Here is a 72,089-nt window from a genome sequence, read left to right on the forward strand (position 1 = left end):
GCCACCAAGAAGGAAAGTGAGATGCTTTATCTCAAAGATCGTACTTTGGATTCTTATCAAAGCAACTAAATATAAAAGCAGTTACTATCAAAGCCCCAAAGGACTTTGGATTCTTATCAAAGGTCAAGAAGGAAATTACAAAAGATTCATTCACCAAAGACATAAGGAGGCAATTACATCAAGGCCAAGAACAAAAAGAGATTTCTAGGACATTGATGGGCTACTTCTCTATATTCCTCTCGATCCTTTGCAAGTGGATACACTCAAGAAGAGACATGATCTCCCCTCAACTATGCATTTGTGGGCTTAACAAGACACTCAATCTGGTTTCAAGGAATTTATTGTGGCCACAAATGTAAAAACTAGTTAAGGAGTTTGTGCATTATTATGACAGGTGAAATCAACAAGCTAAAGTCCAGCTGGTCATCAACCTCATGGCCTTTTTTAACCATTACATATTCCAAGTAATCCATGGTCATCTTTATCCATGGACTTCATTCTTGAACCACCTTCTTCCAAATGGTATGATTTCATATTGGTGATGATTGATTGATTCATAAAAGTGACACTTTATTCCAACCACCAAGAGTATTAACGCAGAATGAAGAGCAAGACTATTCTTGGAAGAGACATCAATACCACGGATTACCCAATGATATGGTTTGTGATCACGGTCCCCTATTTATATCTAGGTCTTGGAGAAGCCTCTTTAAGCTTCTAGGAGTACAATTGAATCTTTCTTCAACTAATCATCCACAAAGTCGTGGACAAACAGAAAGAGTGAATTAAGACTTCGAGCAATACCTTAGCTGCACAATCAACTATCACCAAGATAAATTGATAGATGTATTATCCTTTGCTAAGTTTGCTTGTAATAATTCCTCTATGTCTCCACTCAATTCACACTATTCTTTGCTAATTATGGTCAACATCCAAGAATAGACAATCATATAAGATCACAAGAGAAGAATCCAATCAGCAACTCTTTGATATTCATAGAGTTGCATGCACAAATCAAACAAGCTCAAGAGAATTTTAAGAGAAATATAAATAAGCTTCGCATGCAACATCCATAGTACAAAATTGGAGATCAAGTTTGACTTCTTCGACGTGAAATATATTCTTCTCACCTCCCATAAACTAGATTATCGACAACTTGGGCCCTTCAAGATTTTTGGCCAAGTAAATCTAGTCGCTTACCATCTCCAACTTCCCCAGTCCATGAAAACCCATATTGTATTCAATGTTTCAATCATGGAACCATGTCATACATCTAGTGACTCCGAGAAGAATACCAAAGCCATCGCCTCTAATCATAATTGAAGATCATCAAGAATAAAAATTAGACAATCCTCAATTCGAGACTTTCAAGGGAAAATTTATAATATCTTCCCTAAGGAAAGGGTTGCGATGCAAGTGAATGAATATGGAAACAAGCTTCACATCTTCAAAGAGCTTCTATTAAGATTTGTGAACTTCATATTCAACACCCAACCAAGCCAAGGCCTATTCAAAAGCATACCATTGCTCCTTGTGAAACTCAGTGCTAAAAGTGGAGGTAACGTAACTGGCACTCGAGCAAGGACAATCCTTGGTTAGTATGCAAGCTGGTATAATCCCTGGTTCTATGAAGATTCTAAAACATCATATAACATTTTAAAACATATCAACATTAACACTTCTATCATTGCTAATGTCAACATTACGAGTCAACATGTATACCATACCATGTATCAACATGCATGTCATGCCATATAGCATCCTCTTGTAATGAAATGTGAGTCCCTTAACCTCCCTCGGTTATGGTATAAATAGGGATCATGGACTACAACCCCTTCAATCTTGCCTACACCGGTCATAAGGCTCCTACAAGCTAAGTCATCTCCTAGTTCTTCTCTTATTCTAATCTTGTCTTGTATTGAGTCTTATCTTGTAATCAAGTCACGCTCTTATGAGCATTTACTTGTAATTAGATTCTTTTGTAATCGAGTCATCTCACAATCAAGTTCTAGTTTAATTTTCCTTTCAAGTTTTTATATTATAAGTTGTAAGAGTGATTTGCTCACACTCAAAGAGCACTTATCGTACTCCTTAACAAGCTGCACTTGCCTTGTAGAGTAGCTTAATAAATGGATTACTTCCAAGGATAAGATCTATACCATGATCTTCAAGCCTTTCAAGCAATAGCTACTTACAAGGAGAAACAATCAATATGCATTTTTAAAAATGTAATGTGATCCTTCTCTAACTTTGACATACTTTTAATATTTCCATTATTAACATTATCGTTAGCAAAAACCAAGTATATTGAAATGTGATTTTCATTACTTTGGAAATGGTAACAATCGATACAATGACAAATTTCCCTTTTAACTTTACATTCAAAGTATGGATCTTACTCTTATGCTAAATAGTAATCACTTTATCATGTGAATCAATCATTGCATGCACACGATGCCACCAAGACATATCGAGCACAACATAGGCCTCGAGTGAAGCAATAAAAAATTCTTCATTGTCCACATATCCTTGAATGTGCAAATGAAGCTTTTCAACAAGCAATGTAACAAGCTATGCATGACCCTTGCATGTCATATCAACTTCTCCCATGGATCCCATCTCATCCTCTCTAATACCTAGACGAGCTACCATGTTTGTAGAAATAAAATTGTCTTGTTCTCCATTATCAAAGAAAATCAAAGCATGATAATCTTTGATTTTATCTCACACTCTGCATAAGTTAGTCACGTCATCATTGGATTGATCACTAGCATGCACACAAAACTTTACACAATCAAAGCTCATTTATCTCTGTCAAACTTTGACAGAGCTCACAACTAAGAGATCACAAAAAAACAAAATAAAATGGCATGCTAACAAACCCTCTTAAAAAGATGGACTTATGCCTCAAACATCATAACATGCTGTAAGCTGAAAGACGCAATGCTCGTCTATCTATGGCTCCCTATCCCAAAGTTGGCACATACAATCTTTAATCTCCATACCCTCCCATTTTCTTATTTCAATCCTTAAATGACACATTGAGATACAGATCTATCCAATAGTTATATAATCCATGTGGCAATTGAGTATCCATTTAGCTTGGTTGGATGCTAAAATCATCCTCACAAAGCTTAAGGAATTGGCTCTAGTGATATAAGATTCTCATGCCATGTGAGCAAAGGGATCTAATCCAAGTCCTTTCTATATCTAGTCTTGATATGTTTGTCAAGATTGTGGGAGAGAAGGAAGGAGTCTCACTTGTAGCTTTCTTGCTTGCACAATGGGAGAATACACACAAGGGTGGAGGCTGAAAACAGTTTTTCTCTTCTTAGTTGTGTAAGCCAAAAGAACTCTCATACAAAGAAATAGAAGAACCCTATATATGGGTCTCAAACCAAACTCAACTAAGGTGGCATACTAACTGAGCCACGAACTAGAGTAGATAAGGATAGCTATCATCTAGCTATTATTCATGGGCGGTGTACCAACCGCATCTACAACTGACAAGTCGGTGACATAAATGCACAACGGTCACCCTGGCATATCACGAGTGCAGCTCGATATCTCAACACTCCCCCTCGAGCTCAATCCCAATTCTTGCACACCAAGCAGGTCTCTGAACTTACGCAGCTTCTCTGCGCCCAATGCCTTCGTAAATATGTCAGCTACCTGATCCTCTGTGCTGACATAAACTAGATCAATAAAACCTAGTAAAACCCTCTCTCGCACACAGTGATAATGCACCTCAATGTTTTTTGTTCTAGCATGATAGACTGGGTTATTTGCCGAGTGTATACTACTCATATTGTCACAATAAATGACAACTGGCCCATTTGTAGGCTGATCCATATCATAAAGTAGCTTATGCGACCAAGCTACCTCACATGCAGCCATTGTTCCGCCCCTGTACTCAGCCTCTGTTTTCGATAAGGCAACTGTAGGTTGTTTCTTGCTGCTCCAAGTGACTGCAGCACTCCCAAAAGAGAACACATATCCACTGGTAGATCGTCTATCACAAATACTATCAGCCCAATCAACATCAGTGTATCCATGCAACTGTATTTGAACCCGTCTCATAAAATAGTCCATACTGCAATGTGGACTTCACATACCTGAGTATGCGTCTAGCTGCATCCAAATGCGGTTTCCTTGGAGCCCGCATAAACTGACTTACCTATCTAACAGCATAGATCAAAACCGGCCTGGTAATAGTCATATAAATCAAGCTTCCTACTATACGTCTATACATAGTAGGGTCTTCCAAAAGCTCACCTGCATCTGTGCTCAGCTTCATATTCTGCTCTAAAGGAATTGAAATAGGCTTACAGCCTGTCATCCCATATTTGGACAGCATGTCCAATCAATACTGCCTCTGCAAGAGTTATATTCCACTTGGTGATCTAATCACCTCAATGCCCAAGAAATAACGCAGCTCTCCCAAATCCTTCATCTCAAACTTCTACTTCAATAGCATTTTCACATGAAGTACATCTTCATCACTGTCACCTGTCATAATCAAATCATTAACATAAATGACAAGTAGCATAATACCTTTCTCTGTTTTTCTCACATAAAGTGAGAAATCTGCCTTGGAAATCTGAAAGCCAATAGTAACAAGATACTGTCCTATCTTGTCAGACCATGCTCTAGATGCTTGCTTCAAGCCATACAAGGCTTTCTTCAACCTGCAAACAAACTCAGGATGAACAGCATGCACATAACCTGGTGGCTGCTCCATATAGACCTTTTCTTGCAAATCACCATGCAAGAAGGCATTCTTTACATCCATCTGATGTAAAGATCATCCCTTTGATGCAGTCATAGCAATGACTGCTCTTACGGTTGCCATCCTTGCAACCGGACTGAATGTTTCTTCATAGTCAATGCCATATGTTTGTACATACCCCTTGACTACTAATCTTGCCTTGTATCTGTTCACAGAACCATCTGCATTTGCTTCACCTTATAAACCCACTTACAGCCAATTGCATTCTTACCTTTAGGCAAGGGTACCAATTTCCATGTAGCATTTGCTTCCAAGGCATCCATTTCTTCATCCATCACTTTCTCCCATTTTTCTTTTCCCATGGCTTGCTCAAAAAAAGTGGGTTCTGGTTCATGTATCACTTTGACCATATATGCATAGTGAATGGCTGTAAATCCATCATATTTCAGCCTATCCACAGGATACCTAACTCTGGTTGACCTGCCCAAAGTAGGTTCACTCCCAAGTGCTCTCAAAACATCCCTGGTCTTCCTTACTCCATGTGTAACAATAGAAGCAATACCCAACTCATCATCAATGCTCTGTTCTGAGCCACTCGATTCACCATCCACATAAGAGTGACCTGCATTCACACCAAACATGGGCTGATCTACCTTCTCTTTTCCTTTTCGTGACACCTGCATACCACTATTTGCACTGCCTTGAGAAGATTCTCCTGATCTCAATCTGTCTGTCCATGGCGAAGAATGTGAACCACTGCTAGAGGACGCTCCAGGTCCACTAATATTCTGACTGCTGCTGTGAATTCTGTCCAGCATTACCATTTTGTGCATCTACATCATCTATCACATTTACTGGTTTATACCAGCTACTCATCTCATCAAAAACATCTCTGCTCACTGTAAACTTACGAGTAGAAGGGTTATAGCATCTATACCCTTTTTGCTGCAAAGAGTAACCAATAAAGATGCACTTCTCAGCTCTTGGATCCAACTTGGATCTCAACTCATCTGGCACATGTACATAGGCAATGCAACCAAAAATTTTCAAATGAGAAATATCTGGTTTCCTACCAGTATACCTCTCCTCTGGAGTCATCCCATGTATTGCTGCAGTGGAAGTCCTGTTCATTATATAGACTGCTGTAGAAACTGCTTCAGCCCAATAAAAATCTGGCAAGTCTTTTTCATTGAGCATGGCACGAGATACCTCTCCAATATGCATGTTTTTTCTTTCTGTAATTCCATTTTGCTGTGGGGTATGACTGCATGAATATTGCTGCTTTATGCCATACTCCTGCAAGAACCTTGCAAACTCATTTGAGAGGTACTCTCGCCCTCCATCTGACCTTAGGCATTTTATTTGCAGGCCTGTTTCTTTTTCAACCATAGCTTTAAGAGTTTTGAAGTGCCCAAAAACTTCACTTTTCTTTTTCATAAAATACACCTAAATTTTTCTGCTATAGTCATCAATAAAAGTGACAAAATAATGACAGCCTCCAAGAGATGCAGCTTTAGTAGTCCACACATCAGAGTGGATTAATTCCAATGGCTTCTTACTCTCTTGAACATGTCTAGGAAATGATTTCCTTGCCTGTTTTCCAAACTGACAGACTTCACATACCTTATGCATTTCTGCAACCTTGAATTTAGGCAATCCTGCAACAATATTTTGGGCCTGCATTGATTTAAGTCGCTGTACATTAACATGACCAATGCGTTTATGCCAGATATCAATATCTGCAACTACACCGGTCCCATATGCAAACATTGCTGCACTCAATTCAGACATGTCTACATCCAATGTAAACATTCTGCCCTTCTTCTTTCCTTTTGCTATCAAGCGACCTTTATTTTTCATATCCTGAACAAAGCATCCATGAGGATTAAATCTGACTTGCAAGCCCTGCTTAACCATTTGACCAACAGAAACCAGATTCTTGGTGATATTCGGGACATGAAATACATCGGACAGGTATTTCTTTTTCCCATCCTGCATAGACAAAGGAATTTTTCCAATCTGCACAATAGGATATGCAGTATCATCACCAGTCTCCACAAATCCTGGTTTTTCCATTTTCCTTACATCCTCCATCCATTCTGCATGACCTGTCATGTGGTTTGATGCACCTGAGTCAACATACCATACATCGTTGCTTTCTTCTCCACTTGTCACAGAATTGGTCATGTGCTGCACCATAAACAAATGCTCATTTCTGTCATCACCCTGTCTACTAGAAGATGCATAATTCCCTTGTTGCAATTTTCCATTCATGATGTCATTCTGCTTTTTATAGCAGTTTTTAGCCATATGACCTATTTTACCACAGTAGTAGCATTCAACATTGCTGTTTGCATTTTGGCCTCTTTGCCATCCACCACGATCTCTTTGGCTCCCCCTGCCTCTAGAGTTACCACGTCCTCCTCCATAGGACTGGTTTTCTTGAGTTTCTGCATATTCTGATTTCTACCACAGCCTCCAGATCGGCCTCCTCTACCTCTGCCTCTACCTCTTCCATCATTTGAGTAGAAGACAGCTTCTTTTGAAGTTCCTCCTGAAGAAGATGCACCACCATTTCTCTGCTCCTCAGAAATTAGAAAAGCAATCAACTCCTCAAAATCAGGAAATCTTTCACGGACAGAAATGGATGTTCGGAACTGTGCATAATCCTTTCCTAGACCATTCAAGGTTACAGAAACTAAATCATCATCTTCCACTGGCGACCCAATGGAAGCAAGTGCATCTGCAATCTTCTTCACCTTCGTGTGGTAGTCATTGATGGTCATATTTTCTCTTTATACATTATGCAACTCTTGCTTGAGCTGCATTTTCCTGGCTTGCGTATTTGTGCTATACATTTTTGACAAAGTATCCCATGCCTCCTTTAGCGTACTTGCATCCTGAATATGCACAATCATAGAGTCTGAAATGCTGATAGACAGCCAGTACATAACTTTCCTGGCTCTCTCATGCCATGCTTTAAATGCCTACATTTGCTGTTGATTGGGAACATCAGGAAGAACTAGTTTTTCATTTCCTGCAACAAATTCCCAATATCCTTTTCCCATAAGGAAATTCGTCATTCTAAACTTCCATGCTTGGAAGTTGTTCTTGTCAAGCTTTTCAGTGACAATCTGTGAAAGAGAATCAGACGCCATTACAGAACACTACAAAAAATTATGTCACTGCAAAGAACACAGCTTCAGCCTCACAAGGGCAAATCTGCAAAACTGACGAAAGTGGTATTTGACCACACAGTCACTTCCTAGTGACGATTTTGCATCAACAAGCAACAAGGATGATTCTGTAACTCCCAATGTCTCTGCATACAAGCATACGATGCAATTTCTACAGTAACTTTTCACCGACCTATAGAACAGTGGTCGCACAGCATAAAACTGGGCCTTTTCCTAAGTGCGTGCAGAAAAATTCTGCCTCCAAAATAAGCCCCGAAATGGCCTCAAATCAAAAAAATAGGGTCGCCTCCAAAATAGGCCCCGAAATGGCCTCAAATCAAAAAAATACTGCCCTCTTGCTTCACCGCGAAGGGCGTCTCAACCTGAGACAATGCACTCTTGCAATTTCCGGCTGTGCTACCCGCAGAGATCTGCTCTCAAAACAGAAAATGAAAGCAACACTACTCCTCTTACCAGAACACCGTGAGCTTGGCTTGCTTTCTTGAGCTCCTTACCACGAACAAGGCTCTGATACCATATCGAGATTGTAGGAGAGAAGGAAGGAGTCTCACTTGTAGCTTTCTTGCTTGCACAATGGGGGAATACACACAAGGGTGGAGGCTGAAAACAGTTTTTCTCTTCTTAGTTGTGTAAGCCAAAAGAACTCTCATACAAAGAAATAGAAAAACCCTATATATGGGTCTCAAACCAAACTCAACTAACTAAGGTGGCATACTAACTGAGCCACGAACTAGAGTAGATAAGGATAGCTGTCATCTAGCTATTACTCATGGGCGGTGTATCAACTGCATCTACAACTGACAAGTCGGTGACATAAATGCACAACGGTCACCCTGACATATCACGAGTGGAGCTCGATATCTCAACAATGTTTACTTTGATCACATGGTTCAGCTTTGACCAACTGAGCTTGGGTATAGAGCTATCTAACTAGTAATTATGGAACATAATATGCCAATATGCAAACCATGCAAGCTCATCCATGTACTCAGAGCATACCAACAATATCTATCACCCTCTATTGCTAATTGTCCAAATGAACCCAATGCTGGCCATAGGCATCCATCTTGAGGGAGCTTCCATGATCTATGTAAAGAAGTCACTGCCTAGAGCAAGGCCTCAACTACTATAGGCATTGCCCCCATCTATGCTTTGATGATCTCGTGTGGGGCTGAGCTTTTTGCCCATATCATGTGTGATATCATCATAACCAGCAACCAATCCATTTGCTCTCATCCATTATTAAACTTTCCTCAATCCATCATGAGCTATCACTAGTTGTCTCCATGTATGATAGAGGTTTGAGCCCCAAATGGCTACCCTATAGAGAACGATAGTTATAACTAGTGTATCAAAGAGCCACAATTTGGTGTGTGGTTCATGTAGCTATATGCATGCTCACTCTCTCCAATGCACCCAATGCGACATACATTCATACTAGTTGAGCCTCCGATGTCTCTCCAAGAACATTGTGGCCCTTTGAAAGTGACTCCCAAGTATACATATTATCTGACCAACTCCACTAGTTCTCCATCAAAAGCAAATCGATATTCCAATTTGGTTACCCAAGAAGCTGAGTTGTTGAATACCATAACCTTGGTTTTCTCAAGGTTCACCCTAAGGTCTGTTATCTCTACAAACAACCAATAGTGCATTCACATGTCTTTGTAGTCCCTCAAGTGAGTCAAATATAAGAACAATGTCATCTGCATAAAGCAATATCAGCACCAAACACCCAACTAAACTAGCTCCAACCCCTCCCTCTATCAATATAATCTAATACTTCCTCTGTATAGAATCGAAACACAGTGGGTGAGTGGAGATGTCCCTGTTTCACTCTAATATATCCATGTTTCTATAGAGCCCAAACACAATGGGTGAGTGGATATATCCCTAACTCACTCTGATAGTGCCACTGACTAAATATGAAATACCCCTTGGGATCCGTACTCTACATGTCACTATCTCATATAGAGCATAGATACTCCATTGTATTTCCTAGAGCACACCAATATCCCGTAGCCTCCTCACGAGTCTAGCACATGGCACCACATCAAATGCCACTATCGTGTAGCCTCCTCATGAGAGAGAGAGAGAGAGATGCAGGAACATGTATAATGCTGAGTGAACAGGACAGCATACAAGATTGTGTGATAGACAGTGGCCTGCCGTGCATGAATGCCGGACAATGGCAGAGCAGTGAAAGGATGAGACAGTTGACAACAAGGGAGGAGGGGAATGCCCAAGTGAAAGCTGGACAGCAGTATGGGAGCCACATAAATAGGCTGCAGGCTTAATGAACAGCCTGTCCTGGATGCACACAGCCCTGGAACATGACCAACCTGCTGAAACCCTTACAGAAGCACCAATCAGCACGGAAAAGATGATCACCTGCCCCAAAAAGGGCCAAGCAGCAAAGCATGTGTCTGCTAACCCCAAAGACGGACCGACAAGCAGCCAAGAAACCCTAAAAGGGCCAACCTGAGGGAAAACATCCAAAGGCCTGATGTGCCCGATAGAAATTACAACCTAGCAAAGAGAAAAACCACAACAGAGGAAAGCTTCCACAAAAAGCAAGAGTAGACAAATACATACTAGGCAGGCAGACCTAGGGAAGGCGCCCAAGAGACTGCCATTAACAGACATGCCTTGGATGAAAGACCTCATGAACATGACTGGTGCCAGAGCCCCAACTTCCTCATCTAACTCAGATTGAGGCTCACAACCAGGAGATGCACATGGGAAGAGACAAGAAACGACACAACTGCTAACAGAGCTCAATCTGTCCCACACAGTGAGAATGAAACTTCCATATCTTCATGCAAGGCTCAACCTAGGGCTCGTAAAATGCTCCAGGAGAGGTCATAGCCCCAATGTTCTTGTAACAGTTAAGGTATGGGCATCCTTGTGGTCCAAAGCATTGGGCTCCACATGGCTCAATTGTCCAGTGTCACTCCTGTCACCCTAAAAGAACATTCGTGAGTCCTCTAGAAAGCTCTTGTAGGCTGGCTTGCTACTCCAACATATATCTAGTCTGAGCTAGAGAGCTCTGATGGGCTGGCTCGCTATAGGGCTGTCTGTGTCTGCATATGTTTAAAGGGAAGAGTCCAACACATCTCTGGTCTGAGAACTCTACGGCCCTTGAGAATTGTTCAAGTCCATAATAAAAGTGCCAGTGAAATCTCCTCTAATTTTATAATAGGCTAGACATTGCTATAACATGTGCTGTTCCATCTCGGCTTCTAGATGGCAGAGCTGACAAATCCAATCCTGTGCTGCTGCTCCTACACCATATCTGGCTGACTAGAGCTTTTATGAGCATATCTAGGGAACCTTTGGACAACTGATGGCAGCAAAACTGACTTCTAATACTCTAGCTTTTCCGACTCTAGCCAGTTCTTTCCCAGCTCATTCTTCCATGTGAAATGAACTCGTCTCATTGGCATAACATACTATGGTATCTGCTAACAATGTTTTAAGGTACTTACAAAATATACTAAGGCTCAGATTTTCAGCTGTGTGTTTTGAAAGGGCTGTAAGCACAACTACAACAAAGGAACAAAAAAGAGGAAAGCATCAGTTCAACTTGGTCAGAGTTTTTTTGCCTCAAGGAGAAAACATCAGTTCATCTTGGTTGAGTTGGTTGTACCATCAGGTAAAACAACTCTGACCAAGTATTTAAAACAGGCTAATCATCGGTTCAACTTAAATGAGGTTGTTGAAACCTGGTTGTGGGACAATCAGTCTCAATAACAGTACAAACTTCCAGCAAGCTAATCCTCAAGTGTCTATGGAGCAAATATATGTGGATCATTTCCAAATTTATTAGAGTATTAATAGCCCATTGATTTGATGAAGACCAGGAGGCCTCATTTTTTGCAGCTGCTGTTTGCTTACCTCCAAAATTCTTCAAATCCAGCTTCTCTGAACTCTAAATCAGCTCCTTGGCTCAAAAGTTTCACAACTTCGTTAAGCACACTATACTTGACTGAGATGTGTTTTGATATTGTGCTATAACTTAAAAGACTAAATGTAGGATCTCAATGTTTAGTACTTAGTAGACCTTTTAAAAGTTTCTATCTCTAGAAGAACTCTGAATTCCCAATTCAGCTATACCTAAAGCTTATCCAGCTACATAAAAAAATTGTTGAAAATGAAGGTCGGTAATTTTTTGAGAGGAAGAACAGGTACCATTTTGAGCTCCTGCACAGAGGATTTCAGTGACTTAATTATTTGCCACTCTCCCATACTTAAATGGCTTCAATCAATAATTTGAAAAGTAAGTAAATTTGAAATATACTTTATCACTCACATAAATCATGTATTACTTCCATCCTCTGTGATCAATCAACACTGACAGTATGAAATAAAACATATGAATACCCTTATACAACTGCCAAATACTGCTTGATTATATTCATCATTTCACTACCTTGAAATCGTCCCAAGCAGCCATATGAAGCTGCCAACTCATCAAAAGAGAACACTGAATCTCCAGCAACTGCTTTTTGGCACCTACCTTGGACCATTTTGGTAACATGAACACCATCATCCTGGTTGATGATAGGAAAACCTTCTAGAGAGACTTTGACAGCAGCATCCCCACCTAGAACTTTCACAAAGTCTTTCAAGTGGCAAATAGTGAATGGCACAGGCTCGTAGCTATGATCACCATATTCCACAGGGGTTGAATGATCTCCTGTGACACAAATTGAAAAATTTGCTACACCACGGCACTCAGCTTCCCAAAGCAGGCAGGCAAGCTGACCTACCATTCTGTCAATCGACTCCAAAGCTTTTACTTTCAGCCCTATCAGCTTGTCATGTCCTGCATCATCGACAGCCTGCCAGAACAAAGAGTCAATCCTAATCCAAAACAACATGATCTCTCAGTGAAGGTTGTACCTTGACATGTAGAAATCCAAAGTCGTAGCCATCATGACGGCCATCCCTTAGGTTATCCTCACCAGGCACAAAAATTCGAACTGAGGATTCCAATGGTGCAGATAGAGCTTTTGATATGGCGGCTGCTTTAGAAGTCAGTAGGGTTCGGTAGTCACCAGTTGCTCCAGGTGCTTCAAGTATATCAATGCCCAAAGATAAACCCAGGCCAGCAATGATTTTGGTAGGAGCAACCATGCAAGCCCCAAGACCATGCTTTTCAACAAAGGGTGGGACCTGAAACCATCAATCATGGTTAAAAACTAAGCCCACAAAAGAAAGACGAGAAACTAAAAAGTGGCTTTTGAAGCCTCAAACTACAGCAAAACATTAATACCCCACAAGAAAAGTACTCACTATTGAAAAGGTAGGCACCTAATGCTATTCGTGGTTAAGAAGTTAAAAACTAAACCCACAAAAGAAAGACGAGAAACTAGAAAGTGGTTTTGATGCCTCAAACTACAGTAAAACATTTAAAATCCTACAAGAAAAGAACTTCCCCACCTTCTACCCAAGAGGGGGTGTCAAAGTGCAACAAATGCGGAAGCCTGTGGATAAGACTGAAAGACAATGAACACGAGAGAAAGGGAGAGATAAAAGAGACAAAAAAACACAAAAATCTGCAGTCAATGAATGCTGAAATGAAGAGGGCAGATGTACAAGGGCTGTCAATGTATCTCCTCAAGCTAGATCTCTCTTACCGACACCTCGAAGACAAGTGATGAGGTCAAGCTGCCACTAGGGCATAAATAGCATGAAATAAAGCCATTAATTAATGCAGGTGGCCAGCAAAAGTGGCCAACTCGATCATAAATGCTGCTGTCTGATCATATATAAATAAAAATTATCAGTGATAACCAGCCTGCCTGCCATGTGGCATAGTCACCTACCTAATAAGGTGCCTATACACTGTGATTGCTGAAAAATACCCACTAACTGACAAGAAAAATGTGTAAGTCCCTCCGAGAAAACTGACTGCAGATGGAGGCCACCAAACAACGGGATGATGGCTGACAACAGGGCATCTAGGGCTGGATAGTGATGGCCTGCAATCAGTGATGGTTAGGCAACTGATAGTAGGTGGCTGATGGCTGAAATCTGCATGGTAGATTGAGAGCCTACAAAAAAGGATGAAGACTAAATGGGGGCACACTGCTACATTTACCAAATTTCAGCCTCTAACTACTGTGTTTTGGTGACCGGCCTGCTGCCCTTCATTATTCAACACTCTCTCATCTCCAACTGGTGGTAACAGCACTCAGGATCCGTCTTCGGTGGACATCACACTCCAACACTACTGCTCTACTCTTGAGCATTCTATATACTCTTACATTCATTCGCTTCATTAATTCATTCACTTCAAAGTTCTCCTTCTCTCTCTATTTGTGTTTTTGCGTTTTGAGTTTTAAGTTTTGCATTTAGGGTTTGAGTTTTGTACTGTTAATGATGATTCCCCTTCTCCTATTGGTATGGATGATTTTCATGATGGAGGACATATGCAAACAAATTCTAGTTTATGAGTAATAAGAAAGACATATATTTCTTTATAAACTCAAGACGAGGTAAGTAGTTGAAACAAGAAACTGTGAGTACTCCTTCCCCTTCTTTTCCTTCAAACAATTTTGTTTTCAAAGGTCAAAATGAAGTAGGTGCATCTTCATTATCATCATTTCAACTTAGTGCATTTAATGGACAAAAGGAACCCACATTATTTCCCACATCTGCACCTATCACAAATTCGTTTAATCTCCCTTCCATCCCACCCTCTTATTCCACTGCCACATCCTTTCACTCTCCATGAAGTATACTCTGTGTTGCATCTCATGTAGGGTCACATGTGTTTTCATTCACCACACTGGGGGGTTCTTCAAACTTAGGCATAGCCATTAGGAGCCCATCTCTTGCTCGGTCAGGTGGTGTTCCACCTTTTCCTCACACACTTTCCGGATCATTGTAGCCTGGGTATTTCCCTCAGTCTCTCCTGCGAGTGTGGATCAATTTGTGCCAAAGTTTGCCTCAATGGCATTACCTAGTGGACCCTCTAGTCATTACGTTGTGTCCCAACCAACATTTGAACAAGGCTTACGTATCCCAGTGCCTCAACCTCCACTGGCACCTTATGAAAACATTCATATCAGTGCCTCCAAATCAATCGGCACTCATTGGACACTCACAACCTATTTCTGCCTACCTACCTCTTCCCCCTCCTTCTTATCAGACACCTCCACCACCACCACCACCACCACCATCATCTTATCCTCTTGTAGAGGGGATCAACCGCCAAGACCCACGAACCGCTTATTGCTTCAAGCGTTCCAAGCCGAGCACTAATGGCTACCTCTCGCATAGCTGACGCACTATCCATCTCTACAGGTGTAGTGAGCTTACCTCCATGCCTGATTGAGTTATCTCCTCTCCCAAGCGCTCCGGTAGCTCCATGATCCAAGTACAAGCTTCAAGCAAGTTCCATCCTCAAGCTCCACGCTCCAAGCTCCATTGCTACGAGCAAAACAAGAGGAGAATAGAATAGAAAAAGAGAGGAGAAGATGGAGAGCTTCTCCACCACGGTCCCTCACCCTCACACACTCACTCCCTCACACTCTCTCTCTCAAGCACAAGCTCAAGCAAGCAAGAACAAGAAGAAGAAGAGAGCTACTTTTGGCCACACACAAGAATGAGCTTCTCATTCACTTTACAACTTTATATACAAAACCCTAAATCCCTTTTGGGCAGTCATCGCCTTATCCCCTTTTTTACATGGCCAGCCGTGGCCTAGGCCCTTTTTCCCATTGTCCTCCTATCTTCCTAACTTCCTTCCTATCGTCCACCTACCTTTACAATTTGCATGGGTGAGAGTCCGGTGCTCTTAAAATAAATCATGGTGCGCCTTGCACTCTTTTACAAAAGTATTAACTTGCGCTTTTTTTTATATGCCTTTCTCCTTGATTTAGGGCTTTTTTGCACTTCTTGTGTTCCCATATTTTTATTGACATGCCTTTATCTTTTGTTTCACTTTTGCCTTGGTCTCTTTTTCTGCTTTAGATTTTCTGGATTTTCCACATTGTTCGTCTGAGGGTTAACATTACCCCCCTCCTAGGCGAGTGCCAATCCCATGGTACTAGCCGTCGTAGATAGCAGGCTTTGACATGCACCGAAGACGTGGTTGAAAGGGACTTCTGTGGTTTGCCATGGAGGAGTTTTGGTGGTGGTATGGATCAAGGTTGTTGGGGACATGTTGTTGGCCTAATTGGCAGGTGATAGGGTTGTTGAAGTTGGTGATAGGGCTAATTTTTGTTGGGAGTTTCACTCATGGCTGACACAGGTGTTGATGTTCTGGGGATTTGACGGGCGACAGGCTTGCAAGATGATAAAGGATAAGAATTCAAAGTTGAGTGTCGATGAAGAGCTGACGGTACTTTCGTTGGAGTCTTCAATGCCTGTAATTGAAAAGCTCTCATATGCGGTCTCTCCCTAGGGGTAGTGCTAGTCTTCTCATCGTACACAAGACGTAGTTTGATTAGTTTGGGAGACAGATCGAACTTGAAGCAAGCCGAGAGTATTGTCCAGCACCTGAGGATCCAAACTGTGTATGGATTGTGGTGCAGATATCATGTGAGTACACGTGTATACTTAGTACGTACGTAATTAGAAGATTACTAGTCAGGTTCCTTGTAGAATTGTGTGGATAAAGCGAGGGTTCAATGGAGTGGAAAAGATTGTCGATGTTGAGGAGAAGTGTACTTAAAGGCTTCTCGAGACATTATTTGTGCTTTTGTCAACAAGATGTAGGATAATTGAGCTCATTGATGCTGAGATTAGATTTGATCGGGTAGTGAGGGCCTTCAATGTCGATTGTGGATCGCCATTGTTGAGTCTACGTGAAAAAAGAAAAGGAAGTGCGCTACCTGGGGGTGTCTACCTCACTGTGTAGTGTTGCATGGTTTCCGTACTAGTGAAACTGGGAGTTGGATCGAACCTCAGGGGAGCTTGTGGTGTTGTCCCACACTTGATGACCCAGTTTGTGTACAGGGGAGGTTCTGTGGGCATCACTTAGGGAGAGACAAATCTAACCATAGGCGAGCACAAACTCCCTAGGTGTGTCCTGCCCTTGATGTGCCCTAAGTGTGAAGTGGAGGGACAGGAAGGGCTAGGGGGTTAGGCACGGAACCAGCTGACCAAGGCCACCAGTCATACCTAACCTGAGGACCCCTAGGTGCAGTGTTTGTGGCACTCTAATATACATGGAAAAGCTCATTGTTTCTTTCCTTTTTCTTTGTGCGAGTCTTTGTTTGTTTGCTCTCTCCTTTTTTTTCTCTCTTTTTTTTCTTTTCTTTTTTTTTGGAGAGAGGGGAGTGGTCGAACGCTAGACATCATCATGATAGTCTACAATAGTTACATTCTGACGGAGCCTAAGAGATATACCAAGGAATACATGGCTTGGCATGGAGCCCTTTTCTCTTTTGACTATACTTGTTGTGGCCACGGAGGGTTTTGGTTCCTGCACTCGTTCTTTCTTTCGTTGATTTGATTTAGAGTCACGCCCTTCTTCGTGGACCAGCTCCGGTGGCTCCTGTTGAGGCGGCTCCATTTGCTATTTTGGCTCCCCAAACCGTTAGCAAGGAGAGTTCCTATGAGGTTCATCTAATTGAGATTAGGGGAGCATATTGCTCCTCTACTCCTAAGCCAGTGTTAGGCTTGGGTGTCATGGTGTGGAGTCCATGTTGCAACGATGTGTCAGCTTGTAGGCTAAATCTTTGATTCCCTCTTCATTAGAGTAATCTCCCATTTCCTTTTACCTTAGTAGTTCTTCCTTCTCTTCTGGCCTTTGCTTGCGCCTTCATTTAATCTCTTCAATTCCTCCTCCACCCTTTGCTACTCTCTATTTTCTTTGGAGGTGGATTGAGTTTTTCTTATGGGGGTTTTGAGAGTGTGATCTTTCCTTTCCGCGCGACGACAATTTTTTAGCCTTGCTACTCACGGATTGTCCTCTTGCTCTCTTGCTGTTGAGATGGTTGGTCATTCTCCTTCTCATTAGTAACTCTCTCCATGTTGTCCTGCTATTCCTTGTGGACTTTGTCTCCCTCTTGTTCTTGGATTGGTGATGGCTCACCCCCAGCATATTATACACATCCCTCCTTGGGTGTTTCTCAGTCCTATTGCTGGCTAATAAACCCAAGGCCTTTTCCACCATCGCAAGGCTCAACTCCACCTCTTCTTTCCTCTTCTTACTGTCACCATGCCACAGTTTCTTTCGGTATCGAAGCTTTTAGTCCTATTGCTGGCTAATAAACCCAAGGCCTTTTCCACCATCGCAAGGCTCAACTCCACCTCTTCTTCTCCTCTTCTTACTATCACCATGCCACATTTTCTTTCAGCATCGAAGCTTCTCGGAAATTTTGTGCACTTGTTGTAATCGATAGCCTGCCCAACCTTCTCTACATACTTCCGTAGACTGCACTCGTCCAGGAGTTGTTTTACAGTTGGCTCCTACATGACGGCCTCTTTGAATGTAAACTAGTTGAAACCCCTCACTTCCACCATTGAGCCGTACTTTGCTTGCTCTTCTGCCATGAACGAGAACTCACCACCTTAATCTTGCCCCAGATGTAGAGTCTAGCCAAGAAAGAGAGAGAGCAGCCAATGAGTATGCTTTGGGCCATACTCAAATGCAATGTGTGCTTTCTATAGGGGTGACTTTCTCTTCCAGCAACAGGGCTTCCGTCATGTCTCTTTGTTCTTAGTATTTATGCCGCTTTCCCCATAATGGTTCTTTGTAGGGCTAGTGGTCTTGTGGTGACTTGGACATTGAACGCTTTCGTACAGAGACATGTGTCGACCTGCATTCACTTGGCAACTCGTGATAGTACATGCAAGTCATATGCTTCAACCACCATAATGAACATGTGCAACTTAAAGAGACATCACTTATCTGAATCCCATGGTGTTGACTTCGATGCACATCACCTGCACTTGATTATCATTGCTTGTGTGTGTGTTAGCTTTGCTTTTTTGGTATTATTTATACACAGTCACAAAACTCATTGTTTATTTATGTACACGTTTATGAATCCATGTCACTTCGTAAGGATAAAAACCAATTGTAGAACTCGGGATTGTACTGGAGTGTGGCACACGCATCCAATACTTGTGGCAGCCTACTCAATAACAACATATATTTTGCAACATCGAGTAGCATGGTACCTTGTCCGAGTCTACTCGCAACATGTAGCTCCTTCTCAGTGAGAACCTTATCAACCACAGAGTTCTCTTGGCGAGTTCCGACTAGGTTCATACCTTGAACGGCAGTCAGTGTACTCGAAAGGAAGTTGGCGCCACATAGGTTGGGTCTCTTTAAGACCGCCATTTGGCCAACCACTCCTTTGAGACTGGGCTCCCAGTTCGGCCATTGTAACGCGGTTTTCAAACCAACGTTTTTCAGATTGACTTCGATCCTCTAATAGTCGCTTTAGTTGCTCTATCTCTAAGAGATTTGGTGGGTAAAGTGCTTCGTTGAATGTCACAATTAAGCGTAGCTCGTCGGCCTCCTCGTCAGAAATGAGTTACATACGCTCATGTAGAAGCATGTCATAGTAGTCGTTAAGATATTCTTGCTCTTCCTAGGATAGAGGACATGGCAAGTATTCTCCAAGCTACTCCCTAGGGAATATGCCCATATCTGCAAGGACATAGATACGTGGGAATAATTTGAGTTTAGCGTCCAACTCAGTTAAGCACTCTATGACACTTCTATGTTCTATGAAGGCTTACTCGGTTGCTATCACATGCAAGGTTCTAGGAGTTTCTCTAGGCTTTAGCATAGTTGGAGGATCGGGCCTAGATTAGCAAGATTGGTCAATACTAGGATTGCCTATATCCTCGGGGTTTTCATGTTTCTCCTGAGGCTTTGCTGCTATTGTGTCATGGTTCTCCTCGGATGTGACTGGTATAGTCATGTCAACCTGTTGTGACAGTGTTGTATCCACTCTTGACTGGTCAATGCGAGTTCTGTTGTCGGTGAACTGAATGGTGCAAGCAACCGTTGATGGTAATGGTTGCTTTGGTTTTTCAGAACACACGGATGTGTCAGAGGTTTCACCGTTGTTAGGAGAGATGGCAATGCGCTCATTGGTGGATGGACTCGATGCTTTATTTCTCAGCTCTTCAGCACTCTTGGTCTCAATCTTCTTGGTGTCTATAGCTACTAGCAACTGCTGTTGTTTTCATTGTTTTCTCCTCTTTTTCTTGGGCAATTGCGATGTATCCCTTAAGGACTCAGGACTCTAAACTAGGTTAATGTTGATATGCTTGGTTGGGCCTCAACCTTCTCTTCTTCTAGCATGTCCTTATGGGACATAGCCGCGGCCTATTGAACAGCCTCGTGAGGTTGTGAAGGTACAATTGCCTCTCTCCTTGGGGAGTCTAGCTCTTCAACTAATTCTCTTGCGTTTAGCCCCTCATCCAATTGTATCGGCAGTTGCGCCTGGGCGTTTGCTCTAGACTCTTGTCCTTACCCATTGGAACATGCCTCCATTGCTTCTTATCAGAGCGGGTGTTGTGTTTAGAGCTATCTTTCTCTTGCTTTGGAGGTTCAGGTGGCTCTAGTGTAGAACCAAGAGACGGTTTAGGGTTCCTATCACGTAGGCTTGGAGGTTTTGGTACCCATATCCATCGGTTACCTGCGACGTAATACCCTTAAGCACGTAACAATGCTTTGGATATGCACCGCGACGTTGTGTTGGATCCCCATCGATACCTTCGTCTATAAGGCTTAGGCTTCTTTTGTGGTCTTCTACGATATTTGTAAGTCCAAAGTCTGTGTCCTTGGCATTGTCTCCTAACCTTTTTGTTTCAAGCATGGCCTCGCTCACTGATTCTCTCTGTTCAACATGCGCTTGTACCAACTCTTTCAACAAGTCCCTACTCTCATTACTAGGCTTGCTTGGTATGTCGGAATATTCCTTGTCTTTCCCTCGAGGTTTGATGAGGTCACCCTTACTAAAGGTTGTGATTATCCTTACACCCGGTAGTGTCAGGTGTATTCTCTTTGCTACGTAATCGGCCTCACACTTCGTCGCCCTTTTGAAGGGTCGTCCTAGGAGGGTTTCCTTTCCAAGGAGATCGAATACCTCTTCAAACTCCCAAGGCTTGAATCCGTTGGTCCCAGCAACGAAGCCAAAATGTAGAGGCGATCAACCGCCAAGATCCACGGACCGCTTATTGCTTCACGCGTTCCAAGCCAAGCACTAATGACTACCTCTCACGCTGGCGCGCTATCCATCTCTAAGGATATAGTAAGCTTACCTCCATGCCCAATCGAGTTCCTCCTCTCCCGAGCGCTCCGGTAGCTCCATGATCCAAGTGCAAGCTCCACGCTCCAAGCTCTATTTCCGCGAGCAAGACAAGAGAAGAGAAGATAAGAGGAAAAGAGAAAAGAAGATGGAGAGCTTCTCCACCACGGTCCCTCACCCTTGCACACTCACTCCCTCACACTCTCACACTCCCTCTCTCAAACACAAGCTCAAGCAAGCAAGAACAAGAAGAAGAAAAAGAAGAAGAAGAAGAAGAGAGCTACTTTTGGCCACACACAAAAATAAGCTTCTCATTCACTTTTCAACTTTATATACAAAACTCTAAATCCCTTTTGGGCAGTCATCCCCTTATCCCCTTTTTTACATGGCCAGTCGTGGCCTAGGCCCTTTTTTCCATTGTCCTCCTATCTTCCTAGCTTCGTTCCTACTGCCCACCTACCTTTACAATTTGCATGGGTGAGAGCCCAGCGCTCTTAAAATAAATCATGGTGCACCTTGCGCTCTTTTATAAAAGTACTGACTTGCGTTTTTTCTTGTGCGTCTTTCTCCTTAATTTAGGACTTTTCTACACTTCTCGTATTCCCATATTTTTATTGGCATGCCTTCGTCTTTCGTTTCACTTTTGCCTTGGCCTCTTCTTCTGCTTTAGATTTTCTGGATTTTCCACCTTGTTCGTCTGAGAGTTAACACCTCCACATCTATCTTACTCCACATTCCCGACACCTAATGGTTCTACCTCATCTTCTGCCAAGTATGCATTCAATGACAAGACTCATTTTAACGGGTCAAACTTTACAACTTGGTCGAACTTGATGAGACATGTCCTTGACTCACAGAACCTATGGGATCTTGTACAAGGGTTGGAACCCCAATCCAATCCTGCACTTGTTCCATATAAGGTCGTCTGCTCATGGAAGGCTAGGAATGCCTCCCCTACTGTCGAGTTGATGTAGAGCTTATTGCATGAGTTTCATTCTCAGCTTCAGCATTTTAACTTGGTGTCAGAACAATCGGCACACTTGATTGACCACTACGCGACTCGGGATAGAACCTGTCAAATAAATCTTAACCATGAGCTTCGAAACTTCAAAATCTGCGATGGGGATGACTTGAAAGTCAAGTTGCCTGAGTATTGGCATCTCCTTGCCAAATTCTCCACTGTATGGACTCCTAAGTCCTCTAATGATCAAGTCACATTCTTAACAAGCTACCGCATAAATACCTCAATTTTGTGCAACAAGTGGTTTCTCTACCCAATTTACCCATATTCTATGAATTTTAGTGTCAACTTTTGCGTTATATACGGTTATTCGATCAGTTTCATATAAATAATCCCTCAGAGATGGTTTTTCTTGCTCATTCTCAAAAGGGGCAACAAGGGAAGAATAAACAAAATCAAACTTCAAATCAAAAACAAAATCAAGCAGGGAAATCACAAGGAAACTCCTAATCTCAACTCAAACTCGGGAGACAAAATGTACCTAAGAAGAATAGGTATTATCAACATTGTCAAAAGGCTCGTCATTTTGACGACAAGTGTCAATCAAAGGCAAGAGGCACAGCACCAAAACCTAAGTCACAGACCCCCGCCCCTCAATCGGGCAACCCCTATCAGGAGAGGTAGGGTGATGGCAAGGGGCAGTAAGAAGGTCAAACTCACACTGCTACCAATTAGCCATCTCAATTGACAATGTTCTCAACTCCAAAGAGCTTGTTTGACTAGTCTGCAGAGACCCACATCGTCTCTATAGAGACATTCGATACGAGTCTCGTCCACATTTATGAGTTGCCTCCCGATAAGGTTACCGCAGAGACCCACTCGTCACAGTCAAGCACATCAGCACCTATTTGGATTATGGACAGTGGAGCTACACATCACTTGACTCCTATAGATGACATCTTTCGCACCCGAGCGCCTGTCGGGTAGATCCGCATAGGAAACAACTCCTCGGTCAAGATCCAAGCTCAAGCTTGCATCAGTTTTACCACTGACAAGGGTCTGGATCTAGCTTAGCTCGACAATGTATACCACATCTCTCAGCTTGGGGTAAACTTGTTATCTATTCAGTAGCTTTGCTAGTTGGGGCAAGCAGTTTTCTTTACGACCACAGTCGAGGTCCTTGACTCTCTGGCTAGTTTAATCATTGCTCGTGGTGAGACACAGCCTAATGGCTTATACCACATGACCCATTTTCTTACCAAGCCAACAGCCGAGGGCTCCGTGTTCCATAACTTCTAGCCATTGGCCACATCTCGAGAGCCTACGAACAATGAATGTCTTTGGCATTTCTGCCTAGGGCATCTTGGCTCTATGACTCTCTTTATGAGTTGTCTCACCGTGAGATCATTAAGGGCCTTCCTCACCTGAAGCTAGCTCAAGATGTCTATAAAGCATGTCAATTCATCAGAAAGCAACACCGTACCCCATTCCCTCAACAGTCTACACATAGAGCTGAGTGTCAAAAGTGGTGCAGCAATGAAAGCATAAACAACATGCTGTCTGCTGAAACACAAAACAAAAGAATGAATGAATGAATGAATACAAATACAGATGAGAACTCAAATGTATACTCGGAAAACGGAATCCATATCGAACACGAGATAGTAGCATACAACAGTGAGTCACTGGTTGTGTGGGCACCCTAGCATCGGCTCCTCTCTCCCCAGAAGAATCCACAAATGATGGCTAAACTACTCAGAGGAGGAGAAGCCCCAACAATATATAGGCATAAAATGGGGGGAGTATCAAATGCAATTGGCCAGCATTTAATGCAAAGAGATAGACACAGACAAAAAGGGCAAAACTCAAACCCTAAACGCAAAACTCAAAAACGCAAACACAAACAGAAGAAGGGAGAGAGAGAACACAACTCTGAAGTGAATGAATGCTGTAAATGAATGTAAGAGTTTACAGTGTGCTCAAGGGCATAGCAATGTCGGAGTGTGACGTCCACCGAAGATAGACCCCAAGTTTGTGACCACCAATCGGAGTGTAGGAGTGCTGAATAGTGAATGGCAGCAGACTGGTCACCAAAACACAGTAGTTTGAAGGCTGGGAACTAGTAAACACAGCAGTGTACCACCGATCGGAGACTAGAAACTGTGCACAGTCTGCTATAAACAGCAAGCTAAAACAATGTCTAAGAGTGTCAAGGCCTACAATGCTGAAAACGCAGGCTGGCTAACCTTGGAGATGATGGACAGCAGGCTGAACAACAGTCTGGGATAGTCTAGAGCTGTCGCCAGCAGCTGAGAGCTGTCGCCTACAGCAATGGATACGCTGAAGTTAATGTGGCTGCAGTCAATGATGGCTGGACAGCAGATGGAGGCGGGCTGCAAGTTGGAAACTGGGCGCCAACAGCAGCAGAGGGTGTGTGGGCTGGTGTAACCTGCAAACAAGGATGATGGCTGAATGGGGGCAACCTGTCTATTTATAGATGTGGAAGGGCGCCCCAAAAATTAGGGTTTCCACTAAACTCTCTCGAACCGCTCCCCATTTTAGGGCTTCCACTGAACTGTCTCGAACCGCTCCCCGTATTAGAGTTTTACTCTAAAAGAGCATTTTTAGTGTATTTTGGGACTGTTTAAGAGGCTAATCAGCAAGTAATGCATATTTTAGCTCAACACCCCCTCTCAGGCCCAAAACATGCTTATTTTAGGCTTATCTTAGTCAAAATCCTAAAATGGGGAGCAGATCGAGAGAGTTAAGTGGGAGAGGATCCAGAACCCTAATTTTCTACAAATTGGCAATCAACCCTCCACTCTTCCCTCAATCTCGTTTTTGCAGATTTCAGGTGTTTCAGCTTGCTGCCCACACCCCATTCGCGGAGGACATCTTAGCCACAGCTGTCCATTGCTGTCTACATCAGTTGGCGCCTGATTTCCAGCCCTCTTCACGCAGTTTGGAGCTGATTTCAATCAAGCAACTGTTGTTCCTATGCAGGCCTCCTGCCATACAGCTTGCCATGTCATCACAGTCCTGCTGCCTACGTTTTCAATCTTTCTCTCTCTTGCAAGCTGTCTTGCCTGCGTTTTTAGTTTTTCTCTCACCTACTACCTACGTTTTTAGTATTTCTCTCTCCTCACTGCTATCTGCATCAGATCTAGCTTCTCACTGCAGCGTTTGCTGGTGTTCGACATCCGGAGACTGCCTTGCTATGATTCGGGATCCATTCAGAGTACGACACACTCTCCAGCTCATTACCCCTACTCTAGTCCTTGAGATATAGGGGTTCGAAGTTCAGTATTCATTCACTGCATAGTGTGTTTGCTGCATGAGCATCGTATTATTCGGTAGTTATATCACTTCATTTATTCACTGTGTTCAAGTTACCCTAACCCTAACTGTCTTCTTTTATCAGTCTGTGCTTTGTCATACGGTTTTTGTTTATGTTTTTGTGTCAAGATATTTCTTGATATGGTATCAGAGCCTGGTATTCTTTGAGAAACCTAGACCTTTGATCTGAAAGCTCTACACAAGAAGCAAGAATAACAGTAGGTTCAAATGACTTTGAACACAACAACACCGATTCAGTCTCCAGAATCAACTATGCCAAGAACCGAGAGAGAGTGGGCCGATCAGCTTGCTCCACAAAGTTCTGATATGGTGGATGACACTTCTGATTACGTGTAAGAACAGCTAGGCAAGCTAACCTCTAAAGAATATAAACTGGTCATAGCTTATAGACGAAAGAAGATTGAGGAGCTCCATCAAACGATTGCCCTTCAAGAAAATCTCCTAAATGAAAGTATGCATGAATTTCTCTCTTCAGATTTTGTGTGCAAGTCTGATGATGTTGCAAGTGTCAAAAGATGACGTACCGGCGAGACAATAGGGTTTGCGGGGAGGAACACAGAGTGAACTCGGCAAACATGGAGAAGAGAAGAGAAGAGAGAAGAAACTCTGATGAATAGAATGATGAAGACCTGAATCATGGAGTGAATGTGATACAAGGAAACAAGGGTGCCGTAGCATAAGGAAAATGATGAAGGTAGCCACGAACCACGAACCGCAATGTCCTCTTGAAGGGGTGTGAGAGTAGTGGAGAGGCTGGAGAGAAGAGGTGACGGACTGAATGAATCAACCGTGAGGAATGAATATAAGAGTGGCCTATAAATAGGCACAGTTTCTCTAGGATGGCGCCCCTTTTTGGGGCTGCAAACCCTAAATGCGAAACCTAAACGCAAAACGTAGAAACACAAACTGCAGGTGAAGGGTGAAGGGTTTCTCAACAGCAGGGCCGTTGAGACCTCCATCAGGGATGGGGCCCCCTATTGAAAAACAAGACCTGGAGTATGTTCATTTATTTCATCCACTTCCATCCACTCCGGTGCAATGTACATTAGATTCATCTTTTGTGCCTTCTTTTACTTCTTCTGTTTTACAATATTCTGGTAGAGATCGTGTGGAAGAAAGTGTACAGTCTGTTGACTACGGAAAAGGTCCTCTTGAGGACCAATTCTTGTATGTTAACACACGTCATGGCGATTATAAGAAAAAGCCAGATACCTTTTCTTCTACCCTTCCTTCTTTTACGTCTATTTCACAAAATCAGAATGAATTTGGTGTTCCTTTTTCTTCATTGCATGGTGCATCATCATCTTTACATTTTCATTTCCAATCATTGAATGATAAAAATAAACAAAATGCATCTGCACCTCATACACCTCATTTTCAAAACCCACCCATCCCACCACATTTATCCGTTGCTTCTCCACTTCCATTCACACCATTCATTTTCCATTTCAGACACCTTATGTCGCACCGCACATCACACCAAGGGGTTATGAAAACATAGGCACATCCTTTAGGACCTCATCCTTACCTCTGTCGGGTGGTGTTCCACCTACTTCACACACACTTTCGGGATCATTGCAGGCTAGGTATCCCCCCCAAATCTCTCTCAAGTGTGGATCAATTGACTCCACAGTTTACCTCCATGGCTTTCCCTAGTGGACCTTCTGGTCATACTGTTGTGTCCCAGCCTCACTTTGGACAAGGCTTCCGTGTCCCAGTGCCTTCACATACACCAGCATCTTATGGAAACATTCATGTTCCAGTGCCTTTGCCTCAATCGGCACTCATTGGACACTCACAACCTATTTATGCCTACCCATCTTTTCCCCCTCCTCCTCCTTCTTATCAGACACATCCACCTCCACCATCTTACCCTTCACAATCTTATTCCCCACATTCATCTTACCCTACCTACTCAATACCTCATGGTTTTAGCTCGTCTTCTGCCAAGCATGCATTTAATGACAAGACTCGTTTTAACGGGTCAAACTTTACTACTTGGTCAAACTTGATGAGACATGTCCTTGACTCCCAAAACCTATGGGAGCTTGTGCAGGGGTTGGAACCCCAACCCGATTCCGCACTTGTTCCATACGAGGTTTTCTGCTCATGGAAGGCTAGGAATGCCTCTGCTATTGTCAAGCTTATGCAAGGCTTAATGCCTGAGTTTCATTCTCAGCTTCAACATTTTGACTTAGCATCAGAGCGATGGGCACACTTGACTGACCACTATGCAGCTCGGAATAGGACCCGGGGATAGGACCCGTAATATTAATCTTGAACATGAGCTTCAACTTTTCAAAATCACTGATCGGGATGACTTGAAAGTCAAGTTGGCTGAGTTTTGGCGTCTCCTCGCTAAATTCTCCACTACAGGGACTCCTAAGTCCTCTGACAATCAGGTCACATTGTTCCTAAACAAACTCCCTAGGAAATACTTCAATTTTGTGGAAGGCATAATTTCAAAACCTACCATGCTTACATTCTATGAATTTGAGTATCAATTGTTGCGTTACGCACAATTGGTCGATCAATTTCATATGAATTCCTCTTCAAAGGGGGCTCTTATTTGCTCATTCTCAGAAATGGCAACAAGGGAAGGGAAAACAAAACCAAACCTCCACTCAAAATCAAAATCGAAATCAAAATCAAAATCAAAAGCCAAATCAATCCAGGGAATCACAAGGAATATCCCAATCTCTCAAACCTGGGTGGTAGAATGTACCTAAAAAGAATAGGTATTGTCAACATTGTCAAGAGGCTGGACATTTTGACAATGAGTATTGATAAAAGGAAAGAGGCACAGCACCAAAACCTAAGTCTCAGACCCCCGCCCCTCAGTCAGGCAACCCCTTGTAGGAGAGACAAGGTGATGGCAAGGGGCAGTTTAAAGGTGAGACTCACACTGCCACCGCACAGCCATCTCAGTCGACAACGTTCTCAACTCAAGAGGGCTTGTCTGACTGGTCTGCAGCGGCCCACATCGTCTCCATAGAGACATCAGATGCAAGTCTCATCTATATTTGTGAGTTGCCTCCCGACACGGTTACCGCAGAGGCCCACTCGACACAACCAAGCACTTCAGCTCCTGTTTGGATTGTGGATAGTGGAGCTACACCTCACATGACTCCTATAGAGGACATCTTCCATACCCAAGCTGCTGCAGCCGGGCGGGTCCGCGTAGGAAACAACTCCTCGGTCAAGGTTCTGGCACAAGGTTGATGTCAGTTTTGCCACTGATAAGGGTCCGGATCTGGCTATGCTGGACAATGTATATCATGTTCCTCAACTTGGGGTGAACTTGTTATCTGTTGAACAGCTTTGCCGGTTGGGGTGAGCGGTTTTTTTTAAAGCGACCACAGTCGAGATGCTTAACTCTCTAACTAGTTTAGTGATTGCTCGAAGTGAGACACAACCTAATGGCCTATACCACATGACACTTTCTGACCGAGCCGATAACCAAGGGCTCCCTGTTCCATAGCTTCCAGGCCTTAGCCGTCTCTCAGGAGCCTACGAACAATGAGTGTCTTTAGCATTTTCGCTTAGGGCATCTTGGTTATGACTCACTTTATGAGTTGTCGCGCCATGCGTTGGTTGAGGGCCTTCCACGCCTGAAGCTCGCTCGAGATCCCTGTAAAGCTTATCAGCTTGGAAAGCAACACCGTACTCCATTTCCTCTGCAGTCCTATCATAGAGCTGAGGCGCCTCTTAGATTGATTCATGTTGATCTTTGTGGGCCGACATCCACTGCTGCCTTGAATGGCGCACTGTACTTCTTTTTGATAGTGGATGATCATTCTAGATACTTGTGGGCATACTTCCTCAAGCATAAATCCGATGCTTTCACATACTTTTCGGCTTGGGTGATGCTGGTTCATAACCAGACTGGTCGTCGTGTCGGTTGCATGAGAGTGATAGCGGTGGTGAGTTTATCACCCACGAGTTCTCCGAGTTTCTACATCAGTATGGCATTTCTCGCCAGCTCACCTCTACCAAATTCCCTTCTCAGAATGGAGTTGTTGAGCATAGGAACCGGACAGTCATGGAAATGCCACGCTCTATGTTGTTCTCAGTCGGAGCTTCCTAAGCGTCTTTGGGTCAAGGCTGTTAACACTTCGGTATACATCCTTAACTAGTGCCCGACTGCGGCTCTTCCTCAGAAGACCCCTATGAGGCATTCTTTGGCTCTCGGCCTATTATTTCCTACTTCAGAGTCTTCAAGTGTCGTGCGTACACAAACACGCCTGACGACAAGATAGAAACACTCACTCCCCGAGCTAATCTTCTTATTTTTGTGGGATATTCCCCTGAGACGAAAGCCTATCATTTGTTCGATCCTGGGACAACCAAGGTGATTGTTAGGCGGGATGTTGTCTTTGACGAGAGGAATATTGTGCAATCTTCTGCACCGACGATCCGATTCCTTCTTCCACATCATTGGAGATCGTGCCTACTGAGCCTGGTCTACTTCCCGCTCTTGACCTTCCCGCAGATTCTTCAGATCTTAGGCCCCCTTCGCACGACCCGTTACCTCATTGGTACCAGCAAACCTTGCGGGATTCGAGGATCCTACCACCAAATTTCATTATAGAGGGACCTAGAAGATCTGCCCGGCTTGCTCCTCGGGCATCACTTGCATCACTGTTTACAGCTGATTACATAGCGCATTCTGAGCCGGATACATTGCAGGTGGCTCTTCAGCACCCTCAATGGCGAGCGGCCATGGAGAAGGAGCTCGAGAGTATTGACCGAAATGCGACTTGGACATTGCAAGATCGTCCGAGCCACAAGAAAGTCATCGAGATAAAGTGGATTTTTAGAACTAAGCTAAAAGCTAATGGGACTTTAGACAAGTACAAAGCTCGCCTTGTAGTGCAAGGGTTTTGACAAAAGCATGACATTGATTATGAAGAGACCTTTGCCCCTACTGCACGGTTGACTTCCTTTCGGTTGCTACTCGCACTAGCCGCTCACCACGGTTGGCCGCCACATCATATGGATGTCAAGAGTGCCTTCCTAAATGGTTTTCTCGAGGAGGAGGTCTATGTGGAGCAGCCACCAGGCTTTCCTTCTGGCAACCCGAGGAATAAGGTATTCCACTTGTATAAAACTCTTTATGGGCTGAAGCAAGCGCCACGGTCTTGGTTTTATAAGATGGATGAGTTCTTACAGACTCATGGATACCATTCTACCCCTTATGACCCGAACTTATATGTTCGATCTACTGTAGAGGGGGTTAGCTATATCCTGCTATGTGTTGATGACTGACTCATCACAGGTTCAAATTCTGCTACCATCGCAGAAATTAAGCCTAAGCTTCAAGCTACATTTGAAATGACAGACCTTGGTTTGTTGTCCTATTTTTTGGGGATGGAGGTAGTTCGTTCTGGGGACTGTATTTTTGTGTCACAGCAGAAGTACGCACTTCAGCTCGTGGACCAGTACACTACAGATCAGACATGGCTAGTGGCTACGCCTCTTGATTCTATTATCCACTTGTCGAAGGATACCCTAGGACAGCCCTTCGATGACCATACCTATTGCTTTGTTGTAGGAAAACTTCTTTGGTTAATTCACACTAGGCAAGAATTAGCTTACTCAGTTAGTATACTCAATCAGTATTTCACAGCACCTAGGATGTCACATTGGACTACATGTCTTCGTATGTTGCATTATTTGCGGTGTATTTTTTCTTATGCCCTGACATATAGTTCTGGTTTATGTTTGCAGAGGTACATTGATTCTAATTGGGCAGGAGATCCTGACACCCAGCGTTGCATGAGTTTGATTATGAAATTAGAAGTAATCGCCGAAGTTTCAAAGCCTCATTAAATGTCTTATGGATTTCGATGAGCTAAAGGAAGCCTTGGCTAAAGAGAGTGACCTCGAGGGTTTGTTCAAAATCGATACGGCTTCCATTCCATCGTGGTATGCTGCTATAACGCACTATTTATCCACAATAGAGACTAAAGCCGCTTTGTTGAAGACTAAAAAGAGAAAAATTAAGCAACAAGCCTTGAAATTTGCCTTGATTGCAAAAACACTATATCGGCAAGGGATTCAATGATGTTTATTGCCAATGTGTTATGCCTGATGAGGTTCCATTTATCTTGGAAGTGTCATGACTCCGCTTGCTGAGGGCACTTTGTTAGACGGTTGACTGCACAAAAAGCTTTGAGAACCAGATATTGGTGACCGTCCATTTTCCAGGATACATTTACATATACCAAGAGATATAATACATGTCAAAAACATAATAATAGAGAGAATAGAAAGTACCCACTGACTCTTGTTATGGCTATAGTACCATTTGAGAAGTGAAACATTGATTTCATTGGACCTATACACCCTTCATCAACTACACGAAAGCACTATATCATTGTGGCAACAAATTATTTCACAAAGTGGTCTGAAGCCCCCGCACTACAATGAATGATAATGCTAAGAAAACGGCCAGTTTTATTTTAGAACAAATTGTGTGTCATTTTGGTCCACCTGAGGAGCTTGTGTCTGACTATAAATCACATTTTTTTGAATAAAGTGACTGAGGCTTTGACAGAAGGGCTGAAGATGAAACATAATAAGACCAAGCCTTATAGCTTCCAAGCTAATAGACAAGTAGAGAGTACTAATAAGCAGCTTGTGGAGATTTTATCCAAGACTATATCTAAACGTAGGCGTGATTGGGATAAAAAGTTATATATGGCTGTTTGGGCTTATAATACGACATTCAAAAGAGCTACAAACTACACCCCTTTTAAATTAATATATAGAGAGGAGTGTTTTATCTTTGAAAATTGACCTGCCTACAATAAGGTTTGCTCTAAACCATTCTTTGGGTGAAGAGGAAGCGTTGCAAAAAAGGTTCATTTCCCTTCCACATCTTGATGAGATTCGATTACAAGCCTTATTACATTTGGAAGTAGGGAAGAAGCGGATGAAAATGCTTCATGACCTTCGAACTAAAAAGTATAAATTTTAAAGTAAATCTCAATAAAATAAAGCTCTATTATGTATAGGGATTGACGTCAAACTTAGTGCCTTTGCAAGTCCTTCAAGATTCAACTTAAACGTACAGAGGGTATCAAGATTATTAGATGGGATAATTTGTTCCTTATCTTTAGCATCCATATTTAGAGCAACATTACCACACAGGCAAAGTGATCTAGTGGAGTAAGGGTTATCACATTACTGAGTAGCAAAACAGATCTTTAACATAGAATATCAAGGTCTATTGCCACCATTGTCATAGAGTTCTTACTAGCGTCCCCATTGAATTCAGTGAGAAAGGAGGGATTGTACCTGTCTTACACCCTCTCTCTCGGTTAGACTTTGATTATCATAAGTACGAGTAGGTTGATTGCCATAGCAGGTTACATCAATGAAGCTTGGGTTTACACATTATGTTTTGATGGAGCTTCTCGAGGACCTGCTAAGCATACGAGTGTTGGGATTGTCATTAAATATCCTTGTCATCAAGTGGTTCTAAAAATGAAAGTCTATTTAGACACTACTTTTACGACTAACATGGCAAAATATAAGGCCTTACTTATGGGTTCTAAAAATGAAAGTCTATTTAGACACTACTTTTACGAATAACATGGCAAAATATCCTTGTTATCAAGTGGTTCTAAAAATGAAAGTCTATTTAGACACTACTTTTACGAATAACATGACAAAATATAAGGCCTTACTTATGGGGCTAAATCTAGCCAGACGTAGTAGTATTCGCCAGTTAGGCAACTCACAATTAGTGATCAACCACTTGAATGGGGTCTACAGTGTAAGGAATCCCATTCTAAGAATGTACCATCGTGCAACCTTGGACGCCCTTGAGATCTTTGAGGCAGTGACTTACCAACTGATTTCCCAATAGTGGAATTGCTTTGTAAATTCCCTCGCTAATTATGCCTTTGTTGAATATATCTTTCTTGATTGTGGCCCTAAGGTGTTTTTACAACTACCTCCTAATGTTAGTTCAGGGCTACTGTGGGGATTGCTTGCTAATGTCATGTTTTGGTCACCGATGGTTAGTATGGGTTATGAGTCACGTAGCAATTAACCATCTTCCTATTCTGTCATAGACGCATTGGATAGTTCAAAAGCATATTCGTAAGACACCCCTTGCTATTTATGTGCATAGGGGGATAGCAAATAATTTGATGCATTTAGTGTAGGGCCTAAGCAGCCCATCCCCTTGGTTTAGTTTTATACTTTGGTATAGTTTATGTAGGGGCCAAGGATTTGTTTTCAGCAATAGATTGCTGAATAGTGTGTTTTCTTGATTCATTTCGTTAGGCCAAGAGAGCCGCTTATTTATCTCATTAGGCCAAGAGGGCCATTTGTTTGTTTGGTGTAGGTACAGTTAATGGTTTTTGTTTTAGTGTTGCACTAAACAAATTTGACGGAGCACCTGGAGAGAGCCTTTTGTTGCATAGAAGCTTCTTGTGGCCAAGTCCAGGTGATGTCCTTCCTTTACAAGTCCTTTCGCTTTATGCTATATACGTATCTGTATGTGGGGAATTTTTCTTTTGTGAAGGACCCACATCCAAAGCATGAAATCCCAGTGCTAGGTTAGATGTGTCTTGGGAGATTGGAGCAGTTGTCTGCCTTCTGTAAAGACATTGTCAAGCCCTCTAAGAGCGGTTTTGAGAGTAGTTCCAATGTCCTTGTTCTACTAGCCTGATAGGCAATTGTTTCTAGAAATCCCTGTTAGTTATGAGGCAATTAAAGAAACCTGCCAAATAAAAGAAAGATAAGAAATAATGAATATATTTGAAAAATCTATATCAAGTATGGAGGAGTGTAAAAAGGGGTTTAAATCCCTCAAATTAAAAAATAAAGGAAGAAAAATTTCAAGAGCAGATGATCATTGCCTTGCGAAGATTTGGTAGGGTCTTGGGGATGAGTTAGACTCGAGCCGAGTTAGACTCGAGCCCGATGCCTTGTCTTCTTAGGAGTGGCATTTAACCAAAAAAAAAAAAAAAAGGTTGAAGCAAAAATTAAAGTGAGCAGAAAAAAAAGGATTTAGTGTCACTTTGCAAGAGCTTAGTAAGTTCTTGGGTACCGAGACAAAACCTGAGGCCGATGCTTGTTTTCCTTGGGTCACAATATGCTCAGCTCCATCCTTTTCATATGCCGGAGTATAAAATACTAAAGGAAAAATGTGGTCAAATAGAAAAATATATAGACCAAGCTATAGAAGTCCTAGCCTAGCAGGAGTTTCTAGTCTAGTTGTCCTAACTCAGGTAAGCAAGTCAAGCCACCACTTTGGATGCCTCCTTTGATAGTTTTTTTAGCACTCTTTGTTAAAGCAATTGGTTAGTGACTAGCTTCAAATCTCTATCAAATTCTACTTAGCCTATCCCTCATGGACTTTATGCTTTGATTTTTCCAGGGGATGAATGAGAGTTGTGTTTGTGCTCTGCTGTGTATTTTTCTTTGTAGCAGCTTGATACTCTTTATGGTTTCTCCTTATATAGGTCAATTCATAAATTTGATGGACTAAAGAGTTTTTCTAGATGCATTTTGACGCCAAGAATCCGACACAAGTCTCCGTTCATCAATCAAAGTCCGTTTGACCCCCTGTTTAATGACCGTAAAGTTTAGTGTTGTAAAGCAGCTACTAGATCTGGAAACCAGAAAGCATGTGATTGAGACCAAGGCAATAGATTTCGACACCAAAAAGCCGCTCGTCCAATCGGATCAAGATTTCAAGGCTGTTTGCCCTCTCAACTGGGTCGAAACTACTAAACAAGTATGAAATGACCAACTTTAAACTCGATAAGTTGTAGCTTAGTTTTAAGCTTAATTAAAGAGAGTGCAAAAGCCACAAAATCAAACGACATAGAGAGGAGGGACATATTTTTTTCGACGAATCTTTGTCTTCCTAAAACAATGATTTTTATGCCTACAACCATCTCTTGCATCCTCTTAGGCCTAAGTAGCATCAATTCTTCGCCATCAATCGCTTTAGAGATCACACAAAAGATCAAAAATCATTCTTACTCTCTCATGTTTCTCTCTCCTTATTACTTGTTCATATGACTATGAGAGAAAGAAATGGCTGATTTAACAAATCGATGATGGATAAAAGTTTGAAAGCATAATGGTAAGTAAATCGGGTAATTTAGATGCGTCAAAAACTGGTAAATTACATTAGTAGCTCCATTTTCTCGAAATACAAGATATACGTATACAAATTTTCGAGTAAACGATCTTTATTTAGTTTTTTAAAAATGAATTATTAGTGCATATAATAAAAAAATGATTGTAAATGGTTGGAACATGTTTGTTTATGTCTACAATTCCAAAAATTCATTCATTTTCCTCTCCGTATATCAAAAACGATGAAACTGCAAAACTCGAAACACGAGGTTTAATGGAAAATTGAATTGTTATTGGGTTATGGGAATCAAATGATGTTTGCATGGCATAAAATTGAATATCCTGATGGATCACACTTTACATAAGTCATACAAATCAAAAAACTCAACAAAGTTAATAATTTATGTTAAAATAAATGTAAAAATTCACTAAAATAGTCAAATAAAAATAATTTTTGTATGTAAAAAATTAAAAAAACATTTGTGAATATGTAATGAAAATGAAGCATGAGAATTTACCTTTGTTTATATGTTAAAGTGTATATTTTAGAACTTATTTCTATAGAAACTTACTACGAAATCTCCCTACCTTTATACAAGAAATCTAAATGTAAACAATAGGAAGTATGGGGCTATAATGAAAAGATATTTAATTAAGTTGCTGATTTCTTTACATACCTTAGTATATAAGCAGTGGTTCATATAATTTTTAAGAGGTTTAGTAGCATGGGCTAGCTCGGTGTTGTTCCTTAGCAACGTACCATGACGCTAGTAGAAAGAAATCATGAAAAGATTGTTTGTACACTTCATGTTGACTAGTTTTTAGTTAAGTTATTTGAGCACTTTGCATGTGCAATCCAAATATGGTATCAAAAGATAATTCCTGGATGCAGGGCAATCATATGTCTAGGTGACGACTAACATTGAGAGTGTAAGATTTCTATTTGCTGTAAATTAGTGCGATATCTTAGGGAAATCGATTAAGTGAGGAATGTATACAATCTCATGGATCGTTACATTTATATTATGAGAGGACTTTGTTACATTCGTGTTCTATGTATAAGACAGCGCATCTTGAGCGCAATCCTCAAGGTGTAGAAGAGCCATAAGAGCCACATCATTCTACTAGGCGAAGCTCTTTATGTATGTGAATCGAGGTGTTGATCACCTATATGTTTGGGTACTCCCCCTGTTGGAGTTAGGAAGGGCAAAATCATTAAACTGCAATCGATACAAATGCGTTATTTATTTAGAGTAGTGTATAGCCACCTGACGCTCTTGGCCGCGAGGACATGTGGGTGGTTTGGTGAGCTTAGAAGACTCGACTAGAGCCCTAGAGTAAGTGTCACGCCCGTTTTAGGTCCCAACAAGGAGAAAGCAAGCCTATAATCCAAGTACAAAGGTTATTTCCAAATTTTCAGTTTAGAAAGTCAAATTTTCAAAAATTGCGGCAACGTTTTCGGAAAGAACTTAGTAGGCATAACCAGAGCATATAGCAGACTGCTCCTTGAGTTTTGCAGCATCTTTGATAAGAAGGTGACACAATATTCCTTTTTACCAAAAATTGTACCACGTGCAGGTGCATACAAGACCACCTACATGGACGCAAGCATGCAATACAATGGAGAAAAAGGTTGGATAAATGTCTCTAGACGGTGGAAATGCCTTTTGAGTCAAAGTAGTAGTACAAACATCATACAACATCTTGTCTAATTAGACACTAAGTAGTTAGGGACGTCTAATGTCTTTGAATTATCAGTTCCCCATGAAGCAAATGAGTGCTAGTTGAGCAGGCAGGACTGGGCTGACATATTATTCTAAGTTGGTGGCCTGACTCTGATATGTCCAGCACTATGTGAGTATGCTGCCACATTTTCCAGGGTTACACAGGCTGTTAGGGGAAGCTGCACAACCTCTCAATACTGCAGCAGCCTGACTGATACACTTTCATAGTTTCTTTATACCTCAAGGCTCAAAAGTGGTGATGAAGTTCCTGAGCTGTATTTAAGATGGCTAACTTATGTTCGTTACATATACTCTCAACAAAACCATAAAGAGGAATAAATTATAATTGGCTTCACTCATGAGAGTTCTTAGATCAAAATGCCATAACTTCAGCCATGTACCTGAATACGGATTCCACATCCTCGTAAAAGCACAACATTTGCAACATTCTTCCCTTGAGAAGCTCGCTCAAGGTTTAAAGGATGGGAGCTCAGTATCTTCCTCATCTCATTAGACAGATCATTAATGACGGCTGCTGTATGCTTGGCTTCATCAGAATCGTCCAAAGGTTTTACAACTTCTAACGGCCTGTTATCCTTCAATGGATCTGTGCCAGAAATGTTTCCACTTAGATTTGGTCCCTTCACAACAACTCCACACCTGTGCTCAGTTGCATACCTGAGCCGCCGCATTAATCTTAGGCTAAGGCAACTCAAACTCTGGAAAAGCGAAAAAGAAATATAATAACCATCAAAAGGCATTGTCACCTGACTCTCACTTCATATGAAGGAAAGCATGGCAATGTCAACCTATCCAGGGCTGCGCACAAAATGGGACCTTCTTGCTCAAAATGCCGATCAGCCCTTCTGCTAATCACTGTACCTGTGGCATCATCCACAGTGGCAAAATTACACTGCGACAGTGCAAACAGAGGAAGATGATGATATCAGCGAAAAAGCCGAGCAAGAAAAGGTTAATCTTACACTTTATTCTCTGAATATAGGCAAACCTTGAAGGCAATGTCGCCTGGAGACATAGCCAGGCCTGCTCCCATGGATTCGAACGCACCCCTGCCCTTGTAGTATACTCGGGGATCATATCCAAGCAATGAAAGATGTGCAGTGTCACTGCCGCATGCTAAACCAGGCTCGACAGGATCCATCAAGCCATTGATTCCTGCACAAGCGATCGAATCCAGGTTGGGGGTAGCGGCTGCTTGTAAGGGGCTTTGAAAACCCAAGGAGGGGATCGAAACATCTGCTAAACCATCGATGAGCACCAAAGCTACCCGTCTCTTCTGATTCTGATGCTTTTCAGGATCCATCGCTCGCTCGCCCTCTCAGGTTGCACAAAATGATATTGTGATGCAGAACAACAATCAGAGCGTGATGCACATGCAACTGGTAAAGTTTAAAATTCCGCTACCAGTCCAAGGGTGCATAAGTGTGCGTGCAAAAGCATTACCTTTTTCTTACAAGAGAACACCTACGGTATGTATCATAACTGTTTGAAGATTTAGAGCAGTCTAGGCATCTTTGCACCTTATACGTTTTTCTTACAAGAGAACACCTATGGTATGTATCATCTATACTATTAGTTAAGGAGAGGTGGGGGGCGGGTGCCATGTGGCAGCCCCCCACCTCCCTCACAAAAAAAAAAGAGAGCGCGGGGGCGGGTGCCACGCATCCTGCACCCACCCCCCCCCCCCCCCCGCAAATATCGTGCCCGCCCCGTCGCGTCGGGGCGAGTCTAGGTGTGGAGCGCCTAGTAACTGTTTGAGGATTTAGAGCAGTCTAGGCATCTTTGTGACTTATACCTTTACCATAAATAGTTGGATAGATTTCACACTTACATCACACCTACTAAATTAGTTAGAAATTGCCAATAGCTCAGTGGCAGAGGTGTGGGTTGAGTTTGATGGGTGGGTGTGTTTGAACCATGGGTAGACCTTGGGTGGCATTACAATAATCTAGGGAAAGAGTTTGAGTCTACCTCAATCCAATATTTAAAAATTGAGGCATAAACATATATTTGGATTCATAAATAACTTGGTATGCAAAATTAAGGCTTCAATATGTCTATTTTGGTCTTCTCTCTTTCCCCCATTTTCCGCAAAATACAAACCACTTTTAGATACCTAAATACTTTGTTTGTAATTTTAACCTAGTTAACCCTCTATTTTTTTCCAATAGGAAAAATTTCTCCAATAGAAGTTACTTTATGCTTCAGGAATATGTTTATATACATTCTAATTTTAAACTAAGAGTGGTTCTCATAGATTTACGCGAGAGAGAGAGAGAGAGAGAGAGAGAGAGAGAGTTTGATGGGGTTTAAAGCCACATGTGCCTAGTTGCCTACATTTATCTATACTTACTATCCGCACATCTCTACACTGCAGGTGGTAGCCACCTCTGCAGTGTCACTGTCACTTTATTCTTTATTCTTTACATGAAAATAGAATAAGGGAAGGCAAGTTGTGTATTGTGACTATTAGAGCTCCTACATACCGTCATGCTCTCTCTTGCTTAAACCTACATAGTTATTGCTTCTTTCTTGCTTCTGTTTGTGCTTCCACTCTTACTCTACCTTTCAACTAGTATCAGAGTAGGCATTCGAGGAGCTTCACTGACATTGTATTCAGCTTAGGAAGAGAGCTTGACTTATAGCTTTCATAAAAGTTCCATTTCAGTCCATTTGAGATATACATTGGCTTCCCTATCTTCAACACTTATTCCAAGTTGGTTAAGGAGCTTTCCAAGCTAGCTAAGCCTCGTTGAGTGCTTTTTGAACTAAGAAGTAGTCATTCTATCCATTTTGATTGGATACAAAGCATGATGCAAAAGTTGTGGACAGTGATGGCAGCTTGATAACACTTTCGTATTTTGGCCATAACTTTTGCATACGATGTTGATTTGAGGTATTCTATAGCTCAAAATAAAGATACAACGAAAATTACACACATTTTAGTAATTTTAAAGTTAATTATATGCCATTTTTAGTTCTCTACTTTACACAAAAAAATTTAATTTAAGTTGGATAGCAAGCATTCAGAGTTATTGTGTATATATTTAATGCATACATGTTATTCGAGTATGCTACATGGTTATGTTGATGCTTGACATTGTCATTTATGCTTGGATATGCTTATGTTGGGCTATATATCTTAGATTTGAGCCCGATTGGCTGCCTTAGGATAATAGCTATTTGCTTCAATGATTTATATGTTCAAAGAGTAGAGAGAGAGAAAGGGAAAGACTCCATATCCATGAGCCTTCAAGCTCTCAAGCTCATTCCTTCATTTCCACACACTCTACTGAAAAGCACACACACACTACAAGATAAAGTGACCTAGTGTAAACATAGACTAGACTGACTAACTCTAGTCAGGTCATTGACTGACTACTAACCCGACTTATTTAATGTAGTCACATGTAGACAGATGTACACACTAGCTATCATAGATGTCGGTCATAGATGAAGACACACTAACGGTGAGCTTGATTTCTAACACTCCCCCTCAAGCTCAAAAACAAAACTCAAATCATCTGCATCACTCCAAGTAGCTGTCTAAAGTGAATGAACTTATCTTTACCAAGTGATTTGGTAAAGATGTCTGCTACCTGGTCTTCAATCTTCACATGCTCCAAGTCAATCTGATCTGCTAAAACCATTTCCCTGATGAAATAGTAGTGAACCTCAATGTGTTTTGATCTTGCATGATAAACAGGAATACTTGCTAACATAACACTGCTCAAATTGTCACAGTACAGCTTGACTTTGCTGTCCAAGTGTACTCCCAAGTCATTCAGTAACTTCTGTAACCACTTAGCTTCACAGGCCGCTAAGGCCGCACCACGATACTCTGCTTCCGTACTGGACAATGCAACTGTAGGCTATTTCTTACTCTGCCAACTGATCATGCTACTACCCAATCCAAATGCATAGCCACTGGTTGACCTCCTGTCATATGTGCAACTAGCCCAGTCAGCATCAGTGTACCCCATCAAGTCAAGGGTTTTTCCATATGCATAAAACAGCCCATGATCTGTGGTACCCTTTACATATCTCAGAATTCTTCTGACTGCATCCAAGTGTGGTTTGCGAGGCTTCTGCATGAACTGACTGATCAGCCCCATAGCATAACTCAAGTCAGGTCTAGTGATCGTGAGATAGATCAAGTTGCCTACCATCTGTCTGTACATAGTAACATTCTCAATCTCTGTCCCAACATCAATCTGCAGCTTGACATTCTGCTCCAAAGGCGTATCCAGAGGCTTGCAATCAGCCATACCATATTTTTGTAACATGTCATGAGCATACTGCTTCTGTAGCAGCCATATGCCTCGAGGTGTAGAAACAACCTCAATCCCCAAAAAATATTTCAACTCTCCAAGATCCTTGACCTTAAACTCAGCCTGTAAACATGTCTTTATTTTTGCAATCCCATTTTCATCATCTCCTGTAATGATTAAGTCATCAACATAGACAACTAGAAAAACATAGCCACTATCTATCTTCTTCGCAAATAGACTATGATCAGCATCTCCCAATCGAAAACCATGTTGCTGTAAATAACTGCTGATGCGAGCATTCCATGCTCTGGGTGCATGTTTCAACCCATATAATGCCTTTTTCAGCCGACATACATGTGCTGGAAATTCTGGATATACATAGCCTTCAGGCTGTTCCATATAAACCTCTTCCTGTAATTCTCCATTGAGAAATGCATTCTTTACATCCATCTGCCATAGTTTCCAGCCTCTAGCTGCTGCCAAAGCAATCACAGTTCTAACTGTAGCCATCTTTGCTACAGGACTGAAAGTCTCCTCATAATCAAGACCATACTGCTGCGCATACCCTTTTGCAACCAGCCTGGCCTTATATCTTTCCAATGATCCATCTGATTTACATTTTACCTTATACACCCACTTGCATCCAATAGGTGTTTTGCCCTCAGGCAACTGTACCAAATCCCATGTACAATTTTCAGCCAAAGCTGAATATTCCTCATCCATAGCAGCACGCCAATTCTCATCTGAAACTGCCTCATCAAACTTACTTGGTTCTCTAAAACCTGTTACTTTCGTCATATAGGCATAATGACGGGCTGAATATGATGCCAGGAGGCATATTCCACGGTGGATTCCGTGAGGTTTTACGGTGGATTCCGTAAACTTAGTTGACCGGGGCTCATACGCAAAGAGGATTCTTTGTGCGAGAAGTTGATGGGGACGCCTGTCCTTTTCGGGCGTTTCATTAATTTAGTGTGTACATGGGTGATTCCATAGCGGGTGATTCCGCAAAATACATATTAAATTAATAAACGTTTATGAGTTTAGAGTGCGCACTCGTAATAAATTAAGGTTAGGATTTATTTCTAACCAGTTGATTTATTTATGTAGCTGAAGACTGCTAGGTATTCACTTTTGTCGGTTTAATTGTGTTATTTTACTAACGATTGTGAATGCTTCAGTTGATGTGTAGAGATAGCAGCAGTGGCGGAGGAAAGCATTGGAGTCTAGCGGGTTTCCGATCTTTGGACTATATTTTGATAGGCGCCACGCCTATATTTTGATTATGTCTATAGAGACATCGACTATTTATTATTATTTTGTATGCGCTTATGCGCCTGGATATGTTATTTTTATTTGGACATTGAGATTGGGCGTGCCAAACTCTTTGGGCACCGTCCATTAGCTTTATTTTCCTATTTTTGGTAGAAAGCAAACTCAAAAGCTAAAAGCTTGTCATATTTTTGTAATTGGGCTATTTTTGAGCAAAAAGATTGAAAATATATATTAAATACATGCTTTGTGAAGCGCTCACACAAGGCATGGGGGAGATTCAACCCAATTTGTCTCTTGTCTCATGTCGTGCTTGCTTTCACATTGATTTTTGTGCTAAAAAGTAGAGTGCTTTGTTCTTGGGGACCTTTGGGAATTCACTACGTGAGCTACCTGCGTCCGATCTGCGCACCAGTGATAAATAAATCAACTGGTTAGAAATAAATCCTAACCTTAATTTATTACGAGTGCGCACTCTAAACTCATAAACGTTTATTAATTTAATATGTATTTTGCGGAATCACCCGCTATGGAATCACCCATGTACACACTAAATTAATGAAACGCCCGAAAAGGACAGGCGTCCCCATCAACTTCTCGCACAAAGAATCCTCTTTGCGTATGAGCCCCGGTCAACTAAGTTTACGGAATCCACCGTAAAACCTCACGGAATCCACCGTGGAATATGCCTCCTGGCATCAGAATATCCAGTGTAAGTATATCTGTCAACAGGTCGTCTGACCCTCTCTGATCTCCTGAGCTGTGGCTCACTGTGAGCTTGCCTCTCATGAGGCGGCACATAACGGCTCTGTCTAGCACCTGGCGTCATAACAGACGGAATCCCCAATTCACTATCTAAGCTGTCACTACTAGATGAATCATAACCTGCAGTGAGTGGACCTGTTACATCTTCAAAAACCTTTTCTTTTCCTTTATCTGTTCTCCCCCTCACTGACATATCCATGTCAGTGGATGCAATAGTGCGACTCCGTAATCGTCCTGTCCAAGGACTCACTGTAGATGATACATCACATGTGTGACCAGTCATGGAAGTACTCTCTACAGGAGTATTTTCAGCATGACTCATACTGGATGAGCCATCAGTAGGCACTGCAACAGGATTCCCATACCAAGATGCTAACTCATCAAATACCACATCTCTACTTACGAGTGTCTCATGCGTAGAAGGTACACAACACTTATAAGCTTTCCGTTCTGTGCATATCCAATAAACACACTTTTCATGCCTTAGGATCCAATTTCTTCCTCTTCTCATCCGGTATATGCACATATGCAATGCTGCCAAATACCTTCAAGTGTGAAATATCAGGTTTATGACCTTACAGCCGTTCATACGGAGTGACATCATGAATCCCTGCTGTAGGGGTTCGATTCAGCACATATATAGCAGTCACCACTGCTTCAGCCCAATAACCATTTGGCAGACATTTTTCATTCAGCATAGCTCTAGCTGACTCCATCAAAACCCTGTTTTTCCTCTCCGCAACAACGTTTTGCTGCGGTGTATAACTGCATGTGAGCTGTCTTCTGATCCCATGTTTAGCAATATACCTGTCAAAGTAGTTTGAGACATATTCACCTCCTCCATCTGATCTCAAACATGATATGTAACAGCCCAATTCATTTTCAGCATGTTTCTTGAAGTCTTTGAACGCATCAAACACATCATCCTTATGTTTCAAGATATAAAGCCAAGTGTACATGCTGAAATCATCAATAAATGAGACATAATATCGTGCACCGCCAAAGGAAGCATTATGTGAAGGACCCCAAACATCAGAGTGTACCAACTGTAAAGGCCTAGTGCTGTTTTTTACATGTCTCATGAAAGGAAACTGTGCCTGCTTCCCAAACTGACATGCAGGGCATACATGACCAAAATCATTATACTTGAATTTAGGTAATCCAAGTACTACTTCTTTCTGCTGCATAGATTTCAGCTTTTGTACATTGACATGTCCAATCTGCTTGTGCCAAATCTCTACATCTCGAATGGCACTCTCATCATGAGCAAACATAGCTGCTTTAAGTTCAGGAATGGTCGCTTCCAAAGTAAACATCCTGCCATCCCTTTTGCCCTTGGCAATTAGCTTGTAGCCATTTCCATACTCATCAATGAAACATCCATCCTTGTTAAACCTCACTTGCAGATTCTGTTATGCCATTTGACCCACAAACAACAAATTCCTCAGGCCTTTCTTCTTGCCATCAGGCATCATCAATGGAACAATCCCTTTATGCTTTATGTCATGTTGGGTATCATCCCCAGTACATACATGACCATGTGTACCTGCAACCATCTCATCAAACCACTCTCCATGCGGGGTCATGTGGTTTGACGCACCAGAGTCAATGTACCACCTGTCATCTCTGTTCTGCCTTGACACAGTCTTGGATACGTGCTGCATGGCAAAGAGTCTATCAACTGACTCATCATGAGCACCACTGGAAGATGAATAGTGCCCATGCTGTTTCCCTTTTGTCTTGATGTCATTTTGCTTTTTGTAACATTCCTTCGCTATGTGCCCATACTTACCACAATAATGACAGTCCTTGTCCCTGTTGGACTGATCAGACGACTGCCATGAACCAGAGGCACCAACTCTAGCTCGGGGTGATCTCCCCCTGCCTCTAAACCCACCAGATCCACACTAGCCTTGTGTATTTGCACCATGCCAATTACTCTGTTGCTGCTGCTGTCCATAAGTATTACGACTGTCACCACGACCTCGAAATGAACCACGACCTCTAGATCCTCTGCCACGCTGGCTAGAGTACAACACAGTGTCTCTACTTTGAGATGCACTAGAACCTGTATTCAAACCAAGTTTGACTTCCTCATGCAACAACAAAGCAACTAGCTCTTCCCAGCTAGGGGGCTCTTCTCTGACAGAAATGGAAGTGTCAAAAGCTTTGTACTCTTTGCCTAAGCCATTCAAAGCAACAGCAATCATATCATCTTCTGATACACTTGAGCCAATAGTAGCAAGTTGATCAGCTATGGTCTTAATCTCCGTGGTATACGTCTGGATGCTCTTGCCATTCCTTGACATGTTGTTGAACTGGTCTTTCAACTGAATCTTTCTTGCATGTGTCATGGTTCCATAATTTTTCATCAATTTGTCCCAAGCATCCTTCGGAGTCTCACATCCAGTGATTTGAATTACCATAGCATCAGATATACATAAGGAAAACCAATGCAACACCTTGCATGCTCTTTCATTCCATAGCCTGTAGGCTCTTTTCTGTTCATTTGTTGGATTGTGTGCAGGCAACTCAGGAGCAACTTCATCTCCTGTACATAAATCCCAATAACCTCTGCCAACTAGAAAGTTTTTCATTCTAAATTTCCATAATGTAAAGTTCTTGTTATCCAACTTCTCTCCAACTATCTGAGTGATATTGTCAGTCCCATGTGCATTAGCCATGATGCAATAGACTGTCTATCAAGTGCCTGACTCCCTGCAGTCCAATAAGTATGACTGACTAAGTTCAGTCCATAACAGTTTATGACAGTCTTCTGCACTAAATTGCAGAAAAAAACCAGGGTATTTCAGCCCACTGACACCCCAAAACAACCCACAAATAAGTGGTCTCAACTGTAGATATAACTGTCAATACATAAGCTATGTGTTTGCTTCAGCTTAAGCTTATGTAACCTCACTGCCAGGGTACATACATGCAGTCTGAAAACTGTAAACTGTGAGTAACCAGCATCAATTTCAAGTCCAAAATTGAGTGTGTCAACAAATTCAGTTTCAGGTTGCAGTCAACCAGAATTCAGCATACCAAGCTCCAAGCAGCTCCAAAATGTCTTCTGACCATGTCATATATTTACTTTGTAGTGGCAAGTTCAATACATGAGCATCTGAGTAGGCATAGACAACCTGTCTTCATTGACCAATGGCATAAACCTCATGAGCTGTTTGTAATTAATCAGGACAGTGTAACTGCATTTACTTCAGCTTCAAAATTCAGTTTTCAATGATGCTCATTGCTTGCTTCAATTCTCCGTGCATTCAGCATGTATAGGCCAGTTCATATAGATGATTGAACCCCCAAGATGACCTGTATTGCTTCAATAATGCACAGTACTTGTCATTGACTGTGTATGACAGTTTTCAGCTTGTCATTGATTTTCATATCTGAGTATTCTGTCATTGACTGTGTATGACAGTTTTCAGCCTGTCATTGATTTTCAGATCTGAGTATTCTGTCATTGACTGTGTATGACAGTTTTCGGCCTGTCATTGATTTTCAGATCTGAGTATTCTGTCATTGACTGTGTATGACAGTTTTTAGCCTGTCATTGATTTTCAGATCTGAGTATTCTGAGCAAGAGATCTCAGCTCCAAGACATTTGATCCAATGTATACATGCTTTGACACATTCTTGTGCTCCAAAGATGCTTTCTGAGTGTAATACAAGGCTCCTGTGTGTCAGTAATGGCTGAATGCATGCTGTCCATTCATGTTTACAGCAGTTCAGAAATGATTATAGGTCTTTGTCTGTCACTCCAGCTCATAACAGAGCTCCCACACAAGCATTTACTCCTTGCACACTTCAAATACCTTCAATAGTGAGCATACATGCTCTATGAACCTTGTCCAGGTGCCCTACTGCAGATTGACAGGTTGCTGTCCACTCAGATCAGCAGGCGCAGATTTTTAGACCAGGGGGCGCAGATTTTTAGGCACAGGTTGCTGTCCACTTAGATCATCAGGTGTAGATTTTCAGACACAGGTTGTTGTCCATTCAGATTAGCAGGCGCAGATTTTCAGATACAGGTTGCTGTTTTTCAGGAGGCAGTCCACAATTTTCAAACACAGGTTGCTGATTTGCAGGAGGCAGTCCACGATTTTCAGAAGGCAGTCCACGCTGATTCCTTCCTTTGACTATGGCTTCATTTGCAAGTTGTCATGCCCATTCTCCCACAGCCTCATGGATAAAGCTCTGATACTATGTTCAAAGAGTAGAGAGAGAGAAAGGGAAAGACTCCATATCCATAAGCCTTCAGGCTCTCAAGCTCATTCCTTCATTTCCACACACTCTACTGAAAAGCACACACACACTACAAGATAAAGTGACCTAGTGTAAACGTAGACTAGACTGACTAACTCTAGTCAGGTCACTGATTGACTACTAACCCGACTTATTTAATGTAGTCACATGTAGACAGCTGTGCACACTAGCTGTCATAGATGTCGGTCATAGATGAAGACACACTGACGGTGAGCTTGATTTCTAACATTATATTCATGAGCTGAAAGGCATACAGAAGGTAAATGCGCATGGATGTATACAAGATGTATTTTGGGCACTCAAATGCTATGAGTTCTAGGCATTGAGCCTCGTTTGCTACTTTAGATACTCCACATTTTCTCTAATGGAAGTACTTGGTATTTCTTATATAGAGCTTGGTTCATTTGAGTCAATGTGAAAGACTCTCTTATATTCTCTTAGTTTATACATACATTTATACATACACTGTTGTTGTAAAGGTTTATAACAATGGGCTAACTTGCTTTGATTTGGACACTTTATACCACTTATTGTTAGTGGGTTGCCAATGGTAAATTTATGCTTAATATACATTGCGGTATGCAGATATGTACCTGATACCTTGGATGTTTTGATAGTCTTTATTACTCAATGCTTTGTGCTCTGTCTTTACATTACTAGTTGCATTGTGCATCCTCGTTGCTACCTAAATTTCCATAGTAACGGGAGCTAATTCTTTTGCATATTGACCTACAGTTACATGATTTACTACAGTTTTATGAACAACGTCCATGCTAAAATTTGTTTTGAGGTATTCTTTTCAGAGCATATGCTAGCATTCAACACTCTAGTGCTTCTTGCTTATTGATAGCAGTATATTGGCTCAATATTCCTTTTACTACACTCTTTTTTGCTTCAAATGCTTCCAATGATGATAGTGATATCTTCAACATAGAATAGTTGAATGGCAATAACTTCCAATACTAGAAGACTCAAATTTGGCACATATTTTGTAAAAGAAGCAAGTTAAGCCATTGAAGCTAGAGGAAATAAAGCTAGAACTTTATGTTATAGATGATTGGGAAGATCTTGATAAGCTATGTAAGTCTACCCCATCACTTTGTCATTGTCAAAGAAAATATACTTCAATGCCATTAAGACTAAGGATGGTGCTTATGCATTATGGAAAAAGATTTGTGATCTCTATGATAAACATAGTCATGCTACTCAACTGTACTGGCTTACAAAGCTCATGGACCATCACATGAAGGAAAGGACGTCTATGTCTTCTCATTTAAATGAGTTTTGTTTCATTTTCAATTAGCTTACTTCATAAGGTCTTAAGTTTGAGGAGAATATCAAGTCTCTTTTCTTGCTTGTCACACAGCTTAAGTCTAGGAACACATTTCACACTAATATGAGTGCAACCCTTCCTAAAGGTGGCCTTCACCTTAAGGATGTAGAGGGTGCTTTGCTTATAGAGGAAGTAAACATGGAGAATATTGATGTAGCCCATACTTCTCACGCACTTACAATGACAAGTAAATAAGGTAGTAATGGAAATAATAATCATAGTAGAGGCTTACAACATAATAAGGATAAGTCTAACTTTCATGGGCAATCACATAATAAGTCATGCGGTCCTAAATCCTCTCTTACTTGTCACTATTGTGGGCAATAGGATCAAATAAGGCCGCAATGCCATAAGAGGCACAATGATAGGTGCAAATAACACTAAGGGAAAGCATAGTCCTTCGATGATTACAACATTGTTTCTAAGTCAAATGTTAAGACATAATAGATTAATGCCTTTGAGTATAGCTCAAATGATTACATACTTGATACTTCATCACTAAATGCTACTCAATTGATCGATGCTCTGTCTTCTTACTCTTAGTCTTGGCTTCTTGATTCAGGGGACTTCATTTCATGTTACACTGGAATAAGAGAGAGAGAGAGACTCACAATGTGGGAACTCCAATAGTCACAATGTGTGACTAGCCTTCCCTTTATTCATCAGTCACTAAAAAAATAAAGAATAAAGTGACGATGACATGCACACACCGCCTACAATTTGCAAGTGCGGGTATTGTCAGTGTAGTAATACATGAGCAGCTAGATGGAGGCACCTTTACCTCCAACAACCTCCCACTTAAAGGTAAATATGCCCCAGTGAGGAGTGAAAAAAAAAAAAAGATAGTACAACATGTACACATGTACAATAAGATGAGGAAAGATGTCATCTCATCTCACACCCATCAATCTCCTTAGGAAGGCAAAGCGCTCCGTAGAGAAGCTTTTGGTGAGTAGATCTGTAGGATTCTAGTTAGTTGAAATCTTGACAAGGTCAACAAACAAGTCCTCAACAACCCCACGTATGAAGTGATACCTCACCTCAATGTGTTTTGTCTTCACATGGAAGATCAAATTCTTGGCTAATTGAATAGCACTCATATAATCCGAATGCAGTATAGGGATAGATAGCATCAATACCAAGGTCATGAACCAAATGGCCTAACCATATGGCCTTCTTGCAAGCCTCAGTGGCTGCAACATACTCGGCCTCAGTGGTGGAAGAGTCGTACACTTCTGCACCCTAGACATCCAAGAGACAACATCTCCAGCATAGGTGAACATATAGCTAGAAGTGGACTTCCTACTATCTGCATGTCTTGCATAATGAGAGTCAGTGTACCCCATGACTTGTGTATCCTAGCTGCCATAGTATATGCACATGGTTACAATGCCCTTTAAGTACCTCATGATACCCTTCACTACATCCTAATGCTTCTTGCCAGCTACAGCCATACAGTGTGGCACAACACCAATTGAAAGGAAATATCTGGATGAGTGGCTATGTAACGTGCCCTTCTAAGCACGTTTTAGAGGTCCATCGAGAAAGGATTCTAGGCATTGCCGCCTGGCACTCCCATGGAATGTTTCGGGGTTTGTCACCTAGGGTCACCGAGTCCGCCTCACAATGGAACGTCCATGACTGAATCCACTAGGATCGACCTGAAATTTGGGTTCCTAGTAGACAAAGTCTCCTGATAGCATCCTAGCATTGGGTTTTGGATATCCTACTTTACGCAGAGATACCCAATCCGAAGCAGATCCATACCGCACTTGGTTCAAAGAGAATGGAAAACGAGAGGGATGCGCTACTCAACCTCTCTGCCCGTAGGGCATAGTCCCATTTCGGTCCCCTAAAACAGCATGAAGCGGGTTCTAACTTAACAATACCTAAAGTCATCGTCGGTAAAACCTTGTGAGAAGCCTCCCAGTTCTCTGGAACCACCGTGCCGTAGGACGGACCCGTTGGGGATTCCGTCCACCCGCTTCCCTTGATAGCTTTAGTTTTCTAATTAGGTCCTACCACATTTATGTGTAACATTTAAAATCAGCTTCATTAATTAAGCCTTTTAGGGAACATGGTTCGTTCGCGTAATTTACAGCACATATACGAAAACAAAACAAGTAGTCCTTTTGACAAACAAATTCCTTAACTTATCTTCAAGTTAATCTTTGTCTCCTGCCCATACAAGAGAATTATGTATCCCTTCTGTCCAACAGAAGTACCTGGTCCAAATCACATGGCACCAAAATTTCCATCCTTTATCTAGAATAGGATATTCCAACGCCTCCAGACGCTGGGCTCACGGCAGTCTACAACTCCATTCCGGACTCGGCAAGGGGTGTCCAGAGCTCCAATGACCCCAAGTGACCTAGGAGTGAGACACAACTTCCATGGTTGGGACCATTGGCCTGTGAATCGAGTAGTGCCCTCTCAGGGTAATCCGCGGTGCGATCTTGGAGATGATCCACACGTGCAAAATATCCTTCCTTAATTAATCCAATTAAGAATCAAGCATAATCAAGGCAATCATCCCTAATATCATCTTCTAGGAAAACATTCCTTTATTCCCCATGCTACTTGTCATTACTAACCCTTGCCATGCTTTTACAATCAAACACAAGCCTTAAAATATTTATCCAAATCACAAAGCAACAATCAATTGACAGTAAAAAGCATTTAGGGTGTTGTTCAATCAATCTAACAAAACTAATTGTATCTTTCCCAAGCAATACAAGAATAGACACGATAATAATTCCATCTCATATTTGCTTTTCCCCTTGGGATCAAAGAGCAATTCTATGCAAAATTTTCTTGATACTTGTATGCACAATTCCTAATGTTATTCTTTTTATGATTATGCTATTCATAACCCCCAACCAATTGCTCTATCAAGGAATAAGCTATACGCAACTAAGTGCAATCAACTTTCCTTAATACATGCACTTTGCAAACTCCATCTTTCAAATATGTGAGAAGAGGCCTATCCCTTCCCATGACCTATTCTCATCCATCATAGTATGGAGCCTAATGTACCTCATGCGAGAATCAAAATAAGCATCTATCAATTTAAAAATACATTACTTACAATCGGAACCGTAGTTGGATTGACAGTGGTGCCTTCACCCAAAGCTTCATTGTTGCTGGTTGTAAGATTTCCATCCGCACGTGACATTCTTCGCTTGGAGGCCATCGTCCGCAAAGAGATTAAGCCCAAAAATCTAATATTTTTGGACCATCCAAACTTTACACATTAATACTAGTGATTAATATGGCTCATAAGTCTCGATCACGTTGTAACTTTCGTGAAGGGTGGCTACGGTCCATGTCAATCCGAGAAAAATGTCAAATTATGACTCTCAATTTATTTTAAAATATATTTTTAATTAAATAAAAATTATTAGCTATTAACGTTAGTTAGTTTTTACCTTAGTTAGTCTTTAGTTAGTAATCTTACTACTAACTGACTAACTAACTTTTATTGCGTGGAAATATTACAGGCTATCATGGCATACATAAGACTGCCCACTGTGGATGCATAGGGAATCTTGGCCATCTCGGCCCTCTGCTCATCTATCTGCAGATAATTGGCCTATGATACCTTCACATAAGAAGGCAATGGATAGCTAATAGATCTCATGTCCTGCATGCAAAAGCGCTCAAGGACTTTATGAATGTACTCCCTTTGTGACAAGTACAGGAGTCCCTGATGCACGTCGCATCTAATGCACATACCAAGTATGTGAGAGGCCTATCCCAGATCCTTCATCTCAAAGCTCTTCTTGAGTTGAGCCTTAAGAGCATCTAGCTCATGAGCTTTCCCTACTAATAGCATGTCATCCACATAGAGTACCAAAATAAGAAAATATCCATTATGGGCTTGGGCTACAATAGTACGATTGTAGCCCTGTGACAACATAAAAGCATCAAACTTATGGTACCATTCCCTAGGTGCCTACTTCAAGCCATAAAGACATTTCTTCAACCTGCACACTAGGTGCTCCCTGCCAGGTTTTGCAAAGCCCTTAGACTACTCCATGTAAATCTCATCATGCAAATCTCCATGTAAAAATGCCATCTTGACATCCATCTGATACAAGTCCAAGTCAAGCTACGCGACTAAGGCCAAAACCAAGCAGAGGGTGGTCATCTTAACCATAGGAGAAAAAACTTCATCAAAGTCAACTCCATGCTCCTGTTTAAAACCCTTAGCAACAAGATTTGCCTTATAAGTCGGCTTGGGGTGTCCAAGGGTACTCTTCAACTTGTACATCCATTTGCATGGAGAACCTTCTTGCCACTAGGCAAAGAAACCAAATCCCAAGTCTCATTCTTATGCAAGGAGTCTATCTTAACAAAACTACTGCCGAAAGGAAACCGCAATCTAACATCACCAATGTTGACAATCTCAACAGACCTATCATCACCCAAGTGCACAGAACCCGAAACTGAATGGTATGAATGGAACCACTCTCGGCAAGGTGTCATGTAAAAGGATGCGCCTGAGTCCAAGAGCCAACACTATGCATACATAGAGTGCATCTCTGTCATCTGCAAAGCACTAGATAAAGCTACTGCAAGGATATAATCCCCATCAATATCATCGGGCTGCATAACATTGATCTCTTCAGTTATAACACTTGACTTAGCAGGTACTATGCTGTGATCATAAGACTCATTAAGAGTTCCAAGCAAGAACAACAAAGTAACATCCTCTTTGAAATCAATGGGCTTAACATGGACGAGTGGAAAGACCAAAGAATGTTAGTTTAGAGATATTGGGGATTGTATGTGAACTTCTATATTTTTTTTGTCTAGCATCATGAAATGAGAATACAATAGTACATGCTGGGAGGTGGGAATTCCTGAAAGTGGGATAGAAGATGCTGTTATCAAGCTATTGGCATGAGGCTACAAGGTTGGAAGAATAGAGTAAGTCGAGATTTTAAGAACAGGCGAAGATCACAGGAAAAGCAAAAAAAGCTTCAATGATAGAGAGGGACTTCGAAGGGAGATGGTCCGCAACGAACCAAGGAGTCGAGAGTAACTTGATGTGTGTGATCAAATTTTGGGAAGACTTATTAGATTATATGGCAGATCTCTTCGAGATACGAGATTTTAAGGAAGGCCGCAGATAGAGTACTGAGACGTAGGAGAGTGTAGATTGAAGACTGAGGACAAGCTCTGAAGACGACAGTTTGTGAGGATTAGAGGGGAAAGACTTGCACTGACGACGGATCTTCGCTGGCTGAAGGTGACAAAGGAAGCATGACGCGTGACGAATGAAGCAAATAGAGAAGCTAAAGAAGGACAAGAAGACAAAGCAACGGCGACAAAGAAGGGAGTGAAGATGACTGAGCAGAAGACAAAGACGATAGTCAGGTGGAGAAGAAGGATCGAGTTGTAGATGCAATGGAGGAGGAGAGTAGAAACTGCAGACGAGGACTTGAGGATGATGAGTGACGAGGCTGTCGACAAAGCCAATGACATCATAAAGAACAACGACTTCACCAAATGTTACGTGATGAAGCTCAAGAGGTTGACGACGTTAGTAATAGCAATGGAAGACGAGGAGGAGAATCCAACAACGGAGCTTTGCATACAATGAGAAGACGATGCTAAAGGTAAAGACTAAAGAAGAAGATGAAGCTTTGCAAAGGACGAGGCAGGGTAGCTACGTTTTCAAAACGCAGGGCGGCAATATTAAGGTTGAAAGCTTATTGAAAAGCTTATACGAAGAGAAAGCTAAAGGCATAAAAAGCCTAAGGCTTTTTGGGAAAGCAAAAGCATATTCAACGTGAGTAAGAATGTAAAAAACTATAAAAGGACAAGAGAGTGGAGAGCTAGGGGCCTTTCCCTTGGAGTCTTCTTGTCATCTTGTGAGAGATGTGAGAGGAGGGTCGCATGCAAGAGGATACTCTTGACATGTTAATTTCGAAGTTGAAGAATCTGGACTTTGTGGTGTCGAGCATCGGCTCAAGGTTGATAAGGTACAAGAATATATTTCACGGTTTGTTGTCGAATTATTGGTATTTTCATTGTGTGGTTGTGTGATGCTCTACCCGCATACGGGTTTTAAAAAAATTATTTTGAGCTATAAGAGGTGTTGTTTTTTGTCTTGTTTTTGTGTGGCTTGTGGTGTATTATCGAATATTTTAATTTTTCAAGTTGTGTTATGCATTCAACAAAGTCAATTACCCCAACCAGCACTCCTTAACGTCTTGTTATTGGGTTGTGAGTGAGGCTTGCTCTTGATCACCGCTCGTGTAACAACATCACAAGAAGCAAGAGGACATGGCTACCCTGCTTTACAAAACCTATGGACTGAAGCGAAATAACAAAAGAGAGCTCCAATACCTGTGAAGGAATGCCCTGAGGCTGCCCAAATGGGCCAGGTAGATGCTCGGGAAGCTAGAGAGCGATCAAGCTCGAAGGAGTTAGATATGGCTGCAAAGAGTGAGAACTAATGGTGTAGGGATTTGAATGAATGCTAAAGGAGTCACAGACCAAGCTCGAATGCTCAAGCAACCATGCTCTAATACTAGTTGAAAGGTGAGAAGGATTGAAGCTTGCACGGGAGAGCTACGATGGGAGAGCAAGAGCAAGAGAGAGAGAGAGAGACTCACAATATAGCAACTCTAACAGTTACAATGTGTGACCAGCATTCCGTTTATTCATCTATCACTAAAAGAATAAAGAATAAAGTGATGATGATGGGTGCCCATTGCCTGCATTTTGTAGGTGCGAGTACTGTCAGTGTAGTAATACACGGGCAGTTAGGTGGAGGCACCTTTACCCCCAACACATGGAAGATTAATCCCACTAGTCATGTTTTTGCTAGAGGTGCCAAGGTTGGCAGCCTATAGGCTTTGTTGTATTTAGATCTATTGATTATATTTGGCCATGATTGATCTTCCTCATGTATCTCTTTGGCATTGCCATCTTGGGTATATATCCCTTAGAGGAATAAAAATATTACACATTTGTAGTATTTGTTGTCTCTTCACTACTCATATTTTGACTCTTATGATAATTGTTTATATGCTAGGTAAGCACATAACTCTTATAAAAAGTTTGGCTCTATGCACGTTGTCGTCGTGTTAAGGGTTGAAGGTCTACCACCGGGGCTTAGTGCAGAAGAGGAGTATGGGATTCAAAGTTCAGGAAAGGAAAAAAGATTGAAGTTTGACAAGATCCAGGTTTTAGAAATGATTTAGATATGAAAGAAGAATCTAAGTTTTTTCTATGCATTTAGCATACATGAATGGAATAAATAACTCTAACTTGATTACATCAAATGCTTTTGGATACATAATCCATAACATAAAGGATATACTCAGATTCTTAATCCAAATATGAATATCAAATGCAAGCTCTAATGGCTTTTATCTCAAGTACATAGATGGATTTCAACCCTAAGAAACAAGTATTATGTTGGTAGACTTCAATTACATTCAAGATTTGGGTCAATGGTACATGAAATGCATTGAAGAAGCATAATTTTAACTTCAACCTTGTTTTAAAACAGAAAATTCCAGCCCATAATCAAGCTCAAAAAGAGTACATAAACTCATGAATAAGCTCCTCTAATCATTAATGAGTAAAGTCTTGATGAAAAGATGTCATTTTCTTCTATTACAACCACATAAATCTCTTGTTTGCTCATAAAAATGGACAAGAACAGTGGGTTGCCCTATTTATGACTGGTTATTTCAGCCCATAATAGCCCATACACTTTCAAAATCCTCACCCTTTGCTTGCCCCAAAGTCACTCAAGTACTTGGGTACAAGTCGGGCTTCATTAGACCAAGAATAAGGTAGATAAAATGAGAGAAGACGTACATAAAAGCAGGCTAAATACTTTTTTCTCAGATTTCCCCCTTTTATAGACTGTCATACCATGCATTTTCGTCAGACCAAATGGACGGATAAGTGGAGCTCTCACCTTGTTTGTATCTTCTTCTTTAGCTCCTGTTAATCTCTAGTTTGCATGCTCCAAAGCATGTACCATGGCTTTAGCTCTCTCCATTTGCAGTCAGACTGTGCAGGCCCGCATTTTGCACCGAAAAATGTGGGCTACTTCCTGCTTAGGCCCAGGTCACTTTTTGACCTACTCAAGTCACTTGCTGGTCACATTAGTCCATTACTTCAGGTCCCGTGCACCTAGTGGACTTTTGGCCTTTTTCTTGAGTTCTAACCATATTTTTGCACTTGAATCAAAGTGATTTATCCTGCAACCTGTTAATTACTTCCAGCTGACCAAGTTGTTCCCATAGACTTGTTTTTCATCAATATACATGGTACAACTGAAAATCATATGCTAAATACAAAAGAACTTATGTAACTAAGTTGGTTATTGGGTAACAATGATTGAATTTTGTATGCGAATTCCTCATATAACTCCCAGTGAAGTTCTCCTGTGTTCATAAGAATCCCATGATTTATATTATGAACAATAAACTCTTTGACAACGTGGGTGAGTCTTCGGCTCTTATTCATTCAAATGTTTGTGGCCACATGGCATGTTAGTTACTAGGTGTTGCTAAGTACTTTGTGAAGTCCATTGATGATTATTTATACAAATTTTGGGCCTATCCTATTAAGTAGAAATTAGAGGTGTTAGCTGCATTTCGGTGCTTTCTTGCTATGGTTGAGGACCCATCTAGAGATAGGTTGAAATGCCTACGATTTAACAATGGGAGTGAATATGTCTCTAAGGCATTTGAGTAGTTTTGTGATGAGAGGGATATTAAGCATTAGTTGGCTATCTTTGGATGTGAGGCTTTTTGTCATATTCCTAAAGACAAACATAATAAGTTGGATCTAAAATCTACCAAATGCATCTTTCTTAGATATTGTGATGCAAGTGAGTTGGACTATCACCTATGAGATCCATTGGCTGCTCAGAAGGTTATCCACAGCCATGATGCCATGTTCCATGAAGAAAAGATATATATGAGACTAGAGCCAGTAGTTGAGATGTGTAGGGTGAACTTTCAAGAGAAGTATCCTATTATAGTACAACCAACCCTAGTTAAATAGCTTGCTATAGCTGTTGGATATAGAGGACTTCCCATACATGCCTCATAGCTAGTCCTAAGATGCTCTACTAGAGTCTCGTGTCCTCCTAATCATTTTGATCCCTTTATGCATTATGTCATGGTAGTAGATGCTCGCAAGTCACTCATCTATAAGGAGGCAATGTGCAAAGGTGATAGTCACTCTTGGGAGAGGGCCATGTGATCTAAGTATGATTGACTACATAAAATCCATACATGGGATTTGGTTCCTTTTCCCAATGGAAAAGATGCATTGCCATGCAAGTGAGCATGTAAGTTGAAGAGCATTCATAGTCACCCTAAGCCATTATATAAGGTTAGATTGATTATAAAGGGTTTTAAGCAGGAGAAGGGAGTTGATTTTGATGAAATATTCTCACATGTGGTCAAGATGCTACCTATGATTGGTATTAGCCTTAGTTGCATAAATGGATCTAGACTTGTATTGATGGTGGTGGATGTGAAAATGGCTTTTCTTCATGGAGACTTACATGAGAACATTTATATGCAGTGGCGTAAGGCTTTGAGAAAGTGTCAAGGAGCACTTAGCATACAAGTTGACAAAGAGTCTTTATGAACTTAAGCATGCACATAGGAAATGGTATCGTAAGTTTGATACCTTTATGAATTCATAGGGTTATTCCCATGATGATATGGATCCATGCCTTTACACAAAGAAGGTTTGTGATGATAACCTTATCATTTTGGTGTTATACATTGATGATATGTTGATTGTTAGGAGTGCTTATGATGCTTTGAAGACTTGGCTCAAGAAAAGATTTGAGATAAAGAACATGGGGTATGTCTCTTATATACTTGCTATATGCATTATGTGCAATCACTCTAAAGGACTCCTCTACCTATCATAAAAGAAGTACATTCATAAAGTCATTGAGTGGTTCCATATGCAAGGTGGTAAGCCTATTAGTTGCTCATTACATTCTCATGTGAAGTTTAGTTAAAAAAATTGTTACCAGTCATATGATGAGAAAGTGGAGATGGCCAAGATCTTGTATGCATTTGCAGTGGGCAGCTTGATGTTTGCTATCATAGCCACTACACTTGACATAGCATTTGTAGTGGAAGTTGTAGCTTGTTATATGGCAATACTTGGCACATGACATTAGGATGCTATGAAGGATATCATGAGATACCTTAAGGACATTGTGAATATATGCATTTGTTATGGTGGCTAGGATATTAGAGTTGCGAGCTACACAGACTTTGATTATGTAGGACACGTAGATAGTAGAAAGTCCATCTTTGGCTATGCCTTCACTTTTGTTGAAGGTGCTATTTCTTGGATATTCAGGGTGTAAAAATGTATGACATTGTCTACTATTGAAGCTGAGCACACTACATTCACTGAGGCTTGTAAGGAGGCCTTATGGTTATGCCATCTGGTGGCAGACCTTGGTATGACTATGACTCCTATATATTCCATTTGGACTATATGAGTGCCATTCAATTGGCATGTAATCCGGTCTTTCATGCAAAGACTAAGCACATTGAGGTCCATTATTACTTCATCAAAGAGATGATTCAGGACAAGCAGATAAAGTTTGTCAATATCTCAATTGACAAGAATCCAATAAATTTAGTCTCACTAAATATCTCCCAATAGAATGTTATGCTTTCCTTAGGAAGATGATGGGCATAGGATGAGATGACATGTATTCCTCATCCTGTTGTACTTATAGTACACTTTGTACTCTATCACTTTTTTCTTGTTTTCTCCACACTCAGGCACATTCACCTTTAAGTGGGAGGTTGTTAGTAGGGGCTACCTATGCATAGCCACCTACATTTACTTATACTTATTGCCTACATACATGTACACTGTAGGTGGTAGCCACCTATCACTATCACTTTATATTTTATTATTTACACATATTGTCTTGCTCTCTCTTGCTTGAACCTTCATAGCTCTTGCTTCCGCTTGCACTTCCACTCTTGCTCCACCTTTCAAAGTTTTTACTCTTAAGATGCCAAATATTAAAAAGTATACACACAAGGATTAATTCAACAAAATTTACTTAGTTTTTAGACCAATAGATTTGAGTCAAGGTTCATTGAACCACAAATTGTTGCCCAAATGCTTGCAACAATACACGTAGAAGCCTTCTTAAATAGACAAAGAGAGATATTGTGTTTATAGTTCACACTTAAAAGAGTTTTCTTATTTTTGTAAGAAGAACAAATGTCTTCTGAAATTATTGGTATGTGAGTATAAAAGTCAATTTGCATTTGATTAGCTTAAACTTATGGTGTCTTAATTATAACATGCCAAAGAAGAAGGGAATTAAGTAAAGCATCTATGCATGCATACACACCTATGCACACATGCCCACTTTAGATCTAGAATTGAGTCCCCTTCTACACACATTACACATTTTGCACTTGCAATTCACACTCTTATCTAAACCAATTAAAGTTTCATTAAGAAGAGAGATAAAGAATAGGGGGTAGAGAGAGAGGGAGGAAAGCAAGAGTATTAGTATTAACCTATATCTATATATTAATCTAATGTTTTGTAGTTTGATAAGTGGCAAAAGAATAGGTTTGTATAAAATTTTCGAATACATGTTTCTAAAAGGCAAACTCAATATGTAAAATTTGGTGCCTCGCCACATCTCTCACAATTCAAGAGAAATCTCTCTCTCTCTCTCTCTCTCTCTCTCTCTCTCTCTCTCTCTCTCTCTCTCTCTCTAAGCCTTTGTGTTGTCATTGAGTCTCGGTAGCAATAATATTTTGCAATCTGTGCGATTTTCTTTTCTAGAGGCTTCTTTGTCTTGGATAGATATTGGCTAATTGCAAGGGGGCTTCACCTTGAAAGGGTTTGGGAAGGACTAGGAGAGAAGGTGGGATCCATCTTCTTTCTCCAGAAGCTAGCATCTTCCATGGCAAGACAATAAAATTGTTAGGAAGCCCTACCCAATTTGCATGGTGGATATTCTCAATGTAAGGTGTAGCAAATTAAAACATTGGAGGGAGGTTTTGTGGCAAACACTTGTAGAGAAAGAGGAACTTGAAGTTTTTAAAGCGGCAACTTTCTGCAATTTTAAAATATTTTGATTGACATGATGTAATCACCCAAAAAAGATGGCATGACATATATGCAAAGATGTATGATCTTATGTTTCAACTTTCACTTCAAAACTATTTAGTCCACTCATTAACTATGTAGATATTAACTAAAGGTACAACGCATGTATTAAGATGAAGGGTATTACTTTTGTTGGACATACCATAAAAGACGTTGAAACTAGATTTTTCGTGGATTTTTGGTCAACTCTTTGGCCACCCTATTCGGATTCAAATTATAGAAAATATATGGATGTGTAACCTATGATGATCTCTAACACTCATACATATGCACATAAATGGCATATTTAGAAGGCCAATCAATTGATAGCACATTATAATGTTTGCTATTGGAATGCCTATAAGGAAAAAACATTGACATTCTTAAGCATTGTCAGTGTTGTAGGGTGAGTTTTAATTTGTCTTCTTATAAAAAATAGGAAAAAGTTTCAATAATCTAACATAATAATGACAACTATCGCTAGATTGATAAATTGAAAGCCAAGTTGATAGTGTGACTTGATGATATGATGACTTACACATGCAATATCTATATTGATTAGTTTAAGTTTATGGTGGAGATGCAAGCTTGGGGTTTTTCATTAAGAAATATAGGAGAGTTATACATTGTTTATGTGCAAGACCAATATTACATATGTTTAGAATGTGATAATTTAACATATGGTTGGCCCAATCTACTTTTGTTGAGAGAGTTACACAAATCTATGTGCAAGTTCAATATATAAAATGTGTTTGGAATGTGACACATGTTGACATTTTGTACACATATATTAACAACATATTTAATAAACTTGGTGTATCAATATTATATCGATACCTTAATATTAACTATTATTATGGCTACTAGTATCAATATGCTCTTGATATTAAAAATTGTCCTAATATATCAAATTTACTTTTCAAATATGTCATTATACAAGTTTAATGCACATAATTAGTATATGTATGCTATGTTTGGTATTAATAGATACCAATACTAGATATATATATGAAAATTAATGAGATATTATTACTACAATATTGTGTTATTAATAGCAATAACTTTGATTATATAAAAAATCTTATACTATTGATATACATTAATAAGGATTGAATATTTTACACTATTAAATATTTTAAACATATGTAATAATATATTACATTGAAGCAAGTATCCTTAGCTTTCAAATTTTTAATATTGCACTATACAATCACTTTGTAGCTTTCTAAAATCAGAAGTTATTACTAAACTCTAATGGGCATTGCTATGGCTTTCTAATGAATAGATAGTTGGTTATGCATGCTTCAATAAGTCTCATATCAAGGATCCTTACACAATCCCTTGACCTTTAAATAGACATGTGATTCAAGTGTGATTCCCATCATCAACATAGTAAATAAGATGGAAGCCAAACCATGTATAGTGTTGTATAAAAAGACAAAGGAGGATAAAGAACAACAAAAAAAGGTGTTATAATCAAGAGTTATATCATACCCCAAATTTTGACATCAAAACTAAGGTGGCAATATAGGATCTTATTATTATAGTGCTAAAAAGAAGGAATAAGAAATCTAGCATTAAGGAGACTCCCTAACTTCAACTTGGTAATTTGTACATTGGGCATCAAAGTTTTCTAATTAGAAATACTTGGAGTAAACCTTTGGAGTCTCTCAAGGTTGGTCTCTTAATTAAGCAAGAAATGCTACTACATTATTTAACATATAAAATTAGCTTCCTTTTATTAATGTGTTACATAGGGTTCATTAACATAGCCTTTAGCATATGTCAAATACTAAAAAAAAAAAACCTTTATATTAGTTCATAAGTTGTCCACAAAACTATCACTCCTCGCAAGAGTGGTACAAAATTAATCTCTCTCGAAAAAGAGAGGATAATCATCCCATAGCCTACGATGGGATGGCCCAACCTTGAAATTGGGCTATATGTAATCACACTTCTTTTGAAAACATAGGAAATTTACTAACTCAAAGCCGAGGTAAGCTTTCTTAAAAGTCCAAAGCCATCCTACATAATAAGGGTACTTATCACTTGTCCCTTTGCCCTATCAATTGCTCGATGATCAAAAAGCAAAAACATGTAGCTCCTGCAAGAGCATAGGAGCCTCACCTACATGTGAGTTTTTCAAGCATCTTGTAGCTGTTCAAAGCATAGAGTTTCAAGGCTAAGATAACCATCATATTCCGAATATAAAAGGAGTCACACCATAATCATAAACATAATGCTTTTAAACACTTTTACCCATGTTGTGTATGAAAACTACCCTAGTCACATTCTCATTCTAAGGTTAATTTCAGAGTTTCTTAGGAATTTATTTAGTCAATTTGCAAAATAATGTAATATAAGAAGCCAAACTAACAATTCTATGTGCATTTTTCCTTCATATCGGGTTTATTTCTTTAATTCTTACCACTATTCATATGACCATCCACATAATCTAGAAATGAAATAGTAAGAACTTTAAGAGGATTTTGGAGTAAATTTGATGAATCATAAATTACCTAAACTTGATTATCTTTGCTAGATGTTGTTATTTTTATTGATTCCAACGTTAATCTACCCATTTTAAAGCTACACATTTTTTATTTTTTAACTGTTCAAGTTAAATTTGATTCATTATTCCATGTCTAACAATGTATAAATGTCTCCAAACCTTACATTTTATTGATGAAATTACTTGCTGAACATTCATGACACATTAATTTATGTGTTTCGAATCTCACATTGTTTTATTCCTTCGAGTTGCATAATGGGGATATTGCATCCTCTCCCTTTAGAGAAATCAAGATGTCCTCATCTTGAGAGAAATTGGGGGTATTCTTTTAAAAAAGTTGTCTCATCAATTGAACTAGTATCTTCTTTAGAATAATCTTTCCATTATACAAGGGATTCTCTTAGGATTTGACTTTCTAGAGACATTTTCCTTTTTTTGAGGACCCTTTTTGGTTGCATTTCTAGAATTTATGGGGTAGGCATATTTATTTGCTCATTGTGAACCACATATTCAAGACTACGCACATAAGGCTTGAGTATGTTTACATGAATACATAATGTGCTTTGAGATGGGGTGGCAATTTAAGCTTGTAGGCTTGCTTTCCTATCACCTTGATTACTTCATAAGGTCCACAATACCCTAGACTAAGCTATTGTATCCACCAAGGATAGTGAGCTCTTTTTAGATATCATCGTTAGGAAAACAATGTTGCCTTACTTGAAGGTTTTTGTGGTCCTTTCAAGGTCAGCATAAGATTTCTATCAGTTTAGGGAAACTTTGATATCATGTTGGATAACTTGAATCTATTGGTCAATTTCTTTAAACATGGCTTTGGATGCCTCCATCTTGAGATTGGGTTTCAAAAAATTCAAGGGCATATGATATTCTTTCCCATACAAAGCTTGAAATGAAGTCTTCATTGTTTATTGGTAGGCAGCATTATAAGCAAATTCCATAAGAAGTAGATGTTCAATCCATTGTCTTGATTCTCTACCCCACAGTAGGATCTTAGGATGTGTTCAATAGTTTGATTTCTCCTTTCAGTCTATACATCATTTTGTGGATGATAAGTAGTAGTAGAGCAAAGTTGAGTTCCCATGGCTTGAAATAAACATGTCTAAAATTTTGATATGAATTTAGAGTCTCTCTCACTAACTATACTCTTTGCTAGTACATGTTAAGGAACACATTCCAACTTAAGACATTAATAATCACATTATCTTTTTCTAGGAGATATTTAATCTTAAAATCAAACTCTTGTAGTATTTCTATCCACCTTCTTTGCCTCATGTTTAGGTCAACTTACTTGGATGAAGATCCACTTAAGAATATTGTGGTTTGTTAATAGAATGAATCGTCTTCCTAATAGATAATCTCTCCATAGCTTCAAGCCATGAATCATTGTGAGTAACTCAAGATCATGTGTGGTATAATAGACTCATAAGGTTTTAGTTTTCTTGAGGTGTAAGCTATAGTCTTCCTTCTTATTCCAATCAACAATCTCAAGTCCACTTATGTCTATAATCACCTCAAATGGTTGGGGTGAAGTTAGGAAGTTTCAACATTGGGACAATAGGTACATCTTCCTTGAGTTGATTGAAGCTCCCTTAGTATTTGATTACCCATATGATTAGGGTGTTCTTCTTCAAGAGATCGGTTAGAGGTGTTGCTATCAAGGAATAATCCTTAATGAAGATTCAAAAAAATCCTTGGATATCCTTGACTATCTTAGATATTAGCCAATCTAGGATGTCCTTTAATTTTGCAAGGTCTACCAAGATTCCATCGATAGAGATAATATATCCTAGGTATTCAGTTTTTTCCAAGAAGAATATGCACTTGCTCTTCTTGGCATGAAGTTGGTTTTCATGGAGTGTTTGCTAGGTACAATCCTTATGTGAACTTCATGATCCTCTAGTGGGTTGGAATATACTCGTATATCATCAAAGAATACCAGCACAAATTCATCTATATATTTTATCTTACATTAGTCGATTGAATGTTGGGCATGAATTTGAATGGGATGACCAATAATTCATAGTTTCCATATGTAGTAACAATGGTGATCATTGGGATATCCTGTTTCTCGATTTAGAGTTGATCTTGATCTCAAGTTTATCTTTGAAAAGATCTTAGCTTTGTGTTGGTTTTAGAGCTTATCAATTTTGGGTATAGGATACTTGTTATTGATCCTCACTCAGTTTTTAGCCTCTGAAGTCAATATAGAATCTAAGGGATCCATCTTTCTTCTTGAAAAAAATAATATGCATGCTCCAAGGTTAATTACTTAGATGGATAAATTCTTTCTCAATTGCTTGCCTCAATTCTTCAATGAAGGGAGCTCTCTTGCTCAACCCTTGAGACCTACGAACAGTTGATTGGTCAAGCGTTTCAAGAAGAGTGGCCATGGCTACCTCTCACATAGCCGACACACTCTCCCTACCTATGGGGTGTAGTGAGCTTACCTTGATGCTCAATCGAGTACCCTCCTCTTTCTTGCACATCGATAGCTCCATGATCCTTGAGGCAAGCTCAAGCAACTTCAATCCCTCTCTGTCAAGCTCCATCCTCCATAGCCACGTGAGACAAGATAAGAGAAGAGAAGAGTAGAAGATGAAGAGAGGAGATGGGGAGTTTCTTCTCCTCGATCCCTCACTCTCACACACTCCCTCACTCCCTCACTCAAGCACACACAAGGAGGCAAGAAGAATAAGCTTTTTGCCACACACCAAGAATAAGAGTTTCCATTAACTTTTTGGCTTATATACATGCCCTCTTTCCCTTGGATAGTCACACCCTTTTTACATGGCCGACCGTGGCCTAGGCCCTTTTCCCCTTTGCCCTAACTTCCTAGCTAGCTTAGTTCTACTGCCCGTTCATGGTTACAAATTGCTCAGGAGGGAGCCTGACAATCTTTTACAAAGATTTTGGCTGCGCCTTTATATTTAAATGTGCACCTTCTTGCTTTTGGCTTTTTTTGTAGCTTCCATGGTTGCTCCTTGGACTCCTGGTGATTGTTCCCATGCTTTTAGATTTTTTTCAGGCCCACTCTCTTGTGAGGTGCCTTTTCCTTTTGATGCCTCCTTTTCTGCTTCCTCTACTCTGCAGTAAATATTACCCCCTCCTAGCCGAGTGCTAGTCCCATGGCACTGCTGGGTGGTGAGTTGGACAGTGGTGATGGGGTAGCCGCATGGCTTTTTGAGTTTATATGTTGGGGTGGGTCCCTCTTTGATGCTAGCCTTAAAGGGATTTGTCCTTTGAAATGGAATATCGTGTTGGACAGATCCATGCGTGGAAATAGACTGGTGGGCAGATCCATCTTTGAAATTGAAAATGGTGTTAGACAGATCCTTTCTTGGAGGATGGCGGGTGGATGGATCCATCTTTGAAATTTAAGATGGTGTTAGACAGATTCGTCTTTTGGCCCTCCGTGGGTGGTTGCCTTCTCTTGCACTATTCCAAATGAGCTTCTTCATTCACTTTTTGACTAGGGTTGCCTCGCATTTGCCTCTGCCTTGGTTAACCTACATGGGAACGTTGTCACATAAGATGGCCCCTCTCCTAGGCGGGTGCTAGTTCCAAGACATTGCAGTTTTGAGCTGATGAAGATTCGATGAGAAAGGGCAGATGTGTGAGTCAATGATGATGGGGCCATAGAGGAATTGGGATTGTGAAGAAATTGATCACTCGATTAAGGTGGTGGAGACTGGGAGTGCATTGCATGGATGATGGGGCCTCCGAAGCTGGGGTTTGGAGCCTTTTTTGTACCTGAAAAGAAAAGAAGGTGCACTTCCTGGGGGTGTACCATGTGGTGCATTGTGATCGTGCTAGTGGGATTGAGAGTTGGATTGAACCACAAGAAAAGCTTGGGCACTACCCCACACTTGAGGACCCAGTTCCTGCATAGTTGTAAGTGCAATGCGTCACCTAGCGAGACATGTTTGGGAGAATGTCCTACCCTTGATGTGCCATAAGCATGTGCAGTGGGGAACAAGAAGGTCCTTTAGGCGAGTAAAGTTTGCTCCACCAGCTGCGTCTAAACTGGTGTATCATGTCCTATCTTTATCACCTAAGCAAAGCCCAAAATCTTAGGAGTGTTGTGCAAGGTCCGTGAGACTGTTGGCCTCGCAAACTTACTCAAACTGCTCTACGAAGTTATATGGGTCGCTATTAGGCTGGTACTTGTCAAGCTGCTTAGCCATTGCAAGGATTTTTGATTGGCTCTTTGCCCCTTGAGTAATTCCTAGGCCTGAGAGTAGCGAGGTCGCTAGCGCTATTGCACTCTGTTCGGTAGCTGTGTTGTCAATGACCCGCTTGGTGCTCAGTGTAAGGTCTTCCTCTAGCACGCACTCTTTCTCTTCGTGTTTAGTCCTGCTTTGCTTTTGCCGGCTAGTGCTAGCATGTGTCGAGCTTCATGCACATCTATGTCCTGCTATAGCTTCCTAGCTCTCTGCTTGTGGTTGTAGGCAGCTATGCCCTCCTGCAGCACTTTCCTAACCTCTTTCCTCTCTTCCTCTAGGCTTGCCACTACCTCCTCTACTAGCCTACTGTGGATTACCGTCCTGGTTAGTAGGTCATACTTGTTGACCATGTCTTGGATTGTGACTGGGAATTCACCCAAGTCCAGTTGATCATTCCCTTGGTTTGCATTTGCTCCTAACATCGTTCCTGCTTCCCACTCCACGAGGTCATCGATCAGTCCGAGCAGCTCTAGTAGCGCTTTTCCCTCAATCTTGCTGTTCTTTCAGTTCTGCCACCATCTCCGAAGGTCGTATGAATGGGGCTCCACGGCACCCGACTATGTTTTGGGGTCTCCTGCTATTGGTGGGTTCTTTCGAGTTATTAAGTTTGATTGTATTCCTTGTTATTGAAAACAGTCCTCAACTTATGTACACTCAGTGCTGGGTGCTCTATTGTGCACGGTGCAAAATCAGGATTTTTGTCCTTTTCTAGTGCACTTATGTGGAAGAAATCATTGCGAGGTGCACCTGCAAAATGATTATGCAATTCTAGCTATCTCTCTTTCTTGTTTAGGACCTAATATGGCTCTAAGCACGGTCTTTGGTCGCTCCTAAGGATTTTTTGAGGTTTATGATGCTCCCTCTATGCTCTATCAAGGTTGGGTTACATTCTAGAGGCCAACTTTGGGCTACAAGTCTAGTCGGCTACCAAGCTCCTAGAGTGTACCTCTAGGATATATAGTTATAGTTTCCTCTAGTTTCTGGCTTTGGCGAGCCAAGGTGGGTTTCCAAGGGTGTTTTGGTTTCTATCCTGACTAGCTTTTTGTAGAACTGGTCCTGGGTCTGTGTTTTCTTCTTTTGGTTTGTTGGTCCAATTTTGGGTGGTTCGACTTTGGGAGTCGGACGGTATGACTAGAGCATCTGATCAAATGGTCCGATCGAACCAGGCTAGTGAGTTTTTTGGATCCAATTGAGGTGGGTGTCTGATTGGAGGCAGAGTTTGGGTCCGATCAAACCACGTGGTCCTGATGGGTGGTCTGACTGGACCAGTCAGACAGTCTGACTCCGATAGTTGGATGGTCCGACTCTTCCAGTCTGGGAATTGGACCAGGACATAGTGGTCCAACCATGAGCTTGACGTCGTGACGTGATGGTTTTTGGCCAATTTCTCCTAGTGCTCATCATAGCCCCTTATCATACCTTCTAGATCACATCAATTACATATAAAGAACATTCTTACGTACCTGGATCAATCGAAAACACTAGAAACAAAGCGCATGATCTCCTTTGTGATCAGCAGGTCTCTCTCTCTCTCTCTCTCTCTCTCTCTCTCTCTCTCTCTCTCTCTCTCTCTCTCTCTCTTTGAAGCTCTCTTTAATCTCTCAAATGCAAAATGAGGTCTCTCTTTGCTACTCCTAGCCTCTTACTGCCCTGCCCAGGTCTGCATTCACCTTAATCTTGCTCCTCTTATTAGCATTCAACCCAAGATTTCATTTTTTCCCTTCTTTTCCCTATTTCAGCATGTTATACAACATCAAAAACCCTACTGTGTGCTCACACTATTTTGCTCCTATCCTATCTAAATGTAAACAAAAATCACAAGACAATGCTTGGGCTGAATCAACCTACTCACCTACACATCGAAAACCCAAAATACTTATTTGTTTCAAAGATTAGAATGCCTAAATGTCGTATTTACCTCATGCACTGGTTCCAGGATGAAACCCTACTTCCATGCTCGATTTGAAGCATGCGACGCTCAAGGCTCGAATTTGTTGATCCCGACAATGTAACCAAAATGAAGGGAGATCTCTTGCTCAACCCCCAAGACCTACAGATTGCTTATTGGTCAAGCGTTTCAAGAAGAGCAGCCACGGCTATCTCTCACATGGCCGGCACGCTCTCCCTACCTATGGGGTGTAGTGAACTTACCTTGATGCTCGATCGAGTACCCTCCTCTTTCTTGCACATCGATAGCTCCATGATTCTTGAGGCAAGATCAAGCAAGCTCAAGAAACCTCAATCCCTCTCCGTCAAGCTCCATCCTCCATAGTCGCACGAGACAAGAGAAGAGAAGAGAAGAGTAGAAGATGAAGAGAGGAGACGGGGAACTTCTTCTCCTCGATCCCTCACTCTCACACACTCACTCCCTCACTCTCTCACACTCCCTCACTCCCTCACTCAAGCACACACAAGGAGGCAAGAAGAAGAGAAGAAGAATAAGAAGCTTTTTGCCACACACCAAGAATAAGAGTTTCCATTAACTTTTTGGCTTATATACATGCCCTCTTTCCCTTGGGCAGTCACCCCCTTTTTACATGGTCGGTCGTGGCCTAGGCCCTTTTTCCCTTTGCCCTAACTTTCTAGCTTAGTTTACTGCCCGTTCATGGTTACAAATTGCACATGAGGGAGCTTGACAATCTTTTACAAAGATTTTGGCTGTGTCTTTATGTTTAAAGGTACGCCTTCTTGCTTTTGGCTTTTTTTGCAGCTTCCATGGTTGCTCCTTGGACTCCTGGTGGTTGTTCCCATGCTTTTAGATTTTTTTCGAGCCCACTCTCTTGGAGGTGCTTTTCCTTTTGATGCCTCTTTTTCTACTTCCTTTGCTCTGCAATAAACATTCAAGCTTAAGTACGGTCGTTTTTGGATATCGATTTGGCTCTAGGAGTCAATTCTATTTCATGGTAAACATCTCGGTTTGAGGTTAGTTGAGTTTACTCTTGTGAAAAGACATCTTCAAAATCATTTATCCAAGAAGATAACATGCCTTCTTTGGTCTTTTCAACCTTGTTTACCTAGATCATATAGAGGAATTGTCATTTCCTTAGCCCTTTGCAAGCTCAATTTGCCTCGATTAGACTCTAGTTCTCCCAACTTTCCTATGCGTCTTTATGATATTTCCTTTTAGGTCTTAGAAGACAACCTCCTCTTCAACACATAGAGTTTAAGCATTGTTTGTCTTGAGCTAGTCCATGCCAAAGATATTGTTATAGCATCCTAATGGTAGAATTTGGAATTGGCTTTAATTTCCTAGCTTTATACTTCAAACTAAAATTTCCCTATAGTTTTAAAAGAGGTTTATTTCCTTTCCACTTAGCCAATTCTACTACCATTTCTTTGTTTCCATGGACTCTATATGCAATATTCTAAATGTTTTTGCTATAAGAAAGGAATGAGCACTTCCACAATGAATCAAATCTTTGAATGACTTACCTATACAGGTCATTAGAGAGTCTTGATAATAGAGCATTGATAGTCTACCTCTTTATTCTCAATAGCTGCATGTATGGATCCTCCTTCGATCTCCTCAACCAAGGTGCATTGTTCAAGTTGGTTTATCATAGTGTTCACTTAGCTCTAGCTACTCTTCCTTATCCATGCCTTTAGTTGTTATTATCATTCCTAGATATTTAGTTTAGATTAGGGGACAATTTGGGAAGTCAACTCTTAGGTGTCCCGTCCTTCTACATTGGTAGCATTGCATGTTGCCGGTCTATTTGGTCCTTGAGTAATGGTATTAGCCAGTTTGTTTCTTATGGCATTGCCCATATTAGCCCCATGGTTTGGATAGTTTCTTCCATAGTTGTTATTTAAAGGGAATTTTCTTTGGCTAGGTCAAGAAATATCTTTAGATATAGGCTTTGATTGCATGAGGGCATCTTCAAGGGTCATAGAACTCATTGCTTCAAAACAAGTTTCCAAAGGTGGATCCAACCCCTCAGTAGAATC

The 72,089-nt window shown here is 41.0% G+C and overlaps 1 protein-coding gene across 1 annotated transcript; it reads right to left on the reverse strand.

The window, feature by feature from the left end:
- Window positions 1-12,210: 12,210 nt before the first annotated feature.
- Window positions 12,211-38,813, reverse strand: LOC148028564 (uncharacterized). The gene is made up of 5 exons (XM_087688840.1): window positions 38,314-38,813; window positions 38,072-38,217; window positions 37,706-37,982; window positions 12,832-13,104; window positions 12,211-12,770 (listed from the first exon to the last, which is right to left on the reverse strand). Exons 1-5 carry the CDS (start codon window positions 38,626-38,628, stop codon window positions 12,312-12,314), a joined length of 1,470 nt encoding a protein of 489 aa, XP_087544966.1. The 5' UTR covers window positions 38,629-38,813; the 3' UTR covers window positions 12,211-12,311.
- Window positions 38,814-72,089: the final 33,276 nt, after the last annotated feature.

Source organism: Lygodium microphyllum, chromosome 11 (genome assembly GCF_053477565.2).
Source record: "Lygodium microphyllum isolate KBCC chromosome 11, Lygodium_microphyllum_v1.1.10, whole genome shotgun sequence".
In the NCBI taxonomy this organism is placed as follows: domain Eukaryota; kingdom Viridiplantae; phylum Streptophyta; class Polypodiopsida; order Schizaeales; family Lygodiaceae; genus Lygodium; species Lygodium microphyllum.

Bases quoted from the DNA above. Each gene is read 5' to 3' on its own strand.
- LOC148028564 (XM_087688840.1), bottom strand. From the start codon at position 38,628: ATGGATCCTGAAAAGCATCAGAATCAGAAGAGACGGGTAGCTTTGGTG. The intron at 13,105-37,705 runs GTACATGGCTGA...TGATGGTTTCAG, and splicing joins GATGTGGAATCCGTATTCAG to GTCCCACCCTTTGTTGAAAA. The intron at 12,771-12,831 runs GTACAACCTTCA...TTGTTCTGGCAG, and splicing joins TTGGATTTCTACATGTCAAG to GCTGTCGATGATGCAGGACA.